Here is a 72,089-nt window from a genome sequence, read left to right on the forward strand (position 1 = left end):
TCAGAAATAAAACGAGTTTGCAATTTTCCTGCTAATACCTAGTGGTTAGTCTCAAGAAACTGGTATGTGGTTCTGGATGATTACCAGTGCTAATTTAATCGAAACTTATCACTAGCATAGCAGGTTAGTACAGTATTAGTGAGATGCATTACACTGCAAAAGAAATTCATAGAATCTATAGCTAGTTAGAGTCTTGAAAATAGTGTGCAAACAATTCACTTTAGCATGGCCATTTTTCAAGAGTTATGCCCAGTAAAGAATTAGTATTCGAATGGAATTTCCTTCTCCTCCAGCACATCAAATTTGAATCATGCTTTGGAAAAAGTAGAAGAAACACAGCTAAAAGTTGAGCAGAGAAGTGATTCAGAGCAGCCCTGCAGAGAAGGACTTGGGGGTGTTGGCTGACAAGAAACTGAACATGAGCTGGCTTCAGTGTGCACTTGCAGCCCAAAAAGCAAACCATATCCTGGGCTCCATCAAAAGAAGAGTGACCAGCAGGTCGAAGGAGGTGATCCTGCCCCTCTATTCTGCTCTCGTGAGACCCCACTTGGAGTATTGTGTACAGTTCTGGTGTCCTCAACATAAAAAAGACATGGAGCTGTTGGAACAAGTCCAGAGGAGGGCCATGAATATGATCAGGGAGCTGGAGAATCTAACGGGCTAAGAAAGTTGGGGCTGTTCAGCCTGGAGAAAAGAAGGCTGCCTGGAGACCTCATAGCAGCCTTCCAGTATCTGAAGGGGGCCTACAAGGATGACAGAGAGGGACCTTTCATCAGGGTCTGTAGTAAAAGGACAAAGGGTAATGGGTTTAAACTTAAGCAGGGGAAGTTCAAGCTAGCTCGAAGGAATAAATCATTTACCATGAGGGTGGTGAGACACTGGCACAGGTTGGCCAGAGAACCTATGGCTGCTCCATCACTGACAGTGTTCAAGGCCAGCCTGGACAGAGCCTTGGGCAACCTGGTCTACCAGGAGGTGTCCCTGTGCATGGAGGACAGTTGGAACTAGATGATCTCAGGGTCCTTTCCAACCCTAAATCATTCTGTGAGTCTATGATTCTGATATGAGTCTATGATTCAAAAATTTACTGTCTTGATGTACCTCTTCCGTAGATAAACAGTAGCGTTTTTAGCATTCCACAAGGATAAAAAAATGTATGAAAAAGTATAAAATTATCATTTGAAAAAATAATTAAAAGCCCGTGAGTGACATTTCTTTCTCTGTATAATACAGACATATGCATACCCCCTTGTCTTGATTTAATGCAGACATAATAGCTGATATATTTTAATCTCCATGTAAGAATGAAAGCCCTTCCTGAACAAAACCTAAATTATATGTTCATGGAACACTTTTGTATGTATAAAGGTTGTGGGATTGAGTTAGTAAATATTAATTCACAAAGCTTTTATTTTATCACTACAGATATATATTCTAAGATCAGATATTTGTATGATATTAATTAAGGATATAAATTAAAAAAATGAATAAAGGAACATAGTTTCTCTTTTTTCTATTTATAGAACAAGTAGAGCTCTTGTATAACAACTGTACGAAAGGCATCAAAAGTTTCCATTCCTTAAGCTTGTTTCTTCACATCCCCTTGGAAATGTCTCCTAAGTGACAAAGGTTGAGTCTTGAATGTTATTTAAAATATTAGCATTTTTATAAAAGCTCATTTGAATCTGCAGTATTTCTCCATGAAATGCAATAGAATCAAATTGCTTATCCAGATCCACACTGCATTACTCTTTTTATAATAGTGTGATAGCTTCATTCATTAGAGTTATACTGCTATAAAAGCCAGACAAAAACAGTGAGGAATTGGGACCTTATTCTTTTTATATACAGATCAGTTTTTCTGAAAACAAAGCCTGAATGTTTTCTACTTTGCATATTTTAAATTATCTGTACCAAAAAAAGAAATAATATCTATTGCCGAGACCTACACACACAATTCATTATGTCTGGAAAGAGAGGACAGGCTTAGTTCATTAAAAAGTTGTTAAATTTTTTATTAGACCCTGGCTAGTTAATCCATAAAAATGAGCAAAATGCTTTTCCTCAAAGTTTAATAGCTTGCTTACATCATGCTGTGAAATACGTAAGAATTGAGGAAGCTCAAGTTTTGAAAAGTTTTATCTTTTTGTACAGTTGCTTATCATATGAAGCGTAAATAAATAGTGGCCTTGTGCAAGACACTGGAGTGATTTTAATTATTATCTTGCATTATGTTTAGTGTCTTTTATACATTATTTTCATCTATGATTTGTTCTGAGTGCCCTCTACTGAAAAGTAAGATGAAGTGATTAATTGTCTAGCACTCAAACATATGATGCTTACAAAGTTCATTAGACGGCTGTACATTGTGAAAAGATATATGTATTTGCATATGAAAAGCTTTAAAGCAAAATTACTATTTCAAAGATAAGTGCATTATGTGTACATGTACATGCATGTATTAAAAATGGTGGTTTTGTTACTTCTGCTTCTGAATTTCTGGGTTGTTTTTTTTTCGGGGGGGGTTGTTGCTATTTTGGTTTTATTATTAAGAATAATATAATTAAATTATTAGTAATATGATTAATTGTTATTAATAGTAATTATCAAGGATTATATAACAGCAGAAATGCCATGCATTTTTTTTTTAATAACAGACATATCCTGATAGCTTGATCCAAAGCCCCTGGAAGTAATAAGAATCTTCACATTAGCTCAAGCGGCTTTGGATTGGTCCTATGTAGGTATTGTATAATATCAATCAGTTCCACAGACAAATTTAGGACTGTTCTACTACTATAGCGCAATAAAATTTAGAGAAAGCAAAAGCAACAGGGTCTTAAAATTTTGACACTGAGAAACCAGTTACAGATCCATATCTGAATGCTACATGTACATATATATAAATATGCATATATCTCTCTCTACAACAGTTAAAATGAGATGTTCATCTTGAATGCTTATTAAATTCTTACTGTTCAACAAGCTTCCCAGGAACCATCATGGTTCTACTCAGTTGAGATTAAACAGAATTCATACTTCAAAGTGCTGCATTAATCTATTTTTCAAGTGTTGCATGCATCATTGTATATAGCATTTTCATCAATATTTTTTAAGAAAATTGCTCAAAAACTGTAGGCATACACACTGTTTTACTGGGATGTTACTATGTCATTCCAGGTTACTGTTGCCAGTATAACATATATACAAGTTGCGTGTATAACATATATATACAAGTGCATTTGCGAGTATACAGACACAAACATTTATTTCATTTTTTTATTAAGGCTGTTCCAGCCCAGCCTATTCCAGTTTGTTCCTTTGAACAGATTTACTTCAGAGAGGGCACACCTATATCATTATAAGTAAATTCACATAATTGCACACCAATACCAGCTGGATCCATGAGTGTGAGTCAGATTCTCAGCTTCAGTCCAGACACTGTTGTCGCTCAGGCAGCTTAGCAGACTGAGAAATTTCTGGTTCTTCCTAATTGCCCTAACATACTGCCATGCAACACCTAGAATATGTGGTTTCAGGGGAAAGAACAGACTCCTAAAGAAGGTAGTTCCCCTTAGTGAGCAACAGCTGTAATTGCAAAGCCATTATACAAATCGTGAGCTCTTTACACATCTCAGAGCTGCCAAATTTAATGTGTGCTGTCCACATGGGCCTATGCATATGCAGGAATCTAATTCTGTTAGTCTCGTGAGACCTGCATGAATCAACTGTTCATCACATGGTCAGCTAGTCATGCCAGGCAACTTTAGAAAGTATGTGATCTCAATTGCGTCTTGTAAGAGACTAAACCCTGCTCCTGTATTATAGATCTATCAAAGCATGCTTTCTCTTACATTAGATCGCTCCAGCAACTTAGAAAGGAGAGCACCCTGTTTTATGGTGAAGATGGGCAGTGTGTAAGTACAATATCAGCAGTTAACAATTTAGTTGCTACAAAAAACTTAAGACCCACAACTTGGCCTACAAGTGGATTCTTTGTGGGCTACTTTACATTAAATCAAATGATAACTAGAGAAGCATTTGGCCATATTTTTATTTTTATTGGCAGAAGAAATTCATGTCTACAGTGGCAGACTCAGAATTTGTGTAAAAGCTTTTAAGTTTACAGAAAAGCTTGTGCTTGATTTTTTCTCCTTTTACTTTAAAAAAATGCATTTTTAAAGTTCACCTTCTCAGAGTTTTCTCCCTGAGGGCATCATTCACCGTTAAAAAAGGAACACTAAACAGTCAGTGCTCACAGTTGTTTGGCAGAGATTAGACCCTAAAACTGTGGCTTAATTTCTGAATTTTACAGTCAATGGAAGGATGCTGTAATTCGAGCACTCCAGAGGTTTACTCTCAGTCAGTTAATATATGACAGATGCAAATCATCATTATATTAGTTTATCATTACATTTATTGGCTTTGAGTGTGGGTGTTGTAAGCCATCTGGGAAAAGCTCATATTTTTCAGAGATAAAAAATGTAGGAGTGCCATTTTGCAGGTACAGATTTTCTTAAGGGACTTTGAAATGGGAAAGTATCCTTTACAACTCTGTCATGTTCTTTTTCAGGTATTTTGTGAATGAAATACATATTATGACACCTTCCTGTAAGGATACAGAGACCAGATATCAAGAGAAGCTGCCTGTGAAAGTTAGCGAACCACATATTTTAGAGATTCAGATGTACCAACAAGAATATTTGGCTCTGATCACATCCTTTTCATTTTGTGCCTCATTGTGGAATATACAGGAATGATTCGTGTCAACAATTTGGAACTCCTTGCGATCATTGTATCTTGTGTGAGATGTATAAGAATGATCATGACTATGATGTTTGTTCGTATCAATGCAATGATGAAAGAGAAGAATAAGCAAAGGGAGAATCCCTTTGTTCAATTACCTAAATGTTTGCATGGTTAGGTGACTGAGAGACACATCCTGTTGCAGGATATCGTGAAACTTGGGTATTCGACAGAGAAACATATAAGATATGGAACAAATAGAACTAGGGCTGTGGTTAAGTTTGTGACAAACGTTTTCCTGTTAATACATTACCAAGGAGTTCAGTTTCCTCTTATGAGAAGTTTTTTCACCGAAAAGCACCTCAGCAACAAGAAAAGACCAAGGAAAAGGGGCCACGTCGGCATTCGGGTACAGAAGAAGAAGGGATTGGCTGAGACCCAGGACCAAGAAGTATAAGAGACTGGACCCCAAAGACCCCGGTGTGCTTCCTAGGTGGAGCGGAGACTCCCCGGTGCATGCAGCGCTGCTTGCTTATTGCCTCTCGATATTAATCAATTGTAATAAAATAATTGAATCAGATCATGGCGAAGATGAAATTTTTATAACATCATCACAATTTATTTATTCATATATATATACACAATGATTGAATGACAAGCTACAAATCCTGATATGAAATCTTGTTAAGAATATTCGTGATTCAGATACATTTGAAACATGTTCATTTACATGCTTGAGTTATTACTATGGATATTCTCTTTTACATCCTAATCTATCCTGACATCTGTGTATACATCACAGAACTCCTATCAGTGTGGTGGGCAGTAGTGACAGCTTAAAAAATCTTTTTTTTTCCATAAGCATAGGAAAACAAGAACAGTTCTGATACAGCCTTCATAATTATCAATAGCTGTGACCTCTATGCAGGTTCTGCTGCTGTCAGTTTCCTCACTGCACACACACTAGAGCAAGAAATTTGTAAACGTCGTACTTTGTGAAGTGAGAATGAATTCAAGATGGGCAACCAGAGTTTGGGATGGGGTGGAGGGAATCAACATTCCTGGCATTTGCAAAACCACAACTATTCTATAAGGAAGATCCACCAGAAAATCTGACTCCTGTCAGGCCAAATGCATGAGAAAAGACAACCCTTCAAAGAGATGCAGCACACTCCTTCCAGTGCACCAGACGTGCCCATTTTGTCAGTAAGTGCTGGAAGAAGACATGCCATGGTCCTAAGTGCTCCCTTTTCATCCTTTCTAGGAAGCCATGCACACTGCTAGCCCCCATCCCTAGCAAAGGCTTCAGTCCATAACAACTGCACTTTGCTTGCTAATGTAAGACCCGTAAACAAGTCTCTGCATGGCACTAACACATTGTCTTTGAGCATTGTTTCTGGCTTATTCCCCTGACTGCAAACTAAAGAGAGAGCAGTGATTAAGAGCTAGGAAGAAATCCCTGAAATACCTGATTACGCAGAATTGAAGTTGTGTCAATTAGAATTACCAGAGATTAGTTCCTTTCTCTCACTGAAAAAAAAATTAAATTACAAATTATTAGAGAATAGAAAACATCCTTCTAAGCCTAACAGAATTTATTTCCCTAGGTGGGAAACAGGCTTTCTCAGAATGGGCGCATGATTTACCATTTTATGACTGGGCACATTACTGTGGTCCCATGGTTTAGCCAAAGTGATATGCAGCAGTTGTTAAAGTACAAAAGACTTGAGCACAGCAGGAAGAATCTGATTAATTTTCAATTACCTGAGGTGACTGCTTTGGCTGAGGATGGCCAAGGAATATTGCATTCCTGCTGCCACCATCAGACCTTCAAAGAACATATTGCCCTGTGAAAATAGCAAACCTGGCTTGCAGGACATGTCAGACACCTTGTTAGGGCAACTCTCCTTTTTTCCCCAGCAGAATAAGGACAGGAGGCAAGGAAAGGAGGAAGACAGCAGGATGAGACAGATCCACAGATGTATATTGAATGGCATCTTCTCATTGCAAAAATTAGTTTTCTGAGTTAATTTTCTAGCATCTGTTGTGGACAAGGAAAGTGAATCATGAGCCACTGGTTGAGAATTGAGTTCAGTCCTGACACAAATGGGCATAATTTCTGTTGCGAGTAAATGGCATTGTACCCACTTAAGTCAAAGCTGAATTTGGCCAGTAACATATACCAAGCTGCAGACCAGTGATGACAGAGATAATTAAGAAATAATGACAGTGGAATAAAACAATGTCACAGGATAAAGGTCTCCTGCACTCAACAAATGCTGAAATGAGGCTCATTTATCATGAATGAATGTCGAGGCAAAGCTGGTGTCTTTTAAAAGCTCTACTCTTCTGACAATGTTGAGTAGTAATTATTTGTTTCTATTATGTAGAACTAAATGACTGATACAGATGTAATAATTTTGTTCAGTGGCTATTGATAGTATAGATGAACAATTGTTCATTTCATAAATAGTTGATCTATTCTATTCTAATTAGCTTCGACAGGAGATGTCTGTATTGTATTGTAGCAAAAGAATGTTTCTGCTTCAAAACAAATGTTTTTGCTGTATTTGCACTACCACAAAGAATTTCAGTGGGCTTTGTACTGCTTTATTAGGACCTAATCATACATTCGTCAAACAGTATTGCTGTGAGAGGGGGATACTGTATAGTGTGCCACAAAATCCTTAATTTATTAGGCTTTTTAATGAAATATTTTGGAAGCAAAATATGGAGTTGTTGTAGGAAGCACTCTACCATGAAATGATCGAGTACAGAGGAACAAAACCAGAACAAAAACTATGAACACCAAACAAACAACTTGTGTCTGGATTCAGGTTGATAATAGCTTTTGGAAATCAATAAGAAGCATGCTCATAGCCATGTGTCTCTGTCTCTCTGTGTGCCTCTAGCTCACTAGAATGCACACAGAGACACAAATTCATTAGATGTGGATGAATGGCCCAAATCTGGCTTCACCAAACTGTTGTAGTTGCAAAATAAGCCTCATTTCACCAATACTTGGCTTTTATTACCAGAGATAAGGTATTTTGAGAAAGCTGGCATTAAGGAAAAACTTTGAAAAGTCTGCTGAGAAAGAAAGAAATCATGATTCTATTATTCTGAGTTCTTCAAACCTGCCTACTTCACAAATCACAAGATTATTTAAGCATGACTTCTTACCCACAGCTGAAAAAAACCTCTCTAATGTTAGTCACAACCTCATTCCTCAGTATGTGAAACTAAGAGAAAGAAGGGAAGGTAATAGGATAAAAAAAGGCAACAGAGATTGTTAACACACTGCCATTCGATAGAATATGATCTTTTAAGGTGCCATGTCACACACACATGCTTGAACATATTGTTTCTCTGTGACCCTGCCTTTCTTCTGCTTCAAAAAGTAGGTCAAAAATTATAAAATTGAGAGGCTGTGTGATGCAGGTGATACAGCCAGTTATCACAGTGTGGAGACAAGGAAGCCCTTCAACTGAAAAATGGCAGTTACAAAAGGCTCAAAAATACTTTATCTGGTAAAAAAAAATGTATCAGAGGAGGAAACTGTTTCCAGACAGCTTTTCTCTCCTCTTCCAACCTGTAATTAGCCATCACACAACAGGAGTCTTGCTCTACTGTCTATCACCAGCCTAGAGCCATCTCCTCACAGACCACCAGGTCTTCAAACACTGTCTCACCCCATTTTGGATTGAAGATCAGCCAGATTCGGTTTTCTAAGTAGTTTTCACTTCCTTCTAATTATAATTGTGACCTTTTTTGTATAAACACATCAGGGGCCTAAATGCACTGCAAGGCCAGACCATCCCCGACCATGCTGTGGAACTCCATGCACCCTGCCCACAGCCTAGGACTCCATTTCACCATGGCTCCCAGCTCCACAGCACTCATCAAGCTCTGGCCCTTCCCACACCCTGGCAGCAGCATACTTGTTCATTTTGTGGTTATTAATCAAAGAACATTCACATCTCCTCTGCACATAACTGGTTAGGTAGACTTTAAAATCTTTGTAGAGGGTAAATGACATGCCAGGCCACACAGCCATTACCTCAGACAGCCAGGGTGAGCTCTGAGGATCTGGTGGTTTCCTGATCGATTGCTTCCCTATTTCTTCTGCTCAAACAGCCACAGAAAAAAACATACAACATGCTTCGGACAGCGGGATGGGGGGTGTAGGGTGGGGAGGGGGTGGAATTTTGCGGGGGGGGGGGGGTGGAGTGGGAGAAGTATTTAATTACCAGCTAGTTACTGGCTTCAGAAATCTGAGGCACCAAAAAATTCCCCATCCCATGTATCACTGATAAATCATGATTTGGAATAGCAGTCACTTTATCCTCTGTCCCTAACCAATCATTCTTGAGCAATTATAGCACCTTAAATCTCCATATTTTATTCCATGCCGTACATCTTTTAAAAACCATTTCCACAAAACTGCAAATGTTATTTGCTGCTGATTCTCAGAAATTGCTTCAGCTGTCTGTGAAGGTCCTGTAAGACTCTCTTTGCTCAGATGTGTAGTCTTAAAGTATCAACTACACCAAATTGAGTGGAAAATTATGTAAAGGTTGCTCAGCATTTCTGAAAGTTGAGGAAGCACTCGTTTGGACCAAATAAGGGGAGGAGAATTCTCTTTACGGTTTTTATTTATAGTCAATTAGAAGTTGGAAAAAACAACGGAGATGAGGGCTCCATTGTACCAAGTACTATGAAAGTATGGAAATGGGAAGAGCAAATTAAGAAGAATGATAAAAAAAAAAGGAAATTTAAACTTTTCCTTATTTCTTCTGAAACTAAGAAAGGTTCCTATTCGTAAGATTTCAAACCTTGTATAGGCAAGAAAAATAAAGGATACCAGAAGGAGCTATGTCCTCTTGCTATAGTTTGTAACTCAGAGAAATAAAGGGTCTCCCCCAAAGTCACAGGGACACCTTGAAGACTGTTGGAAAATGAGAATTCACACAGTAGCCCTTCACTGCTTGTAGCCACAAGGTCTCAGTCCTCATCCAAGAAGGCAGTTCTGAATATTCAGAAAGCTGGAAGTTCTCTCCCAACCTATTCAGTATTTGCTCTGATGACAAAATGATGCCAAGCAGGTACCTTTTCATGTCACAAGAAAGAAGGATGTGATTTCATGTGTTGGATTCCTGTGTTAGCCTTTCACCTCACAAGCAGAGGCCAAATTCTGGCCTAAAATGACCTCATCTTTATCCAGTTAGGATGCAAAGAACAGCAGCATTCACACATCCAGCTGACATACTGTTTCAGTCCGTTATTATAGGCACTTTTACATATCTCATGGTACCCTTCCTCTCTAATTTGCAGGTTAGAAACGTTCTGCTTTGACTGCCTCCTGAATTGCTGTATAACTATAATAATGCCTGTCAGACAGCTCTCTGTCTTTGTCTCTTTTTTTTCTTAGGTTTTTCGCTTTTTGGTTTTTCTTGTTTTTGTTTTTTTTTTTTTTTTATTATGAGGGAAAGGCACTTCTTATTCAAAATTAGGAGGTTAAAAATATGCAGATAGAGGAGCAACCTTTAATGTTGCAGGGTTTATTTTGCTGTTTAAAATGGATTTAAAAGTTAAGATGTTATCAGGGAAAAAAAAAAAAAAGTAAGTTACAAACAAAAACTGTATTTGTAACCTGTTTTCCTTTTCTTCTTCTATCACAGCTTCTTAAAAGCTGAATGCTGAAATGTTTTTGTCCCCAGCACTGTTGCTTTTTCAGTATCCTTATTGAACAAAGCCCAGGGCCAAACTTTCAGTTGAGGTAAAAGAAAAATACTTGAAAGTTCCAGCTAAGTCGCGGGTGCCATCTTGTTAAGAATAGAGTGAGTCTTTACGCAAAAAAGTGAACAGGCATGATGTACAAGAAGCACAGAGGGAAGCTGTTGAAGACTGAGTAAGTCAAGAGCAAACCATGGTTCTCCCTCAGTATGTCTAACAAGCCTCCATCTGGCCATGCCCAGCAGTACCTTCAGAGCCAGCATGCGTGGATGCAACAGCTGCGTGGCAAGCATGGCTACAAATGCAGTCAGAACCTACTTTCTGTTGCAGATGTCTTTGGCATACTGACACTGCCACTGTAGCTGAATTTCACTTCAGCAATTCACTTTAGAAAGTAGTCAAAAGTAGTAAAAAGCTATGAACTGTGGAGTATATACCATTACTATGATTATTCTTACACCTGCTTACCATCACCTGCAGCAGAGACAGTACTTTTGAATCAATACTCACTGGACCAGACCATTCTTCCTTTGCAAATTACTAGGCCTTCACTCATTTATAAGAGATAATTTGCGGCCTTATACTTACTAGTGCAGCTTAACTCTGAAAGGCATATGAACCTTATCTTCCTTCAGGCTATACATATTGACTAAACTTCAAAAATCCCAACATAATGTTTATTAAAGAATGCATCTTACAAAACTGGGTATTTATCGCATGTTTTTTCAGTCCAAAGCATAGTGCCCTAATCACTGGTTGGATATTGTATAGACAATATGAGGATGTGAATGTGCACAATTAATGTGGAAAAAAAAAGGAAAAAGAAAGAAAAATAGAAATGAAATTTTCTCCCTTAGTCAACATCAATCAACAGAAAGCAGACAGTATGAACTTGGTAATGACCAGTGGTCAGCACAGCAAGAGTAGGTAAGGTCTGGTGTGATCCCAGAAGCTGGAACCCATGAGGCATGAGTCAACAGTGCCCTAACAAATCACATGAGGTGTGACAGCCTGAGAGCACTTCCAAAGGGGAGCTGGTCTTTGTGGACACAAGGGCACGCAACGCAACTGCATTTTCATTTAAAAACTGGCAGGCTGATGAAAATCCAATCAGTGGGAGGTTGAGCTAGAAAACAAGCTGCCTTTTTATTTATTCATATGCAGAAGAGGTATTTTTTCACTGAAAGAACACATTGGAGAAGAATGTCATGATTCCTAATCTGAATTCCCATTTCAGACTAACCTCCTCAATAAAAAAAAAAAGAGAAGAACTTCCTTCATCAGTAACTTGACCCCAGCAACAAAAGATATGTCTGGATCTGGACTGGGACAAGTTTTTCAGCATATCTCACCAACAGAATCTCTTAGTGGAACTCATCTTGCAGTACTTGGGCTGAGAAAAACTATTTTGTTGGTGAATTAAGGTTTATATCCATGCTACTTACTGAAGAACAGGATTTTGATGATGGTGCATTCAGTAAAGATACAGTGATGCTACTTACTTTGCTGGCATTTTCTGTATACTTAAAAACCTATTTTTAAAGTACTTTAGAGACATAACGGCTTGGTACCTGTCTCCAGAGATCTACTTGAAAATCACAGAATGGTTGGGGTTGGAAGGGACTTCTGGAGATTGTCTAGCCCAATCCCCTGCCAAAGCAGGTCCACCTGCAGCAAGTTGCCCAGGATTCTGTCCAGGCAGGTTTTTAAGATCTCCAGAGGAGACTCCACAAACTCTCAGGGCAGCCTGTTCCAGTGCTCTGTCACCCTCACAGTGAAAGTTTTTCCTCATGTTAAGATGGAGCTTCCTGTGTTTCAGTTTGTGCCCATTGCCCCTTATCCTGTTGCTGGGCACCACTGAAAAGAATCTGACCCCATTCTCTTGCCACATGCCCTTAAGATATTTGTATGCACTGATAAGATTCCCTCTCAGTTGTCTCTTTTCCAGGCTAAACAAGCCCAGCTTGATCAGTCTTTTCTCGTAGGAGGTATGCTCCATTCCTGTAAGCATCTTCATAGCCTTCTGCTGAACCATCTCCAGTAGTTCCTTGTCCTTCTTGAACTGGGAAGCCCAGAACTGGACACGGTACTCCAGATGCAGCCTCACCAGGGCAGAATAGAAGGCGAGGATCATCTCCCTTGACCTGCTGGTCACACTCATCCTAATGCACCCCAGGATACCATCAGCCTTCTTGGCCACAAGGGCACATTGCTGGCTAATAGCTAATTGTCCACCAGAACTCCCAGGTCCTTCTCCACAGAGCTGCTTTCCATCAGGCTAACCCCTAATCTCTACTGGTGTGTGAGGTTATTCCTCCCCAGGTGCAGGACCCTACACTTGCCTTTGCTGAACTTCATTAGGTTCCTCTCCATTCAACTTTCTAGCCTGTCCATGTCTCACCGAATGGCAGCACAGCCTTCTGGTGTATCAGCCACTCCTCCCAGTTTTGCATCATCAGTAACCTTGTTGGCCACAACCCTCTGAGCTCTGCCATTCATTCAATTCTCAATCTACCCCACTGTCCACTCATCTAACCCACACTTCCTGAACTTACTTATGAGGATATTATGGGAGACAGTGTCAAAAGACTTGCTGAAGTCAAGGTAGACAACATCCACTGCTCTCCCCTCAACTACCCAGCCTGTCATTCCAGCACAGAAGGCTATCAGACTGCTAAAGCATGATTTCGCCTTGGTGAATCTATGTTGACTACTCCTGAAAACCTTCTTTTTTTCCATATGCTTAGAGATGACATCCAGGATGAGCTGTTCCATCACCTTTTCAGGGACGGAGGTGAAGCTAACTGGCCTGTAGTTTCCAGGGTCCTCCTCGCCCTTTTTGAAGACTGAAGTGACATTGACTTTCCTCCAGTCCTCAGGCACCTCCCCTATTCACTGTGAGCTCCCAAAGATGATGGAGAATGGCATAGCAATAACATGTCAGTTTCCTCAGCATTCATGTGTGCATTGCATTGGGGCCCATGTATTTGTGGGTGTCAAGTTTGCTTAAATGGTCTCTAACCCAATCCTCCTCAACCAAAGGAAGGTCTTCCTTTCTCCAGACTTTCTGTCTTGCCTCTAGTGTCTGGGATTCCTGAGGTAGTAAAGCAGTACCACTACAGTCTTTGCTTAGCAGTAAAGACTGAAGCAAAGAAGGCAGTAGGTAACTCTGCCTTCTCTATCTTTCCTTACCAGGGCACCCACCTCATTCAGCAGCAGGCCCATGTTTTCCTTAGTCTTTCTTTTGCTACTGATTTATGTGAAGAAGACTTTTTTGCTATTCTAGGCATCCCTTGATAGATTTAATTCCAGATGGATCTTAGCCTTCCTCATCTCATCCCCACATATGCTGACAATGTTCCTATATTCCTCCCAAGTGGTCTATCCCTCTTGCCACATTTTGTACACTTCCTTCTCTTTGAGTTTTGCCAGAAGTAAAACTCATCCATGCAGGTCTCCCGTCTCCCGCCCTGTAAGCTCGATTTCTTACTCATAGGGATGCACCAATCTTAAGCTTGGAGGAAGTGATGCTTGAATAATAACCAGTTCTCTTGGACTTCCCTGCCTTCTAGAGCCATATCCCATGGGATCTCAGTTGTCCTTTTTTTAAAAAAAAAAAACAACACCACCATTAATGTAGAACAGAGCTGCTTGTGCTTTTCTGTGTCCATGCATTTAGCAATATTATCAACAGTAATCCTGTTAAGGTGCATGATCTTCACTGAAATGAAGTTCTTGTGTGCGAAAGTGAACAATTTAACAATGTACCTAAGTCATAGAATCATAGAATAGTTAGGGTTGGAAAGGACCTCAAGATCATCTAGTTCCAACCCCCCTGCCATGGGCAGGGACACCTCATACTAAACCATCCCACACAAAGCTTCATCCAACCTGGCCTTGAACACCGCCAGTGATGGAGCACTCACAACCTCCCTGGGCAACCAATTCCAGTGTCTCACCACCATAACAGGAAAGAATTTCCTCCACTATATAAGTACACAACCAGGGTGATAAACTGATCAACATAGCAAACTTTGACCCTATTATAATTCATGGCAAAGCTTTTAGTAAGTTCAGAAACAAAAAATTTGACTCATGGACTGCATGATACATTCATGGGCACAAAGACGGTCTGTAGAAAGGTTCAGAAATAGAAGAGCTTAGGTATCAGCCTTTAAATGCAGTCCTCACTCTCATTAAAACCAATTTGTGTTTAAGACCCTTCCTTTGTCAGTCTGTGTATGTACCTCCTGTTAGCTTCTGCTAGGGTTCTGAACATGTTTCAAAGATAAACAGACTGCTTAATTATTAGTTGGTGATGCATGACAGAATTTTGGGAACAGGGGTGTAAATGTGACACAAACAGTAAATGTGTTCATATTTTGAAGTTTGGAAGTAGGCACCATCAGTCGCCTTCACTGTAAGGAAAATATGTACATACATTTCTACTGGTTGCAAGCCTATTTTCATGAGATAATTATTCCGATTTAAGTCCCTATGGGGGTTAAGTGAGTTTTCAAATAGTACCACACAGTTCTGTGCCCTGACTAGTTATAGTCTAAACATTCTAGGATTTGTCAGAACATTTTGCAGAAATAACACAGAGTTTTGACAATGCTAGTCTCAGAAAATGCATTGAACAGGGAATGATTTCTTTAGTAGCAGTTTATATTTCTGAAATACCTGCTACATCTGTGAAAAAGCTTTACGGAACAGAATTTCTGTTGGTGTTAAAGACTGTGTACAACAGAGTCTATCACTTTCATAAGATTTTCAAAAATACATGTGTATGAATTCATATGCATAAATGCATGAGACTTCAAAATGCCAAGAAGCTGATTTTTAGAAGTATCATCTTGTGTTTCTTACAGCAATTTGTATGAAGTACAGAATCTCAGAATTAAACTCAGAATAACCTAGAATAAACATTTTATATTATTTCATAATTTACAGTTACTGAGTGATGGTTATAAAGGTTTCAAATGTTAAACTTTGCAGTTTATTAGAGATAGCTGTTAATTTTCAGGTGACAGATTAAAAAAAAAAAAAGTCGAAATCTGGGCGAAAAAAAAAAAAAAAAAAAAGAAAGAAGAAAGCCACAACTTAACTTCTCATGCTTATGAAACCCAGACACCCTTGCAGCAGACTACAAGCAGTGCTGTTAAGCAAACTGCTGGCAGACTTGTTTCAATTATGTGTAATTAAGTATTGCAAGACACACATATGGCATCGAAGTAGAAGCATTTTTCTTCACAAACATAAAAATGTATCAATTTCAGTACTATATGAACAAATCAACAGCTGAAGGTTTGTTCGGCTGTACAGCCAGTAACTGAAACAACCACTAGCAGTATACGCTGTACTGATTTTTAGAAGTATGTTCAAGCACATGCAGTACCTGGAACTCTTTATTAATAAAAAACCCACACAACTTTATAGAACTTGTTGGGGAGATAGACCGGACAATCGCCAGGTTACTCTTAACTCTCTCATTAAGAAACAGCCGAAGTCGACTATCCCGTAACTCTGCTACTGGAAAGTGTAGTGGAGATGGTGACTAGGTTCAGGCAGTTATCCGACGGTAGCCCGTACTGAAAATTACACTGCCCAGGTCACCTAAGAAATAACGTTCCGGGAAGAGCGATCGGGAGCGGCGGGGAGCACACTCTGCTTCATCCTCCGGCGCCCTGAGTGGTCGCGAAGCCCGGCCGGAAGCGCACCGCTGCTGTCTCTGCTCCGCGGGGCTCGGGGGTCCTGCCCTCCCCGGCACCGCTCCGCTCCCCTCCCCTCCACTCCCCGCCGCGCCACTCGTTCTCGCTTAGCCCAGAGCCACCTCCGAGGAAGCCGTCCCCCCGGGCAGAGAAGAGGGGAAGGAAAAGTTTCCCTGAGGGCATAAAGAACCCCCCCCTCTTCCTCCCCGAGCCGAGCCCCCCCTCCCCGGGCTGCCATTGGCCGAACCGCCTACCGCAGCCCGCCAGGCACAAAAGGCGTTGCTAAGTGGATGCTCATTTCCCCCCTCATTTTATTTTTTTTTCCCTCTCCCTCCCCCCTTTTCTTTTTGCCTCCCCCCTCTCCCCCCTTCACTACTTCTTGGGTTCACTCTCGCCGTCGCTGCTACCGCTCCGCCCCGCTCCGCTCCCCGCGGGAGTCTGCGCGGGTCAGGCGCGGAGCCGTCCCGCTCCGGCCATGGCCTAAAGCGGGCGGCCGGGGCAGAAGATGAGTTTCCCCGCGGAGGACGGCGTGGGCAGCCTCTGCCACAAAGCGCTGCAAATCATCTCGGAGCTGTGCCTGGGCGGCCAGGTGGAGCGGGAGAAGTGCGCCGGCATCTTCCCCCTGGAGACCGCCCGGCAGGGCATCGGCGGCACAGGTACAGCTACCGGCCCCGCAGACACCGCGCTCGTTCTGCCGCCGCCACAGGGCGGGCAGCGCCGGCGTGGGCGGCCGGAGAGCGCAACTTTTCCCTTAGCCTTCTCCGCAGGCGGAGGGGGCGGAGGGGGGGGTAGGCACTCGGCCCGCTCTAAAATCGTCTCTTTCTCGCAGCTCGCGGAGCTTCCCGGGGAGCAGCGAGAGGAGCCTCGGCACTGCCGCCGGGGTGGCGGCCAGTGCCCCAGAGGAGGCGCAGGGCAGCGGGCGGGGGAGCAGGCATGGGGACGGGCAGCACCGAAACGTGCCGAAGGGAGAGAAATCGCCGCCGACGTGCGAGCCCTCCGTCTGCCGGAGCCGTGCCGCCTCGGAGACGGCGCCTTCCCCCCGCGGCCCGCACGTTTGCGCCCCGCAGCTCAGCTCCAGCAAGGTTTTCCCCGCGGCGGGAGTTTCGTCAAAGCTCGGACCTGGGCTGTTGCCTGTGTGCGCGGGGCCGTGCGTGCTGGGACCGGGGCAGAGCGCTACTGTTGGTGTTCTTAGTACGGGTGGTAAGGTGCTCTTATCGGTCGCCTTTCCCTGCGACATGGTTTGCGCCCGCTCGCATCTCACTCTTTTCCCCGGCCGTCCTCTGTGTCCGTTGTCTCTTGCTGGCGCTCCCACGAGCACGCGGAGCTTGCGCGGAGGTGCGGCGGAGCCGACGGCTGGTAGCCCCCGCAGTTTAGGACGCAGTCTAGTCCAGGGGCACAGGTCGCCAAGCCGCGGCTTAGAGTAGCGCTGGCGATAAAACTTCGCGGAGCCCCTGGTGCTTTCCGAGCCAGGTTTGGGGTGAGTCACATCCACCCGGTTTGTGGTTGAGGGAGGCAGAAGGGCTTTAGGACGGCCCGTGGTAGCCGGTGGAGTCAGGGCACCCCTCCGGTCAGGTCCAAGACTGTCTGGAAAACTGGGAAGGGGAAGAGGCGGAAACTCGGGTTAATTAAAAAAATTCTCGGGGTCGAAACCAGAATTTTGACTCCTAAGGGTGGTATCTTTGGTCATTGGTTTCTGGATTGTCTGGTTCTTTTGGAACCGACTCTACGTGGTGTTTGTGTTACTCTGTAGAGTACTCTTATGTGACCTTTGCCTTCCAAAGGAGGGCTTTTGTGTCAATTTTTTAGGAGAGGACTTGAACATTAGTCCAAGTTCTGTGCTTTATTTCTGCCAGACGGGATTGGTAACCTGTTCTGTCTGTCCATAAATTCAAATGGACAGCTTGCATTATGGCCAACAAATACCAAGTGTACAGTGCAAGTTAAATAAATTAACGCCAGGTCATGAAAAGCAGCAGGTCCTCAGCATGTGCCTTAGCTGTGCTATAGCACAGCTGCTGCCAAACCTGTTACTTTTTCTTCTCTTATAATGCCCACAGAAATGACTGCAAATTCCAGGTTACTTGTAGTATCCCAGAACAAAAAACCTGTTGTCTGAAAGAGGAGTGATTCTTCCTTCCCATCCTGATACCCAGGTGGTTCTCCCAGGTCTTTTTTTTCTGGAGGCGAGCTCTGATTTTGTGGCTAATGAAGGTGGGCATGTCCTGGCCCCACACCTGGGGGGCTTGTGGGGGTTGTAGCAAGCTTCCATCCACATGGATTGTGGGTTTGTTGTGCTTTGTAAAGCTGATTACTAAGTATATTGCAATTGCACCCTGTGCTAGTTGTCTTGGTCTGAATCATAGAAGGTTGCATGAAAATAAAATTACCCTACAGAGCCTGGAAAACTGTGCTCTGAAAAGATTAGTTGATGTGATTTTACAGAGTACTGCACAAGGAGTCAGTATTAGGTGTCATATAGATACAAAGCTGATGTACAAACAGGTGAGATATGGAGGCTACAAATATCTCCCCATGAGGTAAAACAAGGTTTGCTGTTTAGAAAATGTGAACTTCAATACTTGCCTTGATAGTGCATTGTTTAGAGTAACAGGAGCTTCTTTTTAGACATGTCTCCAAAATCAACCATCTTCTTTTTTCATTTATAAACCTTAACCACCTTGAAGTGGCTTGAACCACTGGGCTCCACATCTCAGCTGAGTTCCTAAATCTCACTTTTTCCCCTGTAAAAGGAAACTATTATTAGATTATGGGTGTCGACTTCATCGGCACACGCATTATATTAAGCATTTTCTCATTAATAACACTGCTAATGAGCATACATTAATACTTTATATCTCCAGAGGAGGAACAGACACACTGTCGTTGCTGATAATTGACAAATATTTGAATATGTAAACACTTGGATAGACAAGATATAAATATCACTTGCATTAATTTTATGAACTGAAACATTGTAAATTCAGCTTAGGTTGAGAAGAATGAGGCACTGAAAGGTGAACCATGCCATATCTCTTTTGCTCTTCAAATGCATGTGGTATTACTTATCATCTTTATAGATAAGGTTAACGTTGTCCTCAGTTTTGAACATCCATAGTTCCTGTTCACTGAAGGTAAAAACACTAAGTGTTCTCCATCGTTATTCTGAGAATTAAGTCATAAATGTTTGTTTTTCTGAAATACCTCTCTCACACATGTGATAGTAGCATTTGGTTATCATGGGAGTCCATATCATGTAGCCATATCTTTCTATGACTGCGTGAATTCTACACAGTTATGGTGTCATGCAGCCATAGCTGTGTAGCAGAGAGGAGGAATGGCTAATTCAGCCCTATCAGCTTGTTGTATGTCCCAAAAGCACTTTCCTAATATATGCTCACACTAGGTGATAACACATCATGCATCCAGTTCAGTTATTTGCTCCCACAGGCTGCAGCTATATCAGTATTTTGGGAATTAGCTTCTGCAACAAGCACTGAAGTGTGTGAAGAAGAAACTGATGTGGTGAGAGTAACAAAACACCTGAGCTGTGAGGAGTAGTTCTGGAAGATGTGGAGAAGATAAAAGACTGTGAGAGGGTTATTGCAAAATAATAGTTTATTATTGTATGCTGTTACATTATAGAGTCATAGCTAAACTTTCAGTAAAAACCCCAAAACTAAATAGTCCAGGAGACAGCATAAAGAAGGGAGAAAAGAAATAACAATAGTAGCTGAATAAATAGGGATAGCATATTCTTTCTTTAAGTGGTAAGTTCATTCAGTTTTCCACATGTCAGAAAGACAATACCTAAAAGTGTCACAAAGGTAGCATAGGTAAAAATCACTAATGAGATTTCACTGGGGGAAAGAAGTCTAAAAGATACGGAGACCCTTGCAAAGGGTCCTTTCCATACTTGGAAAAGAGAGTGAAAGAAAAATTTCAGAAAGGAAAAGAGCAGACGGTGAAAAGGAAAGCAGACCATTTCCATTTAATACAAGAACAAACATGCTCTGGAAGTCAAAACCATCAAAAAAAGGCAACTAGAACTGCTGTGGTATGGTTATGTTGGCTGGTGTGATGATTGCTTTCTGTTCAGCTAGACCATGAAAAGCAGCCAAGCTTCTCAGAGGAATCAGGTACCTGAGACAAAAGATCCACCAGCCAGTCACAGGCTCAAAGCAAAATATGAGACAACATTGACCTTGCAAACCAAGAAGTTTTGCTGGCAAGAAGAGAGGCTGGGTACTGTTTTTTTAACAGTGTAGCTGTCTAGGCAAGAGAAACAAGCATAAAAAGGGTAACAGAATCAAACACAAATAATAGGGAGCCAGGGACACAGAACAAAAAAATGGAAAGTATGGCTTTGAGAAGGCAGAGTACAACAAAGCACTGCCTTAGGACCCTCAATTACTGCTCACTGCTTGGGTCAAGAAGGGGTAATCATGTTCAGTGTAATGGATAATTAATTTATGGAAGTCGCAGCAAAGAATCTTAGTGAGGTAAATAATTTTGTAAATCTTGAACAGTTTAAGACAATTAGTGAAGATAGACACCTGCTGTTATATTTTCTGCCCTGGTAATTACAAGGGCTATTAATTCGCTCATCTCAGGGGGAATGCTCAAGTGAAAAGATTAGGAAGCTCTTTACATTTATGGTACCTTTATAAAGTTAGACGACTATGGGAGCTTTCTTCTGAAGCGTATAACTTTTTTGGCAAAATGTTGAATTAGATGTGCAACTGTTTTGTCTTTATTTTACACCTCCTTGATTTCCAGTAGATTTAGGAAAATGATTAAGAGGTTTGTCAACTAATAGGAAGAGTTCAGGTGGAAAATATATAGGAGCTGGATGTGTGGGATTGCTCCTGGTGAAATTTATCTTTAATGCAAGTAAATTATTTTCCAGAAGTGTCCAAAAATCATACATGCAGCTTGGTTATATCTATATTTTGACTCAGGTTATCTGATTAATAAAAAATTCTAATTACTTTTTGCCAGTTAAGCATCCCTTCTCATTTTCAAAGGAACCAAGCACATCAAAGCCCCTGTTGGGAGCATTTATGAAGGTTAGGCCAGTTGCAGGGAGTGTAATGAGAGGAGCTTTGGCATCCTGCTCTAGGGACACACGTTTAAAATTCATTGTGTGTCCTCTGCAGATGGTGGGCACGTTTTGCTGTCTTTGCCTTTTTCTAGGCCTGCTGCTCCTGCAGAACTTCAAAATCTCATTTATCTTTTATAATCATCTCTCTGATGCTTATAACAGAGATGGGAAACCAGTTGCGTTCCTGCCAGGAAGGCATATTTAGCCATGTAGTGTGGGTAGAGAGTTCTAGAGAGTGGTAGTCTCTCTTGCTCTTTTGCTTGTCAGACAATGAATTTTTTTAAGTTGACAATGCCAAGATCATCAGCTTCTACAGGATTATTTGTTATTTATCTAAATATTTCACTCACAATTAGTTTATTAAATGAAAGTTTAACCTACCAAGTTTCTAGCCCTACTAATGATTGACAGTTTTCTATAGAAGTACAGAGGGAATAAGAAAACCCTGGAGTATCCTGCACATGACTATTTGGTAATGAAGTCTTGCTTTTCCCTGAAGAGCAGTGTCTTGGGTCCTCCTGTTGTACCTGCCATAAGCCTTGTGTTGGCTGTCAGCTGCTTCCCTAATAGCTCTCAACCTGCTGATGGCAGCTGGTGGTTTACGTTTAGTCCTGGTTCCTTTAAATACAAGTGTGTGAAAGCACTCATTGCACACAGACACACAGGTATAAGTTCTTCTCACTGTGCCAAAGAAAGCATAAAGGGGACCAGAAATGGCTTGAACAAATGTGAAGACTAGGACTGTCATACAAGAAAGGAAGATTATTCTTCATGAGAAAGTAACTGCTGTGTGAAACAATTGAGCATTCCGTTACAGAGAAATGTGGTAAAATTAAATAATAAACATTTGAGCAGTTAACAGACTGATCAAATTATTTATGGTACAGCTCATCACCTGGTCAGAACAGTTATAACCAGAAAGAAATATGGTTTGAGAGGAAAAAAGTGCAGGGTTACTGAAAAATATGCTTTACAAAATCAGTGTTAACAAGCTGTGAAAACCAGAAATGCATCTAATTCAGCAGCGTAAAGGCAGAACAGAGGGATAAAAATACCACAGAGACCAGATTTATTTACAGTAAATGTGAAGGCAGTCACAACAATGCAGAAGTGCTCAACATGCAGACAGCAGCAATACACAGTAAAAACAAGAGCTGATGAAAGAATCTTCCCCCATGTGCATTTTGCAGAGAAATACAGATGAAAAATACAGAAACATTTATAACAGCTAGAAGACAAATCTGTGGTGATGAAGATAAAGTGACACTGTTTTTCTGGGTCTTATCATATGTGTGGGATGTTTCTTACATGATACTGAGTAAGAATAAACATAAGCATGACAATTCATAAATAGCACTTGAGCTGCATGAACCTTGTTGCAGCTATGGTATGCTTATGAATAATAGCAGTCCTGTGGGCTTAGGATGTATTTTCATTTCATTTCCTTGTCTGAAAGAAGATAATGAGGGTTTCTTGCAGATACTTGCAAAGGCATCCTCGCAAGTGTGAGAGCAGCATGGGATCAATCCCAAAGCTGTTTTTTTGCTTAAGGGAAGGCAAGGTGGGCAGATGTGGGTTGAGCATAGTTGGGAGTACCTCCTGTTGAGGTTAAGTGAGAGTTAACATGTAGAAAAGTAGGTAGGCCAGAAAAAGCCTTGGAATTGGAGACCAATAATTTACATTTGGTGTGATAGGAGAGGCAAATTTGCAGGCAAAACACGGTGACTCAGTAGGCAAAAGTGAGTGCCATCTTCTCTAGCTACATACAGCACAGAAAACATGTTCTGAGGCTCATGAATATACAGCTGTTGTGGGAAATTCCTTCTGATTGCTGAAAAGCAGAAGGTAGGGTGGTCCAGTAGAAGGCTAAAAAACCTTTTGGAAAATACCCTGTATCTGCTGTATATCACATAATCTAAAGTTCTGTACGTGGACTTTAAAATGGTAGAAGAGGGTGTTCCATCTGTAGTTGTACAGATATAGCTTATGAGATGGTTTAACAAGTAATATAACTTAGATTTATTTTAAAGTTATTTTGACAAGAGATTAATAATTTCATGTGCTTTAATCATTACAGTGATACCTGATTTCATTTGATTCCCTTCCTGCCAAGAAACATGCTGCCATAGAACTCTGTTAGCATTAAGAAATGACACATCAGCCAGTAGATGGTGATGACTTTTGAACATCAGACTGAATTAACAGCCTAGGAGGGACCACATTCATGATAGGGCTAGAGTAAAAAGATCTTAGTAAGATCTTCAAAGTATATTTCTTCATGAGAACAGGAAGGAGATCACACAGACTCTTAAGTGAAAGGCTATTTTTGCCATTTGAAATTTAAGTTGGATGTTTTGACACATTGAAATTATAAGGGAAAGCACAAGACTACACCTGTCACTTTGAGACACCTAAAGTATTATATCACCATCTGCAGGGATTTGGATGAGACAGGTAATTGCGGAAGATCTGCTTATGCTGAGTAAAAATGAACACCAGCAACTATTTAAGTTCTTCAGATTTCTCTAAGGAAAACTGAACAGCAGAAATGGTCGGTTGGACAGACTAGTTTATATGCAGGGAGATAAGGGAGATTTATTGGACACAGACCTTTTATAATTGATAAAGCTCCTGCTTCCCTCCAAAGAAAATCAGAGACATATTAGTTTATCTGATTGATCTTACTCCTGACATTTCAGACACAAGAGTTCCCTTTAGAGTGGCCACCATGGAATGGTTGAAGTTCTTTATGGCTGATGAACAAGAGAACAAATTAAAAATGAAAGGAAAATAAGTTTGAAAAAAGTTACAGACACTGTACTTTAAATATTTGAGAACCAAGACCAGATATAGACCAAGAGGTGGGTGAAAAGACACTTTTTTCCCACGTGTTCCTTTCCCCCCTTTCCTCTGCTGGCAAGAGTATGTTCTCTTTCACATGGTCCACATCAGACATGTGCCTGCCCCTTATACACACGGGTAGAGACATCACAGCACTGTGTGTTCTCTCTCTTTATTCAAGATCATGGGTTGGTGGAGTGTGTTTTTCCAAAGTTAAGCATCAAGGGGTATATGCTGTCAGGACAGTTACCAAATTGTAAATAAACTTAATCTGGTTTGGAAATGGAAATCTGCCAACATGGATGTTTGTGAAAAGATTCATGGGCAGAACTTTTATAAGGCAAGTTTCAAACAACAAACTATTGGAAGCCATAATACAGAAATCATTGCTCAAAACATTCCCTAACATCCTTTTACGTGCCTTTCTCAAATGAGAAATACAAGATTGTCCAAATTTCATATCTTGAAAGGGTAGCTTTAAATAGAAAACCGTGAAGGAACAGGATACTTTCTTCCAGTTAGGAAATGTTACCAAGACTATGAAGATGACTTAAGGACAGAATTCAGTAAAGGAAGATCACCTGGTGTGAAATGATAAATCCATTGAAGTTGCTGGAAGATTTCCCACTGATCATAAGCGGGTATGTGAGAAAGAGGATTTTCTTCACATGCTAAGTTTACCCAGCATGAGAACAGGAATGGCAAAAGCATAATGCTGCATGTCCAGATGAGTATTCAGGAAGATGTCCTGTTCTGTGCAAGTGTGTAGCACTGAAGACAAGCTGCAACGACGAGTTCGGAAAAAGAGTTGTCAAGCGACTGCTTGTAGTTCAAGATGATTTTTCTCTTTCTTTGCACCAGAGACCAGTGAGAACATTGCTTACAATGTTGCCAGTTAAAGTCATCTCAGAGTATATCTCCTTCTGCCTCTAAAAACTTAGGCAATCTTTTAATCTGTCACCAGTTCTACATCTTCAAAAACCAACCATCCAACCAACCAAACAAAACCTTACGTATGTGAAATGCAGCCCCGGTCTGATGATACACCCATCCTTCAGTACCCATTTTCCTTCCCAGCCAGGTTTCCTTGAAAGGGATGTGAAGAAACTCCTAGTCTGCAGAACTGTTTCTTAGTGTTGTGTATTCTTAAACCAGGCTTCCTATAAAAAAGATGATATGAGACATGTCTGATCTAACACGCAAAAGGGTCTGAAAAGCTCTATATAACTGCTCTTCTACAGACGATTTCAGTCTTCACATAACAGCAAATCTCTCAGAATTGCTCAGTTGAGTGACTGTCAGAACTGAGGAAACGAAGCAATATGCTTTTTATGTCTATTTATGTGGCATACTTATTGGTTTTTTAGCAATTATGGCAGTAATTAAATACTTTTCTGAAATTAACTCTTTTTTTTTCAAATTGCTGGCAACAATTTGTTGTATTATGATGCACAATATGTAAGGTTCTTTAGTAGGAAAATAGCAAAATTGAAGACTAATTCGTACAACTGTAGAATTAGCCCCTTTGCTCTGCTTTTGAGACTTGAGATGTTTCATGTGATTATTTTAGGGCTATAAAACATATGTTTTCTGTAAAGATTGGGAGTGACTTAGAATTTGAAATAATTTAATGGAAATACAGAAAAAAGCTTAGAGAAAGTCGAAGTACTGGAGTAGGTGTTGAAAGGAGACACCAAGTTATTTGAAAGCTTGAAAAATGTGTTGCAGTGAAAAACTTAAAATTGGCTAGAAATGCTTTGATGGAATGTTTTTCAGCTGATAGTATCTATTCATAAAATTGAAACTCTGCTGGAAAGGATCAGTTTTTGTATTTCTGGTTTTGAGATGTTTCCAGCAATTTCAAAGTTGTTAAAACATCCTGTTTCAACATTTTCTACATAAAAAAATAAAAATAAAAATACAATTTTCAGTTCTAAAAGCCTTCTCTCAAAATGTAAACTAATTATGGGAGCCATCTCTAGACTGAGCTGGAAATATTGCAAATGACCCAAAATTAAGTTGGTTTGGTTTTTGTTTTCCTTTTTTTATTTCTTATAGATCACATTTTTTAAGAGTTCTGCTTCTTGTCAGGCTTTGAGAATGGAAAAATAGTTTGTCTAGGTTGATTGACAATTCAGCTGGTTCAATTTATCAGAAAAGTTCCTTCAGTGGGCCATGCCTCTGTATAATATATTAAATCCACTTATGACCATATATTGAGTTTGCATGGCAAGGTTTTGTTAGCAGGGGGCTACAAGTGTGGTTTCTGTGAGAAGATGCTAGAAGCTTCCCCTGTGTCAGACAGAGGCAATGCCTGTCAGCTTCAAGATGGACCCACTGCTGTCCAAGGCTGAGCCTGCCAGTGATGGTAGTAGTGCCTCTGAGATAATGTATTTAAGGGGAGAAAAACTAAAGAGTGAGAATATGTGAGACACAGCTCTGCAGACACCAGGGTCAGTGAAGGAAAGGAGGAAGCGCTTCAGGTACTGGACCAGAGATTCCCCTGCAGCCCATGGTGCAGAGCATGGTGAGACAGGCTGTGCCCCTGCAGCACACGGAGCCCATGGAGATCCATAGTGGAGCAGATGTCCATCTTCAGCCTTTGGAGGACCCCACGCTGGAGCAGATGGATGCCCAAAGGAGACTGTGACCCTCTGGGGAGTCCATACTGGAACAGGCTTCTGGCCACTTGGAGAGTGGAGCCTGGGCTGGAGCAGGTTTGCTGGCAGGACTTGTAACCCCACAAGGGACTCATGCTGGAGCAGCCTGTTCCTGAAGGACTGCACCCTGTCAAAAGGACCCACACTATAGCAGGTCTTGAAGAACTGCACGCTGTGGAAATTATTCACATTGGAGAAGTCTGTGAAGAACTGTCTCCCATAGGAGTGACCCCATGCTAGAGCAGTGGCAGAGTGTGAGGAGTCTTCTCCTGAGGAGGAAGGAGTGCTGAAACAACGTGAGATGAGCTGACTGCAGCCCCCATTCCCCAACCCCTGCACTGCTGCAGGGGTGAAGGGAGTAGAAAAACAGGGAATGAAGCTGAGCCCAGGAAGAAAGGAGGGGTGGAGGGAAGGTGGTTTTAAGCTTTGGTTTTTATTTCTCATTATCCAACTTGGATTGTTTGGTAATTTTTCCCAAAGACAAGTCTGTTTTGCCCATGACAGTAATTAGTGAATGATCTCTCCCTGTCCTTATCTCGATGCATGAGCGTTTTGTTATATTTTCTGTCCCCTGTCCAGCTGAGGAGGGAGAGTGATAGAGCAGCTTTGGTGGGCTTCTGTAGTCCAAGCAGGGTCAACCCACTACAGGCCATTCTCTGACATTGAGGCCAACTCGCATGTAAAAACCTCTCTCCATGCTTTTAAAGTCTGTCATCTGCTGAAACAGAAGGGCCACATCCAAACCACCTCTTAAGAATGATCATTGGCCTACTTGGATTCCTGATCCATGCCCAGGAACTGGCTGGGGTTGTATAAACTGGCCCAGTTTAAAACTCTTTCAGGGACTAGTGTAGGCAATTGAATGTCAGGTCCTGGGTCTGTTTCTTGGTACAGTGTATTTTATTTGCATTTTTTATAGGCATGTCTTATGAAGCATATTATATCTTAATTTCTCAAAGACACAAAAGAAGCAAAGACTCTAAATTAGAACTACAAAAATACAAATCAGAAATACAGATTTGCAACAAAGTGATTAACCATTGAAACAAGCTGTAAACTCAGCATTTCTTAATGCTTTTCTTGTCAAGATAGGACAGTCTGCTACAAGCCAAGTAGACATTACAGGGCTCAGGAAGGGTATGAGAGTAAACAGTAGCTTGAACCGAATAGCCTAATAATCCTTACTGGGGATAAATTGTCTGGAAAGATCATATGCAAAAGTATCATTTGCTTCTTGTGTTACATCATTATTAGATACAATTATGCATCCATTCATTTTATGGAAGCATCTTAAATCAGAATTTGCCATATGAATTTCCCATTAAGATGACATGCATATTCCAAAGGCTACATTGTGACATTTAACTACAGACAGAAAAGGCAGACACCTTTCTCAGAACTGGCTGGAAACTGTCAAAGCGGCAGACTCATGCTCAAGGAAGGGCAGCAGCTTGTGCCAGACTCTTTAAATCAAGGAGCATATCCTCTGCCATTTCTCCCATGACACTATCCAGGACATATATGAAGTAAGGTTGAGCAGAACCATATCTTTCAAGTCACCAGACTACGAACATTTTCTGTTTGCTTTGGCTATTCTCATTTTCATGTAGAATGGACCGTAAGTTCAGTGTTGGTTACTGAGAGATGCATCTGGATGTTATATATTAATAAAGAAAATGTTCACAGATTTTCTACTGGAATCTTCATCTCTCAAAGGGACCTGTGAAATGCATACTGTACCATGGAGCTAATATGTACCTAGAGGACTACTCCTCTTCCTGTGATTCTCAACTACTCAATATGCTCAAACTTGTTGCACTTTTCCACTGGTTCAGTTTAGTAGCCTGGAGCTATAGATACAAAATATTAGCTGTTAAACTGACAAAACTTGTAACAAGCAGCAGCCGTTACTTGTGGGACTTCTAAGCAGGGTTTACTGAATACTTTTAAAGCATGTTAAAGGCTCCTTTCAAAAGGAAAGGGATTATTTTCTTAGTTATATTTTATAATGTTAAATGATACTGGAAAAATCAAACTGAAACATGTCACATAGAATAAAACTCCTAATTAGGGCTCAACTGGCGTTTCTGGTGATCCACCATCTCCTAAAATGCAAGTCTGTTCACAGAATTTTATTGGTATGAAAACTGTTATCCTAGCTTTGACCATGCTGCTGGATATGCTAACAAATTGTGGCAGAAAAAGTCAAATATGGGGCAGCAGGGCAAAGCTAAGTATGCAGTATGATCTCCGTATAACTCAGGGCATTTTATCCTATACACTAAAGCCAGATGCATTTTCAGAGCAGGATTTTAGATGCACTTGTATATGTGCTGTCTTGGTCTAACACAGTCTTGGTCCAGAGTTTAAGAATTAGCCCTAGAAATTTATTATTTGTGACAGACAATATCCTGTCCCTATTTGTGCCACTTAAACTTTAGGTTTTAACATGTCTCTGAAGAAGTTAGAACACAGTAAAAAACTGGCAAGTCCTGAAGAAACCTGTGTATCAGTCTGGCAGTTTAGAACTGCTGTTTCTTCATGTGCACTCAAAGGAAATTTTGACTGTGGTTTTACTTTTTTGCATGTGTTCCTGAGCAGACACCCTTTGACAACAGTGGCTAGGAGTTGTTGAGAACATTTGGATAGTAGCTTACTTCCTGAGAAGTCTGAGTGTGTAGCCAATGGTACAGATACTGGCCCTTGGCCTAAACAAACAAATTGATGGAGTATTTATGAAATAGAATATTAGAGAATGATAGCATTTTAAAGGTACAGGCTTAGATATCTACAAGAAAAAAAATATTATATGGGACTTTAAAGATCTACGTAAGGTAATGATCAAAATACCTCTATCTACTTACCTGTGTCATTTTTAATTATTTCTTTTTCTCTCCATGTTTGTCTGTCATGATAATCTTTGTTTCTAATTCCTTGCAGACATCTCAGTCAGTCTGTTAGCAGTAGTCGTCAGTTTCTGTGGGCTCGCCTTGCTGGTAGTCTCGCTTTTTGTCTTTTGGAAGTTGTGTTGGCCCTGCTGGAGAAGCAAACCTCTCACTTCCAATGCCAGTAATGTCCCCCAGAGCAACACCAGTGCTCCTACGGAGGTTTTTGAGACCACTGAGAAAAAGGAAGTTAAAGAAAATGGGAAGCCTACAACAAAGGTACTTGAAGCTGCATTGAAAATTAGCCACACTTCTCCTGACATACCAGCAGAGGTCCAGAACGCACTGAAAGAGCATCTGATCAGACATGCACGCATGCAGAGGCAGATCACTGAGCCCACATCATCATCAAGGTGAGTCAGGGGCACTCGTGTTTGTAGCACATTTCCTGGGAACAAGTAGACTCAAAATGCTCTGCTGAAAATTTCCAGGATCCTGGATTATTCACTGACTTCTTAGCAGTGATGGGTGAAACAGCAGACACATGAAGGCAAAGCCGCAGTGTCCTTTGAACAGAATGTTGTGAAACATACAGTGTATCTTCAGTTGATCATTATTTTAACATATGAAGATCAAATCTACATCTTCTACTACTTTGTACATGCATATGTTGCTGCTTTAAGCATTTCTGTTTTAGGTTTTGTGTTTAGGAAAATCTATTTTGATGTGATTTTTTAAAGTACCGCAAGTCCAGTTTTCAGAGATATTTTTACAGATGCAGCAGTTGCTTTTGCAAATGAAAGTTTCCCTCTCCACTAAATAAATGACGAGATTATTGTTGATGACACATTTCTTTAATGCATAGTTTGCCATTTTTAAGGGAATTTAAATCCCAGTCTAAGAATGTAGCTGCTTATGGACTGATCTTAGAGCAGTTTTATACAATATATTATACAATTTCTATATAGATATTTAAGTAAATCGCAAGCATGTAATGTTCCTGAAGTAATTCCTTTTGTATTGAAGTGGAGGACAGAAGGTACTGTCTTAGGTACTGCTCTATACTGAGAAGTATTGAAGGCGTGCAGTGACCTATAGTTTAAAAGGGTATTTTCTTCAAATACTGTCGGCAAATTTAATGCATTCAAAACAAACAGTGAACTGCAAAGATCACTTTCTACATAAGCAAACAAACAAAAAAAAAACCACAACCAAATGTTTTATAAACAAAGAAGGGGAAAATAAAGGCTGAAGGAGACCTGAAGTATTGCACAGTGCCATAAGTTAGAATACAAACACTGTATGGGAAGCAACTTTCCCTCAGTAAACCATCTGACAAATGAACATATGCTACCAAAGGAAAACAAACAAACAGCAAAAGGCTTACATTACATAATTGTTGGAGGCACAAGACCGGAGAAGATGTGTTTTACATTTAGCAGGCACATATTTTGCTGGCCTTCTGTGAGTCCCCAAGACATCATTTCGCCAGCTCACTGTGCTCATTGTGGTGTTGAGTGCTGAAGTGCTTTTCTCTGCTATTCCAACAACGAGGAACAGCCAACAGACAACCACAGGAGGCTCCCAAAAACAAAAGCACTCCAGCCAGGGGAGGTCTAACTGACTTCCGCAGCTGAACCATCTCCTGAATTATGCGACTGTGCAGCTGGCTTTAAGCCACATTGCCCTGGCTATGCCTGGCTCCAGCTACTGTATCCATTTGCTAAGGGAGAGAGCACAGTATCCAAGGCACTCTGAGGAACATTTCCAAAACACTGGGAGGACAACTTTGAAATCGTAACTGTTACACCAGACAAAGAGAGACCAAAACTGATAGAGCTTGGCATGACAAGGATATTACACAATTCGCTGGTACCTAATAGGATATTAATTGGAAGAGTTTTATCCATCATGTACCAACAGGTAAATCTGTAGGTAATCAGACTGTCTGACTTTATGAGCAGACAGGAGAAATAGCTGGCTGGCAAATGGACTTGAATAGTCCCTGTGGTACTATAGGGAAAGTAAGAAGTCTCAGGGACATGATCCAGAGCTACTTCAGGCTATGAAAATATTCCCAAAGACATCTAGAGTGATTTGGACTGGGACCTAGACGCGTATAAAATATCTGTGAAGCAAAGGGCAGTTTCATGAAATTAAAACTCTGATCAATCCTACTCTTTCTGTATATGTTGGTAACTTTGTAAGGGAGCTTTCTCTTTTTACCCTCTCTAGATTATCAGGATTAAATCTGTCCTTGTGAGGGACAGTTCCTTTGCTTTGAATAACCTTTATTGTCCCACCTTACCCAAGTAACAACAGGGTATTTGGACACCACCTTCTTTTACAGTTTGCTGAAAAACTCTGCACCCTTGCTCCAAAACATATTTAGAATAAGATCTGTCTTTAAAATTACTCAGAAGTGGTCCTTTCCGTATTTGTAAAGGTATTTTTATTATACCTCTGCCTGCCTTAAGGGAGTCTTAACCTTCTGACAGCCCATATTAGTTATTGATGCCAAGAACATCATGTGTGAGATGAAGGCTGGACTTTTAGGCCAGCTTTCTGGATTTTAGTAAAAGAAATGGAATCGTGTTAGCTCATTGTAATTGAAGCATAACAATTTTAAGAAGCCATTCAGAACAACAATAAAAGGTGCCTGTTGTTTTTTTATAGACTGCACGTTTAACATGGAGACATGTTAGTGTAGGGAAATTATGTGTTTTTGATGAGTTACAACTATATCATTTTCATAGTTCCTGATAATATGAAAAGACTTGCTTGTTAAAAATAAAGACAACAAGCTCTTTAGTCCTTGACACCAATAAACCATTAAACTACAATATAAGAAGTCCTGCACCAGTGGTGTTCATTTACAAATATTTCTGCCCTGTTACTGCAAAGCACTCTTCACAGTACTTTGTGAAAGTATTCTCTGACATAGTTTATTGCTTCTATAATGTTTCTTTCTTCAAATTCTTACCTGTATTTTCAAATGGCATGCTTTTTGCTCTTTAGCATTAGGTGGGAGACAAGCTTATCAAGTAAGTCAGTTCCCAAAGGCACAAAAGCAAAGGTGAGGTTCTTGCGGATGCTAAGGTTAAAGAAAAACAAGCAGGTCTGTTGACTATAGTGATTGCAAGAAGGAGACAGCAGCCCCTGTTCTGTTTAAATGCTGCAAGCGATGATGTCCATTCCTGGTTTTAGTCCAAAAGATTGGTCTAATGTCATCTAAGAGAGCTAGATTAGAGGCACACCTCAAGTCATATGCCCTGGGTTCAGCTGAGGTTCAGCTGGGTTTCTGCTGCTGCTGAACCCAGGACATCATATCATAAATTGTCATCTTATCCTTCTCTTTTGTCATACATATGGCAGTCTTACTGAGTTAGAAATCAGCTTCATACTGCCAGTATTCCACAATATTATATTAGAGATGTAAATACAGATTTACTGCCACTCAAAATGTACTTGTTCTAAGTTATGGAAGGTGTGTCTATTACAGGAGTGCTATCTGTAAGAACCAGGAGAAGTTAAAGTACCTTCTTTGCACACGTTAGTAGCTTCCCAGCATTTTCACAACCTGGTTGCCTGACATCCTTGTACTTCATTATCACAGTCATTAATTCCTTTGTTATTGCAGAACAAAGGAAGATAAATATGTTGCCATGACAACAATGAAACATCTTAATAATTAAGAGACCAATTAGCTATCTTGGTGAAATGCTGTGACTCAGAACAGATACTAGGCGCTATGTAATTAGGACTTTGGCTTGCTAGAGCAAAAGTGCTGCTGTTTCCCACAGGGAATAGTCATACAGCTGCACTGTTTTACTTGGTGACATCTTGGAACAATGACTACATTCACTGGAAAATCTTAACGTGCATAAAGTTTGAAAATTTGAAAGAAGGTTTGTACCTTGCAAATAACGGATTTGGGTTTTATATGTTACATTTACAAGCATTAACCCAGATCTTTATAAATTCAAGAGACACCGAGGAAAAGAGATTTTGTCAATTATCTGTTTTCACTCAAACTGGAAATGCCATACAGTCAGCTTCACTGTTTCCCCTGCATACACAGTTTTCTCCACCACTTGCCTGTGGCAGAGTTTGAACATGGTTACCTGATTATCTCAGTACTAAAGCTGCAGGTGTGAGGTGTACTCAGGAAGGCCTGCCTGCACAGGTTTCATTAGCACAGATAGAAGTAGTAGTAGCACAGGTCTCCCTGAAATTCATTATGAGTCAAAGATACCAGAGAGCTAGTGCCTAAGTTGCTGTGTGCCCAAATATTTATTGGTACTACATTCTGGGTGGAGTTCAGTTCCTTCCCTGTGTTTCACACACATATGAGGCTGGGCTTTTTAGACAATAAGGGCACAGGGACAGCCCTGTAACTCCCTGAGGACAATATTGTGCTTTTCTGAGTAAGGAATTCTCCGCTCCTCACTCCATTCCATCATATACTAGGAATTCAGGGAGTTTTAACATTTGAAAATCTTTCAACTTGTCTGTCTGTAAATAAAAGAATGTTAGGTGTTACTAGAGGAGTGTTTGAAATAAGAACGGCTGGATTTTTTGAGTTACTTTAGATATATACTACAATATTCTCCCTCTCCTATTCTTGTATTATGCTAGGACTGCTCCCTGCACCAAGCAGTACTTTAACAGCTGAAAGGGGAAACATTCTTGTCTCTTATTTAATGGCTGCAGATTACCCTCTTGTATCTCTGCTCAGCTGAACTGTGGTAGTTTTGTGCTTCATGCCTTCTGCAACCACTTCACTTACAGCAAAAATACAAATAATATCTATGAAATCAGTCCTGGTTGTTTTCAAATGGACCATTTGCATTTCTGATTTAAAGAACGAAACACACAGCTGTGACACCTCTTGTTTTCAGAACACAGCACCACGGGGAAACCAAGCAATAAGGCAAGGCTGCATTTGGCATTAATAAGCAATTGATTTCAAAAAGCAGAGGAAAGTCTGACAATTAAATTGTTTTTTAATGACAACTAAGCATGCTCACTGGAGGAGGCAGTGAGCCTTTTCAGTACAGATTGTTGGGGTAGTGAAGTACCAAAGAAGTGTGAAAATGTCCAAAAAATAAACTGGACAGTGTGCTCATGATCCATCTGCTGATGATTAATTCTACAAAGCTTTTTGACCAGTGTTGTCATACTACTGTAAGGCTGTATTGCATGCCAGGGGTTTGATTTCACTCTTAGTAGGAAAGGCACACATTTCTGTTGAGGTTCATGAGTCAAGATAAATACATATGCTTATGCAACACTGAATTCAGAATTACAAGGATTTAAACATATTGATTCTTGCTAGGAGTATAGGAATCAGCTTTCTAATACACCACATGGCAGAGTGTGAGAACAGATGGAAAAAAGCTATCACAGAAAAATGTTGACCAGAACTTTGAAATGTATTGCAGCCAGAACAAAATATTCAAGTAGGATTGGAGAAGGCAGCCTGTACCTCTGTGTCGCAAATACCAAGCGGGTGTATATAAAATGTCGTAGGATGGCAAAGAACTGTGCTGAAATCCCCCAGACATAGTTCTGCATGGCCTTTTTGGGTGCCTTTCACAGTGATCAGTGTGAAGCTTGGTAAATATTTAATTAGAAAACCACCATGGAATGCCTCCAGAAACCAGGAAATACAATTTTGAAAGTAATTTTTTTAATGCCTGACTGTGCTTTACTCAGGCCATAGCACTGTGGGAGCAAGCAATGCTGGAACTGTCAGCTTGTTCTGTGAAAGAACCTGAATTAAGTTTCAGCTGCATAGCCTGAAAATAAGGTTATAAGTATGTGAATTCTGAGGACACTGGGTGTCTCTCAGACCAAGAAGTTAAGAAGTTCATTCTGAATGATTATTTCTTCTCAAGGATATTTTAACACTAGAAGTATCTGGGGGGAATGGGAGAGAAGGGAAAGTATTTTAAAATTATTCTAAAGAGAGGAACATTTACTATTTTGTTCTTGTCTTTTCTACTTAGTAATAGCCAAGTCTTTTCCCAGAGATAACCATGGCCCATTCTGTGTGTGTGTGTATGTGTGCAGGCACAATTCTTTCAGGAGGCACTTGCCAAGGCAGATGCAAGTGTCCAGTGTTGATTTTAACATGGGGACAGACCCGATTTTGCAAAGGGGAGAGACGACAACCAGCATTGGGAGAATAAAACCGGAACTCTACAAACAGAAGTCTGTGGATTCTGATGGGCAGCAAGATGTGAAAACATGTGGAAAACTTAACTTCACTCTCCGGTATGATTATGAGAATGAACTTCTGGCTGTCACAATTGTCAAAGCCTTAGATCTGCCTGCTAAAGACTTCACAGGAACATCTGACCCCTACGTTAAGATTTATCTGCTCCCAGATAGGAAAAAGAAGTTTCAGACACGAGTTCACAGAAAGACATTAAATCCTGTCTTTGATGAAACCTTTCAGTTTCCTGTAGCCTATGATCAACTCAGCAACAGGAAATTGCATTTCAGTGTTTATGATTTTGACAGATTTTCTAGACATGACATGATTGGGGAAGTTATTCTTGATAACCTTTTTGAAGTCTCAGATCTCTCCAGGGAAGCCAATGTATGGAAAGACATCCACTGTGCCACCACCGTAAGTAATGTGTTCCAAAAGCATTAACATAATATTTTTATGTCTTTTTTGTAGTTTATGGCAGAGCATCCTGTTTATCAACAGAGTCCAGAACAAAAAAAAAAAAAAGAAAAAAAGTTGTCAATATTTTCTGGTGAACATAGGAAAAAAGATGCTTAGGAAGCTATAAAATTTAATTACTAATAAAATCTTCTGGGAACATACCGTTACCATTATGGCTCACTATGCATATATAAATTAGTTTTATTAATTAAATGCTACATCATGAAAATCACTACTTACCAAGAAAATTAACGTTTTCCTGTTAACAAAATACCCTGTCCTTTAAAATGACTACGTATTTAGGAACAGGGCCCATTCTGCTCTTCATAGCAAATTTTCATACGTTGGGGATCTTGTGAAAGAAGAGAGAAAGGCTAAAAATTCTTGAAGTCTAAAATGTTCTTTGCTGGCTGCCCTATGGTTAGGGTCCTCAGTAAATGTGTCTGCATTGCTGCTGGTTGCTAGCAAAACTCAAGAGGCACAAGTAGATAGAGTTAGGAAATAGAAATCATTTGTTTATTGTTGCAAGCAAGAAAAAGAGGCTAGTGCATTGACGACAGGATGGGTGACAGGCTACCAGCGGGAAAACCTCTAGTCTCCAAACATTATATTTATTAACCTTAAAATTCAGACTCATCTTTGTCTGAAATTAGAGGGAAAAGAAAAAAAGAAAAAGGAAGGGTATGGGGTGGGGTTTTTTTTATGTGTGTTGGTTTGTGGTTTTTTTGTTTGTTGTTTTTGTTGTTTTGGTTTTTTTGGTGTGGTTTTTTGGGGGTTTTTTTTGTTTTGTTTTTTGTCTGTTTGTTTTGATTTTGTTGGGGTTTTTTTTAACTACTATGCAATTTATATGCAAGTTTTCCCATCCCATATTCTGTGAAAATATCCAAGTCATCTCTGGGTTTGAGCATGGGCTGGACTTTCACAAAGGACAGAGCAGTAGCTCTGCTTCAGTCACAGAAGGCTCATACCACCTTTTCAGCAGAGCCATTTTTCCCCAAAAGGTTTCATGCTGTTCATTCCTGCTAGACATGGAAGTTTAGGTCTGCATAACTATAAAGACACAGACTGGTATTTCCTTTCCAGTTTGAGCATGAGAAAGAAGAAATGAGATATATTAGGGAGCAGAGCATAGTGGAGACAGCTTTTGAATGTGAATTTCTAAAAATGGTTATTTATTTTACTTTCTGGGTCTACCAAATTGGTATGAACAGCCTTTGGCACACCTCCAGAAAGTTGTTTCTGTGTATGCTTAGTTTGATTGAGCTCTGATTTCATGTAAATTGAAGAACTGTGCTCTCAAGCTGAGAACTGTGTCTGTGTTTAAGGCCTTGGAATAATAGCCCAGTAGCATTTTTTAAAATTTCTTCTAGATTTGGTATTATCTTTAACACTTTAATAATGATTTAAATGCTCACTGGTCCTTTGCGACATGTGCGTGTATGACATTATTCACTGATAAAATGGTTTCAGCAAATTAGAATCCCTGGACTGTTCATCACCAGTTTTGAGCAGATTGAAATGCCATACCAAATTATTCAGTCTGGAGAGATACTAATATACATCTGAATGGGAATGGTTGCTAATCTTGGTGCTGAATTCTAATTGAAGTTTTTTCCTCACTAAGGAAGAATATAGTAGGTTGAGAATCTTGTGAAGGAAGAGAGAGAGGCTAAAAATGCTTAACTACTTTAATTACTACATGCAGTTATAGTGCTTAACTCACTCTGCTGGTGTTGAAATTTAAGAGAAAGCATGAAGGTTTTACATTTCAGCCTTTCAACCAGCATAGTTTACAGGATTGAGTGCGTATGAGTAAGTTGTCTCCACTTAAGCTATTAACAATAAACACATAACATTGAGGTATCTTCTAGTAAGTATGGGGTGACCACACCAGCTTTCACAGGCCTTACACAGCTCCCAGAAAACTGTGAGAAACAGATTGAATTGATATTTTTTTTCTTGACAAAATGAAACCCTCCTATAATATGTGTTTTTACTATATGTGCAGTGTGCTGCTTTGTGTCTTACTTCAGCTGTTTCATGTAGATTAAAATTGGTTAGTAATAAAAGTTTCTAGTTCTGCCATTTCAGAAGTCATAAGATGAGGGAGCCAATCCTGCACAGGAATAAACAATACATAAAGTGTTAATCAACAGGGAATTACAGTCTTAAGCACCAGATCTAAAGTTTGCCAAAGTTGCTAACTAGCAATTAAATATTTAACTAATGCTTGGCAGCATCAACGGACTTGGATTAAGCCTGGAAAAGAAAAGATCCAGCTGGTTTTACAGTTAGTGAAAAGTTATTGTACTCCAGGCAGGCATACTTTGGTGTTCATAAAGAATCTTTAAAAGCCAAACTGGCTGTCTCAGTAGGAAGGTCCTTACTTGCACTGTAGAGCGCAGGAACCAAGCTGCCATTCTGCAAATTTATCTCTCTTATGCTCTTCACCTCTGCTCTGTTTTGTTGTATGTTCTCTGAAGCCCTTTTTTCAGGCATAATTTCTACACCCAGTGGTTTCCTCATGATAGATGGTAGTGATAGATCAAAGGATTAGTCCAAAACTTATAGAACAGCAGAAGTTGCCTCTCCTCAGCTTTGAGTATTTTACGTCTCTTCCATAGTCAATAATTTTCTTATGCAGAAGGTAGAGTGAGGGTAAAAATCATTCCTTCTACCTGCTTCAAAAGAACCCATTTTTATGACACAATGTTCTGCAGTCCTGGAGTTGAACACCTACCAGACAGCTTTACCAAGGAAAGGAACTACAGCATTTTACTAGTGAAGGCAGTTACAGCAGGAGATCTCTGCTATGCAAAGATTCTTTGCCAGTAGTTAACATAATTTAAAAAGATTTGCTTGTACATCTGTAAGGAGATTTTATTTGTTACAGGAAATACTTGGTCTGTGGAAAAAATCAGACTGGGTGATTGCATTGAGTCCTGTTGGCCATAAAATCGATTGTTGAAATCTACAGTTTGAATACTTGTTTTGTTTTTTTAACACAATAGTAATTTGAAACGATTTTGTAGAAGTGCAGGATTGGCCCCCACACACCCTCATATTTATCCTTATGGTTTTCAATTGTTGGAATTGATTTATCTTTGTCAGTTTGCTTTTTTTTTTCCATTTAACATTTCATTCATATCATCGTTTCTCTGTTATATGACATGTCAAAAACCTACAGCTATTGTATACCACATAGCATGTGCCTGTTGTAAGTGCTAAAGGATCTCAATTCCTTAATGTGAAATTATCAAGGTAAATTTGGTATAAAATCAGTTGTAGAAAAGAAGTATCCTAGATATCTGGTTATATTAATGTTCCCAGATTTTGCTTATATATGGGTGAGTGAGTTTTCAATAAATAATCCATCATTTACTTCTGTTCGTTTGATTAATTAAAAAAAAAACAAACAAAAACCCAAAACCTCAAGATGCAGCTTTGCACCACCTGTGAAGGTTGTTCAGTACATCGGAATACTGTAAGTCTAAATACACTAATAATAATTAATTCATAACATCAGAGGCAAACAAATAGTATCAAATGGATTGCTTAGCCAACATACCTAGCTTCTGCTTTTGTAAAAGGATTGTGAGTTTTGCATGCATTTCTGATGTTTTGCTACTGTCAAAATATACCACATACTTAAAAAATATTAAAAAAAGAAAACTCGCACTGGAATTGTTAACAAGCACTAGTGCAAATATTCAGTGTTGTAAAACTGTTTAGACAAAAAAAACAACTCTAGTGATCTTAACACTTTCTGGGTATAAAAGTTTATTAACTTCCCATTATACTTTCAAAAATGATTGATTGCTTTGAAAATCATTGCCTAAAAATTCTGCGAGCTCTGTTAGTGGAACCAGTTATAGGAAAGTATGCAACTGGGAGAAAAAAAAAATAGGGCCCAGAATTTAGATGAAAGCCATTTCCACCACAGTAGTCTTTTGAGGGTCTTAGTCATGGAGCTGTCATATATTTGTAGCCTCTTGAATTATCTCATGCAGACAGATGGAATTTGATTATTATTTAGTTTTCTGACACCAGGCATTTCACTGATACAGCTTTCTCATTTGTGAAGTGGGATATGAAAGGTTTTGTAAGGACACACACTGCATGTGATGCCCATGATGTGTGATTGCTGTTTCTAAAGCGCTTGGCATACAACTGAATAGCATAGCTGGAAAAGACAGAAGTGCTTAAATACCTCTTTTTTAATGAGCGGGACAGTAACATATGTCTCAGTTAATTTGTCTCAAAACTTGCCAGAGTAGAATGTCACACAGGTCATCCTGCCTGTTATAGATGGAGATTCTTCTGACTTCCTGAGCAAACAAGAACGAATCCCACCTCTGCAGTTCACCCAGAGCAATTACAGGCATTATCTTTGCTTAGTTTTCTCCATAGTTCACTATTTCATAAACGGACAAAAAATGGCAAACTAGACTGTACACTGACTAAGGCAATAGTGGCATACAGCTGAAAAAGGTATGTCTTATGGTAGTCAAATGTTGAGGCTGCATTATAAGGATTGTCCTATTTCTTAGTGTTCAAAGAGTAACACTATCAAGAAATGTTTTATCACCAGAAATGTAGTGGACTACACCTTACAGTTAGCCATCCTAACTTGTTAGCCTAGTCCATCAGAATGGATGCTTCTGGAAGTGTACATAAAAGCTTTAACACAATGTTAAAGAGGCGTGGAAGAGAAAAACTTCTCAGTATACAAACATTTACCATCAGCATAGAGGGAACAGGATTTTTAAAGCTAAGAGTCACTGGCATTTGTAATTTCCACTCAAGGCTAGTGATATAAAGGTTTCACGTGATTACCTGCTGCTGAGTAGATGAGCGAATACTCTGAGTCAGTCTTTCCAGAAATGTGTTGAGGCTTTTGGGACTGCTTTATGTCGGACTGATAACTAGAAAAGACAATGGAGAAAGAGTAGGCTTCTGTCCAGTTACTGAAAGCAGGAAAGATTTGTACTATTATTGAACATTTCTTTTCACTTGAAAGGACAAATTATTTTAATATTCTGCTTTGCTAGAGGCAAACTGCTACTTTCAGTCTACCTTGAAAATGAGAAAATGGTTTCCTCAAGGGAAGTTAACATCTCTGCATCCAGGCAGTACCATGGCAGCTATGCTAAAGTGCAACGCTTGACTGACCTGCTATGTCCTAAGTGCTTTCTGAGTTTCTCACTGCAAATTGTCTCTTTGCAGTCAATGCATTGCTGCTTCAGAACAGCTTCTTTATGTGGGAAGCCACATATGTTTTGGTTCATTCATGTGCTGGTAGATGCTACGGTTAGTTCACAGAAGTACCTCTGTTCTCAGCTCTTCTGAAGCAGGAATGGGCTTCCTTTCTGCCTGGCAAGATGAAACTGCCTCCCTGGTGCACAAGACAGATGGTTATGTACAGAGGGAGTGACAAAAGAAGCATCCAGGAGGCTTCCCAAGGCGCTACTGAGAGCATTCAGCTTGCTGGACCCAGCACGCTGTCTCAGGGAGTCCTCTCTATGCAATCAGGACTGCAATCAGCAACTGTGAACCAGAGCAATCAGAATGTCTGATTGGCAAAAACAAGCATTAGGCCTCCACAAGCAGAGGATGCAGTCATTATAGAGCAACAGGCCCCACAGCTTCCACTGTCTTCCACAGAGGCAAGAACAAACACAAACTTCATTGATTCATTTCCCAGGACAACAGCTCAATCAGTAAGTGGTGCTGGGAGGAACAAAAAGATCTGCATTTGATATGCAAAGAATAACAGGAGAGGAAGATAAATATTAGCTGTGGGGGCAAGGTTTCCAAAGTAAAATCCCTTTGAAAGGTGGTTAAATTAGCTCTCCAGTTCTCGTAACTTTCGATAGCTCCTGTGATAGCTTAAATACCGTCAAATTCTAAATACATGGATGAGAAAACAGGCAGATTGGTAGGTTTATATATGGCTTTTTGCTATTATTCTTTTAACTCTTAAGCTATATCTCAAAACACGAAACATCTTAATGCATTCTTAACTAACTGTGTGAGGGAACACATTTCCCTCTTCTTTCCATTCAATGCCCAACATTTACCATGATGTTTTATTTTATTCCTGATTCTTGAAACTTGAGGTCAGTAGCTTTTATTGGAAAGCAGGAACATGTACAGTATGTTTCTAAACAAAACGAGAAAAAAAGGGAGAAAAATCTTTCCTTTAGGAAAATTATGTTTCTGCAGTACTCAAATAATCCAAAGGTCCGATTCCGCCAATGCATTTTTCTTTACATTTGCATACTATACAGAAAAGCAATTTTCTGTGACCAAAGAAAGCAGCTAAAATTCTAGGAATGTAAATGCCTGAATAACTTCTTTTATATCTAGAAAATATTAGTTAGCAAAGATACTTACTCAAAATACAGCAGGAAAATTAAAAGGAAAAATTTGCAAATCACTTGTTTAGGAATCAAGTAAAAAATAAATTCATGCCACCCTCGATAGTTTTGCTACACTACTGTCACATGCAATCAATCTTTGAAACACTGTTTAAATTATAATTAATAGGAAAGTTGTTTTGGATATTAAAATTGAGATTAAGAATTAAAATACTTTCTGTGAAGTATGATAATCTGAGTCATAAAGTAGCAACTAGGAAGTTTCTGAGCGAATTTAATTTCTAATGCAGTGTTAATTACACAAATATTTATTTTAAATATGGATATTAATGACACACTAGTAATAATAAAAGTGTATAAATTCTTTAGTTCCAGTAACATTTGTACAGCTCATTATAAGAATCCATAAAGAGTTGCCCTTTTAAGACTTTTTTAATTGCAAAACTTAAAAAAGTAGGGGAAAAGAAACAGAACAAACATCAGTAAAAAAAATGGCCTAGAGCCCATTTGTGATCAAATAATGGTGCAAAAATGACACCTTATTTCAAATATGAGCTCCCTATAAGCTTTTTATTCCTGCTAGCATAGGAAACTAGTTAAGATCTTGCAGCATAGGAGGGAGACTACGAAAGTTCTTACACTGTCAGTATAGTCAATAAATAATTTTTCCTGTTCAGTTCAGGATTATGGGTGAAGAAACTACCCTGAGCATGGAAGGATCTCTGTCTAACTTCCTCACTGAATTTGCAGAGGTTCTTAGCTAGAAGTTGTCTCTTCTGTTGAATTTAATACAAACAAATGGGAAAGTTAATTAGAATAACAAGACAGTAAAGCTTTCTCCAGCAGCAACAGTTCTAAAACTCAGTCAACCTAATTGATGATCTCCTCCAAGGGCTTCATGCTACTCCTCACGTCACTACCCTGTGTATACATATTGTGAAGAGGGATCACAGCCTCTGTAGAAATGCTGCTATTTTTAGAGGCATAAATGTGAAAATGAGAGCACTGCTGTCCATTTGGTCTGATAATAAAAATAAAAGAATAAGGACTTTTTTTTTCACCTAACTTTGCCAACACGCGATTCTCCAAGAGCTGATAAAGCAGACAATGCAGACAGACCCATGGTAACCTAATGGCAAAAATTATTAGCGCATTCATCCAGGTGCGATTGCTTGTGTGGGATGAGAATTACACTATCTATCTGAAGAACCTGTGCTCTGTAGCTAAGAAAACCCAAGGTCATCTCAATAGCTGACATACACATTTAAGATCAGTGTTTTCTTTGTTTCATTTTGTTCTAGCATTGCTGTACCAGAAAATGGATTGGATAGTAAAGTAAACTGAGAGCCATAAAAGTAACTGAAGCTGGTATAGCACTTGCCACCATTGCAGTTCCTTAGTACTGTATGCCAGCTTGTGTACACAAGTGGGAAATAAATGAAAGAAACATACAGTACCAACAAATGCTTCCTTTTGCATTAGTGCATCTATGCTTGATGCTGGTTTATCTGTTATTGGAAGTCGGTGTGGGGGGAATCATTACAAGCATCTGTAAAGTTAGATGTTAATTGAAATCTAAGTTTAATTTAAGAAGAAAAAGAAAGACTCAGGCCTAAAAAAGAGGGAAATTTTCATGTGAGTTACCCAAATAAAGCACGGTTCCAGGTGAATATAAGATACATGTAATACACTGTGAGGCATAGTTAAAAATATGTATGAATGGCAACCACCTGGTCTAGGCTTGTGTCTTCTGAGTTGTGTTTTGTTTCAGGTGGACTGTAATGCAGACGATTGCTGTAATTCAGACATGATTGTTGAGGGCAGCTTGTGCCTTGGCTTCCTCAGATTTGCTTGTATTCAGTGGTTCCTGTCAGATGATTTGTGTGAACTAAGTTATCTAGTGTAGTATAAAGTGAGAAAAATATGAATTTCCTGGAGCACTGGGATTCTGAAGTAATTAAATTATATTTTTAAATCTCAATTAAAATCAATAATACTTAAGGATAGAATCATAGAATAGTTAGGGTTGGAAAGGACCTCAAGATCATCTAGTTCCAACCCCCCTGCCATGGACAGGGACACCTCTCACTAAACCATCCAACACAAGGCTTCATCCAACCTGGCCTTGAACACTGCCAGGGATGGAGCACTCACAAGCTCCCTGGGCAACCCATTCCAGTGTCTCACCACCCTAACAGGAAAGAATTTCCTCCTTATATCCAATCTAAACTTCCCCTGTTTAAGTTTTAACCCATTACCCCTTGTCCTGTCACTACAGTCCCTGACAAAGAGTCCCTCCCCAGCATCCCTATAGGCCCCCTTCAGGTACTGGAAGGCTGCTATGAGGTCTCCACGCAGCCTTTTCTTCTCCAGGCTGAAAAGCCCCAACTTCCTCAGCCTGTCTTCATACGGGAGGTGCTCCAGTCCCCTGATCATCCTCGTGGCCTTCCTCTGGACTTGTTCCAGCAGTTCCATGTCCTTTTTCTGTTGAGGACACCAGAACTGCACACAATACTCCAGGTGAGGTCTCACAAGAGCAGAGTAGAGGGGCAGGATCACCTCCTTCAACCTGTTGGTCACGCTCCTTTTGATGCAGCCCAGGATACGGTTGCCTTTCTGGGCTGCGAGCGCACACTGCCGGCTCATGTTCATTTTCTCATCGACCAGCACCCCCAAGTCTGATCCACGGCATTTAAAAATGCTACTCATTATAAACAATGTGGTAGACCGAGAAAGGCTGCCACGAGAAGTTTAAATGCTGAACCTTACTTTGTTCACTGTTTAGGTTTGAACCTATGTTTTCAGCTCCAAATTAATGAACCTGTAGTTCTCAAGTTAACAAAAAAAGAAGTGCATGGGGGGAAATGGTGATATCCTTGTCCCAGTTTCTAATGCTATCATATATATGCCTAATATAAATCTTAATCCTTCAAAACAACATTTGAAAGTTTGTAAGTCTTGGGCTTTAGCCTGTGTGATTGTTTTCCAAAGAATATTTATTTTAATGATGCATTTTAATGCCTTAATCCCCAGTTGCCCTATGACTTGTAGAGGTCCTAATAAAATATAATCAGTTCACTCAAGCATAACCAATTTCAGCAGATACTAAAAGTAGAAACTAAGTAAAAGTACTTGGAATTTCTACTCCTTACTAAGCAAAAAGACACTGTCTACAAAACTGTCAGCAAACATCAGATGCCACAACTAGTAGCAAATTAAATTAAAAACATAAAAATATCAAAGTTCTTTGAAGGATTCTGAACAAGTATGTATTTTAACTCAATCTGAGGACTGTGGGAAATCCAAGTCTGTGATGGCATTCTATGATGGCCGGTTCTCTCCACCAGAAGAGTTAAATGGTATCTACAGATTACTGCAGGGTAACTACTAATTTTATTTCTAGCCCATTGAAATCACAATGAATGACTCAAATATCTGTGATATAGACAATAATGTTTATTTAAAATAATACCTATTCTGGCGTATTGCAGGATTTGTCTATTGAAATGGTGGATAGAGCTAAATGACTGTTGTTCTATAATAAGAAAATCAGACCTTTCAGGGCAGCACAAGCCACATTTTTTCCAGGTGTTAGGTGTCAGAAAATGCCTGCATAAACAGTGGAGTGATAGAGAGTCTTTTCCCAATCCTAAAATCATCCCTTACCATGTCAGACTGAGTAGTCAATACACAGGTTACATAACTTTGGTAAACTTCAGTATATCTGCCCTCCGGGCAGTCTGCTGTGCAAAGGGAAAAGATTCCCCACATTTGTTGTCCAAAAATTTCTTTTTGCACTAAGGCATATTGCTTATTCATTGTACAGTCAGAAACACTAGATTTGATTGCAGGGGATTTTCCAAGCTCTTTTCCAGTATGTCTTCAGTACATAGTGTTCAGAAAGGAAAGAAAGGACTGAGCATAAGCATCAAATGCTTGCCATTTTGTTAAGCATTGATGCCTTTCTCTGCTTTTCAAAAAACTATTGTAGATTAACCACCATATGGAGTTCGCAAGTCTTTTGAACAATGCTTCTTTTAAAATATATAAGTGATGATAAATAGCTCTGCCTGTATTCTCGTTTATTATTTGAGCTCACCCAAGCCTTTGAGTGTTTACCCAATTTTTCTTGAGAAAGAAATAATAGAATACTGAAGTTCATGCTCACATTTTGCAAAAAATATTTTTTCTCTATTTACTTATATAAGTCATTTCTCTGAAAAACGAAGAACTAGTCCTTTTCATGAGCTGCCCACTGTGTTTTATGATCCAGCCCATCTTCATCACCTTTCTCAACATAGACCTTAAGCTTTGAAACACTGGATGTGGGGGAACTGTATTTCCTTTTCAAACAATAAAGTGAGATCTCTTTGGCATATGGATATGAGGAACAGCAATCAGACTCTGAATTCAGAAAGTAATGCTCATAACAGAAGCTGTGCTTTAAACAGATTTCAGATATGACAATATATAATGGAGAGCACTTGCAACTTTGACAAATGAGTGAAGAGAACTGCACTTCATTTTTTCAAGTTTTATTTATATTTTCTGAAATAGAAAAGTGAATTTATTAATGTACTCTGCGGCACAAAACTCTGTGTTGCATGTGGCAATGTAGGGGACTTGAGCTAAGGAGATGTCAAATAGCTGTATTTATCCTATGTGGACTGAATGAACTAAATCATTTTGAAATCCTGAGCAATCTGAAATCCTGAAATCCTGACAAGCATGAAATTTGCCCACAGTACATGTTCACATGCTTATCAATCTACTAATTCTCAGAACAGAATCCTAGGAAAGTGACTGAACATGTGAGTTGACCAAGCTACACAAAAGTCAATATTTCATTAACAGTGCAGTGGAGATTTAAAGCTATTCTAAGACTGCATTCTTCAATCTAAAGACTGCAAAGCACGGAAAAAAACAACAACAACAAAAAAAAAAAAACCACCCCCAAAACCACAACAAACAAATGCCAAACAAATGACAAAAATAAACCCTAAATAGACAAAAAACCTCCCTGAAGCATGTGATTAAGTTCATCTTTACTCAAGAAAGATCTGAAGTGCTTATTTTAATTTAGACATTAAGCCAAAGAAAGTCAATAAAAATGTTCAAAAAAGCAGCTAAAAGACGTGAGGAGTAAGTCCTTGTCTGTCTCATAACTGTAAGTAGTGCATTTGTCATCTACACAGCAATCATTATGTATCATTTAAAGATTTATCACACTTGCCTTCTGATGTTAGAGCAGCTGTACCATAAATACAACAATTTTCAAACAAATTTGTACTCCCAGGGTAGCTATAGTTTTAACAGATAAAATACTGGTGCTGACATAGTAAAAATAAGCTTTTTAGTAGCAGGTCAGAAAAAATCCTTTGTGATCACATAAGCATGCTTGAGGGTGGCTGCCATACAGAAGCGACTTCCTTACATGCTCCTTATAAGCTCGTATTTAAAAATCCTGAGTTGTTTTTAATATGCAACTTTCTTTTCTTTGGTGGTATATTTAAAAGTAACAATTTAGAGCGTAACTAGCTACTCAGCAAGTAAACTTTTGTAGTATTAGGATAATTATATAACTGTGAGAAAAGAAAAAATCGGAATTGATGGAACCTCTCTTCCTTAGGTTACATTTCCCAAACATTGCAGCATCTGAATTGTACAGCAACATATTATATGAATTCACAGCACATTGTCTCAACATAGAAACTATCTGTTTGTGAGGATTATCAAGATCCACATGGACCTTATCCATCTTTCCAAATATGTTATCTTCCAAAAAATTGCTGTTGGGCTAGGGAAGTTGTAGGTGCTACTCCTTTATTTTGCTTTTCTCCCAGAGCAGAACCCCTCAAAGCGCAGTAAGAGCAGTAACACTAGCAGCTTTTACCAGCACATTCATCTTTTCAAAGCACTTAGACAGGATAAACTTTTGATATGCATACATATGTGCAGGAATATATCTCCTACATAAATTCCAGTGGCTAAAAGTCATGTAAATGTGTGTGATCTAAATATCCCACCAAATTTTTTTCTATTGGAAATAATGGAGTCTGAGTCTTTTCAAGAGCAGAAATTGACATTCCACATTCAGTACTTTTTCATTTATGTAAATACAACACAAACACATCAGGAATCCAGAAAGTTTTGGTTCTACTTTTTAATAATTTCTCTATTTAGCAATTCTAAATTCTGTCACTAAAATATTATCCTGTTGGAAACCTTTCTGTATTTTATAGAAATAATTTCTGAACATTGGTTGTGACCTCCTCAGAATCACCTGAGGCTGCAAAACAAGTCTTTTCATGTTAAAAAAGAAATCCTAATTTCTGCATGATCTGAACTGAATTGTTGGCAGTATGGTCAGATTGCTAATCATTTATTTTCTTTTTCAGGAGAGCATAGATTTGGGTGAGATCATGTTTTCCCTTTGTTATTTGCCTACTGCCGGGAGAATGACATTAACTGTCATCAAATGTAGGAATCTCAAAGCAATGGACATAACTGGCGCATCAGGTGAATCTACTTTTTTTAATAAGAAGGCAGGCAAGAAGGGGACAAGTAGGAACTCATTGGGTTTTGCGTGCTTAACATTGATGTGAAATGGAAGTAGCAGGAGAACGGGCATAGGCACTGTTCGGATCTACTGGCTGTCTTTGGTCTGGCAGTCACTATGTCTTATTCAGAATGCCCATATTTTTCCTTTGTGTTGTTTTATTGAAATGACATTCCTACAAAAAAAGATTGCTCTTCTACTACACATTTGAATGACTTTGAGTCCAAATGCATGCAACTGATTGTCTGTTACTCAGATCCATATGTCAAAGTGTCACTGATGTGTGAGGGGCGAAGACTGAAAAAGAGGAAAACTACCACAAAGAAGAACACTCTCAATCCCGTTTATAATGAGGCCATCATCTTTGATATCCCTCCAGAGAATGTGGACCAGGTCAGCCTCTCCATTGCAGTGATGGATTATGATCGGTAAGCGCAGTTTGCTTTCTTACCATTAATCTTCAGTGAGAAGTTACCTGATCATTGCAAGCAACTCCTTGAACTTTAAAGCAGGTTTAGTGTCACAAAAAAACAAAGCCTTTGGGTCTTTTGCTTTAAAAGGAAGTAGAGGTTTAAAGCTTCCACACCTTTTAGAGTTCAGGCCATTTTATCTGTGTCATAAATAAATGTGATGCAAAAGAAACATGGCTTAATCTTCTTAGGGGCCACAAGGCTTGGCATACATTGCTTTCCCCATCTGGTGGCTGGACTATGTAAAATCTTTATAAATCAGGTATGTCTCCCAGTTTAAAAAAGTCTCTCACACTTCTAATTTCTATTTAAATGGCAGATATTTGAATTAAAAAAAAAAAAAGGATTACTAAAATAGAATTAGATACTAATTGCCTCATTGAATTAAGTAATAATTAATTCTTCATTTGAATCAATAGAGAAGCTTTGTAACCTTTGAGTTCAGCTCTGGTTGATAAAACATCTGAGCCTCAATTATCCATGTCTTCACCGAGAACTGTTCAGGAAGAGACTCCTACTTACAGATGTTCAAGAACTGCAGGTTAAACTAGACAGTGACTGACAGAATCAAGCCCAAGCCAAGTCTGCTTCATTCAAGTGGTATTAGTAGTGAGCTCTTGAGATTGCAGGGCAAATAAACAAGGAAAGTCAAATTTAGTAACACAAGCCTTCAGATTGCTTTTCCTTGCCATTAGATTTCTGATTGTCCTCCAACATCTGTCAGGAAGACTTTCTCAGTCAGATGTGAAAGGGCACTATGGTGCCGTTGGGAAGAGAAAAGAACAGCAGCCCGCACAATATCAGTCTCTTCAGCTGCTCCTTTCAAAGCATTTGGTAAGAGAAAGCTAGGAAACATTCTAACGTACATATGGGCAAGGTTCAGAAATTATTTTCTGGAATTCCCCAACAAGTCTATGGCACTGCCAGCAGTATGAAGTATTAAGGCATTGCCTGTCATGGCAATGCCTCTTGCCTTTCACAATTCTGACTGAAGTTCCAATGATGACAACAGTAAGAGCTGGGAAATAGAGTGTGAAATAATGTCTGAAGGATTTGAAGCAGGAAATATATTCCACACTATTTTCTTTCACCTTCCTCTTGACAAAATTTCAGCATGCTTTCCTTCTAGATCATTTGGTGCATTATGCTCCATTTCTCTCCTTGTATTCCTTGGGTTCTAACATTTTAATGGCAAGGGTTAAATCTTCATTGCAATTTTTATAGCTGCTAGAAGCACGTAGTGGCTGGAGGTTTTTGATGCTACCATTGTAGACCATAATATTACAATACTACTGCTAAAACTAATATCTGTGATAAATAATGTGGAAACTTTGGGCATGTATTCTGTGCTGCACTAAACCAGTACACTGAATTACATCAGATGTTACTAAAACTGTTTTTACTTTTAAAAAATTTGCCTTTCTTCAATTCTCAGAGTAGGGCACAATGAGGTCATTGGGGTATGTCGGACAGGAATTGATGCTGAAGGGCTTGGAAGAGATCATTGGAATGAAATGCTGGCTTACCCACGTAAACCAATAACTCACTGGCATCCACTACTAGAGGTAAGAAGTAGCCAAATTTTCTGCTTCTCGGTATATTGAATGTTTTGCCTCTGTCACGCTTCTGTGCTTCTAAGAATCATGAAAATCAGTGAAGTCTCTAAGGAGAAGCTCTACAATTCTTAGCACAACCTAAATCTGGTCGCTTGGGTTTATTGGTTACTTAAGTGTGCCATTTCAAAAGTTACCATGCTGCACTGATGGCATTATAAGATTTAAAGATATCATAAATTTCCAGAAATTATGATAAGGAGCTTATATACACTTAGAAGAGATCATTTGGAAATATTTCGAAAGTAATCATTTCCTCTTCAAAAATCTTTAATATGATTAGATATGTTGCTAAAATATTAATCTGAAAATGGCCTGCTAATTAGGTTAAATTAAGGCAATATACCAGCAGATGCCTCCAGAATTACTTGACCAGGCACTTATTGGAAGCTTATTCAAATACATGAGTGATTATACCTACAAATCTGTGGGCTTGGACTCCCTCTTCAACCTGCTGCAGCCATATCTTACTGGTTTTCTGTATGCAAGATGCTCACACCATTGGATTTTGAAAGATTCATATTGAAGCCTCAAGAAGCAGCAGGCAGTGTTTTGGGACACAGACGACACACTGCTTAGCTCTTACCAAAAGCAACCTCTGCAGAAAAATGAGTTGCTGTCTGAGGCATTATGGGCCAGTTTGTTCTCCCCACTGCATAGCACGTGACTGCACAGTGTTTCCAGTGACAGGTAGAAAAAGCCCAACAGAAAACACCTAAAGAAGAGTGTGAGTGCAACTAAATCGAGTCAATGCAGCAAAGAAACCTATTTTTACAGGTGCGTGGCTCTGTCTGGATTATGTAAGTTGGGAAACAGAGGTAAAACCCCCAATTAGTGAAATAAACCCACTCCTCTGAAATGACTCAGAGGCATTTTTAGTTCACTTTAGGCATTTTCTTCCCATTATTATTTCTCCTGGAGACTTTGATCAAGAAAGGGTTTAGATTTTATTTGGGTTCTTTGTGGGAGTCTCTCATCCTCTGAAATGATCATGATATGCTGACATTTGTAAAATTAACACTTTTTTTGCAGTTACCTGGCAGAGCAACCAGTTTTGATAGCCAGGGATCTTGTTCATCACCAAAACCACCGCTTACGCCCTAGGCAACAAGAGTGGATTCATCATGTTTAGTGTCCAAAGCTCCCTTGTAGCTCACATCTACACAAACAGAAGGTTTGGCTTCCGCAGATGAACTGTATCCATATTTTTTTATTAAAATGCATTTTTCCTATTCTAAGTATTATATTACAGTTTATAATAATTTCTTGATGTATGAATGAAGTTGAATTGAGCCAAATATAACCCTTCCTCATACAAATTCATTCACCTGTTTTCTTGCTGACATACGTCCAGCGTCATATCCAAGCAGTGCTTTGATATGACCTATATCTTTGCATAGACAAAGAAATCAGAAAAAAAAAAATAAATCCCTTAAGCAATTCAAAATCACTCATTGCAGCTTGTAATGCCTAATTCTTTTGAGAGAGAGAAAATAGTCATGTATAGCTAATGTAGTAAATTTCTTCTAAATTGCACTATATCCTGTGTGACTTCTCAAGATAAAATTCAAACTGAATGTTGCATGAAAAAAACAACCATTGTCACGTTTTGGGTGTTTGAAGATCAGTTCATCCCTTGGGCAGGGAGGAAGGGCTGCTCAAAAGCCCACTAAAGCCTATGAGGAGGACCCTATTTGTTTCACCTGGGTTTTAGTTCAGTGTTTGGAACAGGTCTTACAACTGTATCTGCGCAGTTACAATTTTCCAGCAATCAAGATGCCGGCTGACCCTAGAAGAACCTGTTAGCCTGCTCACCAAAACAACCAGGCTGTTTTGCTTCAGCTACCAGCTGTCTGATGAAGAGCTAGCTCGGATGTCTCTGCATGACGCTGAACAGCACATGTACAGGTATTGATCTGGAAAGCTAATATGTCTGCAGTGAGCTGTCTGGAAGTTGATGCAGCTCCACAGAGACATAGGTGTCTCCTGAGAAGGTGCATCCGGCCCCTTTGAAGCAGCTCATTTGATGCTAGCTTCATGTACTCCTTACTTGGTCTTTACAGAGGTCAAACTGTAGATGTGAAAACACTTTAAAGGAATTGATATAATGACTTTTAGCTGTTGAAAAAATTTATGAAAAACTGCAATTTTGTGTAACATTTTTCTGATTTGGGATTTGATGTGACAGTATTAGATGTCTTTGAAGTTATTTTGACTAAGTGCACAGCTCACATGCAATAGTTTCTGGTCCCTGTCTGGGTGCCTCTAGTATTCTATGCTAAATATGAATTTGAGATATGTTTTCTGTCAATATAACTGAAATGTAACAATTTTATAAACTAGTAAACTCATTTATTAGAATACACAGTGACAGCAAATACAAAAAAGTATTGGCTGAAGTGAGCTGCTTTAAAAACTAGAAGAGACCTACATATTATTTTGTGGATTTAGCTCATTTTAACACTGAAGTTTACTTCAGTTGGATAGCTATTTTCTTTCTTTTCTCTTTTCTGGGTGTTGGTTTTCTGTTGGTGGTGGTGGTTGGTTGTTTGGGGTGTTTTGTCTGTGAAGAGCATAGCAAAGACTTCATGACTGCGACTCAGATTTTGAGAGCCGAACTGCAACTAGAAAAGAGTTGAGGTGGTGGCTTTTTTTGTAAAGTATAAAGAAAACTGAGAAGATAGATATTTTCCAAAACAGTGTTTTTACAGAAGTGTACATGAGAAAAATGCCAATGCAAGATTGGTTTATGATAATAGAAGAGTTTGTGAGAATTAATCTAGTTCTAAAGGGAAAAAGCAGTTTAGACAGACTGTTGAAGAACCATTTTGGCTTGGTTAGTTTGGCCTGGTTGACACACAATACATTTAAGAAGATCCAGTGCCTCCAGTCCATTAACAAATCTCTAAGGTAGTCAAATATGCCTTGAAGTGTCTTAACTGCTCCACAAAAATTAGGAAGGCTGGTCTTAAAATTGCAGGTGTTTCTAAGGCAAAAGAAAAAAAAAAAAAGAGGCAGGTTTTATACCTTGCCTTCTATGCCTACAAACACAGCAAGAAAGCAAGCAAGCAAATAAATAAATCCTGTTCCAGGTTTCTATTCATGGTCTCTAGGCAGAGACAGTTTTTCCCAGAGAGGGTTGGTAACTCTGAACACTGATCCTCCCTGCTCAAGACTGTATTTTCATCACCATAAATACAGAGCAGCCTTGCAGAATTTCATTCCTCCATTTGCTCTGGGTGAGTGATTTTTAAATAGGAGAACAAGCTCTCATCTGTGGGCTTCTTCCCTTCCATTGTTGTTATCATCCTGAGATTCTGTGGCCTAGATAATTTTCATCATGATTTTGCAAGGTTGACATAGAAACAGATATATATATATATATATATAAGTGGAGACTAAAAAACTATTTTGTGTATATATTTATCTTCATATAAATGGTATCAGCAGTGGCCTTTGTGGCCTAGAAAATACTTTTTGTAATGTGGTACTGTAACAGTTAACTAAATATTCTTTGCACTTTTTTGCACCTAATATCCAAAAAGCTAACAACTTCATGATCAAATGTAGCATAAGTGTTCAGCAATGAGCAACATCTTTTTAACTATTTCATTGTTCTCTATGACTATCCTGTATGTTTCATAATAAGTATTAAGGTATTTCAGTATTTGTTTTCTTAAATTCAAATTGCTATCAAACACCAAAGGAATAATAGCTCAGTTTGTGCCCTCTTGTTGTGTTACTTTAGGTATTGTTATTAACAGTAGTGAATGACTTCTTTGTCTAAACTTGATTTATGGGTGCTCTGCATCTAGGAAAAATCAGGCTGCAAAATTATCAGAACATCTAATTTAAATAATCCCCTAATTAATTATTTTTAGTCCCTTACCAGTAATTAATATAATTAATGCAAAAGACTTTTTTTCTCTCCCACTCTTTCCTTAGCTACCTTACAAAATAGGGTGTGTATTTAGCATAACTAACCCATTGTCATTAGAGCCTGGTTCACAAGTTACTCTCTGAGTGTAATCACAGAAGCACAAAGTAAAAGCTTAACACAGTTTTAGTTAATGAATATGTTGCCTTATGTTTCTCTTTATTAAGACATTTAAAATATTTTAATTTGGAGAAGTTGTAAACTCCCTGCTCCCTTCCTGAATGTTGCTGGGGTTGTTTTGTTGCTTATCCACATTTCTGCCATATCACAAACATTAGCCTCATTTGAGCAAAATCAAAACTGCAAGCGGTTGGTGTAAAATCTATTGTGCTGATTCTACAGCAGTGTGAAAACTTGCACTCCTAAAAGCCTGAGTCTTTTTTATTGAAATTATTTGCTGGAAACAGTAACCATATTTAATAATAATCTTATTTAGCACTGCAGAGGTTTTTTATATTTTCACATTGCAGAGTAGCATTGGGGAGCAAATGCTCAATAAGATGTAAGTGACATATTGTGCTCTATGAACACAACTTTAGATCACTGTATTACATACTCCTGCCAATATAGCCCTTCCTCTCACTCCTAACAAGTAACCGTCTTTTTCCCACCATCTTTTGTTTATATTGGGTTTCTGTTAAGCAATAGAGACCTGACCCTTACTTTTTTTACAGCGCTGAAATGTGACTTATGGCCTTAAAAAGGTAGAACTATGAAACCTGTGGAGTCTTGGCCAAAAGGTATAGGGATAGCTACATCGCTCATCTTCATTTCATGAAGAGATGTCTGGGACGTAAATTCCCTTCTCTGCAGTACCTTATGATCATCCAGCATTCAGAAATCAGTAATCCAGTCTGGCTTTATGCTTCTAGCAAGCACTAAAAGGACCACATACATATTTCAGGGATGTGCATATTGATCAGGGACAGAAAAAGTGGCCAGAGCCATTAAAATACAACAAAACTTATTCTATCAGGACAAAATGTCCCCAACCAAATTTCTTCTTCAATCTATGGAGTTATTTTGATTTCTTATATTTAAGCAACAAAACAATATATTTTTCTTAAAGAATCACAACTACCCTCAATATTTTTGAAGAAAATTTTGAGCAAACATGAAATGTTTTCATTAGGTTGACTTTTTCCAAAGGTAAAGCAATTATTTCTTAATTTCTTTTATGGATGCATTTTTGGAGCAATATTAAGAAAACTTTAAGTTTCAAAAAAAGGCTTATTTGATCCATCCATTTGTCTTATTCCTTAGTTTTTTTAACTGGCTTCAGTGCGATCTTTTTGAAAGTTTTTAACATGATGGTACACAACAAATACATGATAGACTAATTCCAAACTTATTTTGCTATACTTTTTTTATTAACTGCTTATATCTTATAAACTTTTATAGGTACTAGATTTTTATTACAACTCCATTAATTTAACAAGCTTTATACATCTGAAATCCTTTGACTATATTTTTAAGATATGTAAACATTTAAAAGGGTAATTATTTTATAACTCAATAACAGAGTTCTCCTGCTGTAAATGTAAAATTTTTCAGAGATCCATGAATGTGCCTCAAAAATTGAAAATCACCTTATTAGAGCATGCAAAACCCTAGATTTGCACATACAAGTACTTGCACTTGCAAAATGTATGATCATTATTATTTAGCATTTCTATCACAACAGATTACCCATGTCTAATCAGAAATATGTTTCAGTTTATGAAAATACTGGACAAATAAATACTGGACTGTTCATTGATCTGAAAAGTTCATATGCCATTATTTCTAAAAATGTATATGCTTGTAAATTTTTCAGGTGTTAAAATAAGACTTATATGTTAATTAGACAGTGAGGTGACTTTGGACAAAGCTCATATAGTATCTGTTAGACCATCCAAAATATGGATAAAATAGAGTATATATAACATGACTATTAATGCATGTTTGGATGGAAAATTTTCTTTCTCATTCACACAACAGCTGAGACTCAGTTTAACCCTTTGATCAAGATTCACTTTCACTTAGTTTCTGAGGCTTGATGCTCTAAACTGAGCTCTCTTGTCAGAAAAAACCTAAATCATGGCACAGAGCAGAGTGCAGAGCTAAGAAACACAGAGGAAAATGTGGCAGTAGACACAAAGCTATTCAATGCTACTGCGAACACTCTGAAATGAAAAGCCTCCTTTCAAAACTGATAAACATTACCATATTCATATCACTTATCCTTTTTCTTTTTTTTTTTTTTTTGTACTATAAAGCAGGAAGAAAAAGGGGAGTTCCTGAAGAAGAGTCACCATTAGGCAGAGGAGTTAATTGAGGTGCTGATCACAGCCATTTGCCATTTCCAAGGCGAATAATGCCGTAACTTCAGAAGTGTGGGGTTTTTTCTTTACTCACCCAAACGTATAAATATCTTCTGCACAATTCCCCTTTTCCGTAGCCCCAGCTGGAAACCAGCAGTTTTTAACTGCACACAGGAGACCAAGAGCTGGAACTCTAAGAGAAAAGGAAGCTGCAGGTGGGATTTAAATATCGCAGGGGAATCTGGACAGGAAAATAGAGCTAACACATTCAGTCTTGTGCTGAGTGTTAGAGGATGCTTGATGATAGGAAGTGCTCAGGGCTGTGATTTTATGTTTTATCTGATAGTACCTCTACAATGTTGCTGTTGCTGGGAAACCTTTTCTTTACTGGTTCAGAGAAGAGTTCTGGTATTGCTCTGTAAAATTTTTCCACCCAAGTATAGACCTTGACTCTTATGTTACATCAGACTCAATCGTCTTGGGGGGGGAGGGTGGGGTACAAAGTTAGTTGATTTTTTAGAATAGGAAAAATCAATTAAAGCTTTGCACTGTACCATCAAGAGGGCTATTTACTTTGTTGATACTAAAGGCAAGTGTTGGCGCACTACTTATCCAAGGGAGGATATTTCATATAGTACTCTGTATTGCTAAGCCCATGTTGGTGAAACATTTTAGCGCTATTGAAGACCCTTAGAATCAACATTGTCAAAATATACCTGATAAATGTAAATACAGGTTATATACATTATCAGAGTACCAAAGTTCTCTCCAATGGGAAAGACATATCGACTCCTTGATACATAAGTCAAGACAGCATGATCCAAAAGTTGGATCTGCAGGAAGCTGCTGTGATGAAAGTGGAACTGCTCTGTAATAATTTATTAATACAATATGTTGACTGGGCTATTGGTCTTGAATTAGGTGAATTCAGTAAGTAGGCTTTAGGGGAAAAAACAACAGGCAGAAAATGTTTGACAAGGGAGTGCCTCTTAGAAGAAAGTTAGATTAACAAAATATTAATGTACATCCTGGTGGCCCAGGAGATTCTAACAATTCTACAGCCAGTGTGAAAATGCATCTCATAAAAAATGCTGAAAACCCAAGCAGGCATAGGAAAAAAGGCATAAGAAAGATCAAGAGATATTTCAGGACAAGATTTAAGTCTGAGCACTCTGGGATGCAAGCTGTTGCTATAGTTTACAGAGAAACTAACTTGGATTACACTACTATTAATGAATGGGAAAGCTTGAGGCAGGACAGATACGCCTATAGACTGCTATTTTCAAATCCATTTATTTGAAACATTTAAGTTTACATATTTAAGCTTAAATGGTTAATTAGAATTCTATAGTTAAGGAAGTAGAGTATTCACACGCTTCCTGAAAGAAAAGTTGCAAATCCATTCAAACTGTCTGGGTTAATGCAGCTACTGCAGACACAAACAGTGTCCCAGAACCCAGCACAATTACAGGAGAATTGTGAATTCTGCCTCTCCCCAGGATAGGTGAAGTCAGGAAGCCTGACATGAAAAGAGAGCTGAAGAGAGACCAAGCAAAGGATGAGGGTACAGTTACTCCATGACAACTTCAGAGCTCACAGAGAGCTTTGCTGCTCACGTATTACACAAAGCATAGCAAGAGTGCTAGAAACATATTTTCATGACAGCAGCCTACTATGTACAGTTTTCTCCCTCAAAATACAAGCATAAAAATGTTTGGAGGGATTGTTTTTCAAAATACTTATGGAACTTTTCATACCTTAGGAATTTAAACTCCTGAAGTAAAATAAATCTATCTGTGCATCTACCCATGACAAAAAAAAAAGGGGGGGGGGGGAGGAATCAAACTTTCAGTAAAAATAAAGCTCTAGAGCGGATCTAAAGTTGCTTTCATATGCAGAATAATGTGTAAATTTAAGGCACAATATCCTAAGACCTCTTAGGTTTAAAAGGCTATGTTTCTTATGTTAAAATGATGTTTTTCTGCAGGTTCAGAATTCCTATTTGCCTAGTCCCTGTGTGATTCCTAGTATCAGAGGTGTTCTAACAAACACTTGTCAACATAACAGACAGGCATTTTAGCACTTAAGATTAACATCACCAGAAAGAAATCTGGGTTTTGGGATGGTTTCTAGGTTAATTTCAGGGGAGAAAAACTTGTGGTCTGATAGATTTTTTTGTGAAGTACATAAATTTCTATGCATATGTCTGAAGAGTAAATAGATAAAGGGTGAGGGTGTTTTTTCAATATACTATGAGACTGATAATTGCATCAGAATTCAAGAGGACAGAACAAGAAAATATAAAAAATCTTTGTGCATCTGAGCCACCATCATGAGAGAGGAGGAGAAAAGCCTATTGAGTATGCAAAGAGCTTGCTAGAAAAAAGCTTAAACAAAAATGGAAGATATAAAAAGGGGCTGAATTGAGAGTATTTTCAGCAGTAAAAAATATATATGTAGCAAAAACTTCCAAAAAAAAGAGATTTTTTTAATGTAATTCCCCTACCTCATATCTTGTACAGCCATTTGCAAACTCACAAGGGTAGTGGGAGCCATCTTGCAGAACCTGAGTCTTTTCTTAAAATAAAAATATCCCTCTACCCCACAGATCCTAATCCCAAAGGATTCATACTGCAAAGAGCACTGAAGTTGCTTATGGCACATCATCCCCCTCTGGTCTTTCTCTTGCAGCATCACTGACAAAAAAAAGGCACATTACCAGCATGTGTTCAGATGTATTCCTCTCTAGATGCACTAATAGCCTCCTGTTTATTTGCACCTGGCATAGGTTGGAAAATCTCCAATAGGTGAAGAATCATTTTTATATAATGTCACCTCCTCACATTTTCAAAGCTTCTGATAATCAGTACTTGAATTACCAGTAGGTAACACCTCTGAAAATGCTGCTGTGTTACACAAGGTACTGGTTTTGTTTTCAAGTGAAGCCTAAACTAATGTCACACAATGGTGGACGAGTCATTGGGCTGTTGCAGGTGCTAATTCTCCAATGACTCAGAAAACTGAAGTCATAATTAGGGTGTACTTCTCGCTTAATATCCCACAGGTCTTTGTGTATGAATAGAGTCCTGGAACTGATGTTCCAGATAAATCCCATCTCCTCCTGTTCCTGTTCATGGAGCTTCAGCTGCATAATAAATTCTTATTCTTTTGTCCTAAACTGTCACATAGTAATGGGAGTACTGTGATTGTTTCACCCTGGGAGTGGCTGCCTTTTACTGAAAATCAGAGTGATCAATAGAGGACCATTACTTTCCTCACCACAGTTTTCTGAGGCTTAGCTGTGTAATAATAGTTATGAGAGAAACGACTGCATAGCTGAACAAGACACAGAATTGCCATCTGTAATTATTTTTTGCAAATGGGTATGTGTGTATGGGTGTGGTTTTCTTCTTCATGTAAATGGAGATTTGGCTACCACAGAAAATGAAAAAGGAGATTTCATAGTCTCCAAAGAGCACTTCACACTCTTACTTTTAGTCCTTTCAAGCTTTATATAGTGTGTTTAATGACCTTAATTATCCTTATAGTTCAATAATTCAATTCATTTATTTAAACCTACAACCTTTCAGTTCTTAGTCCACCAAGGTAACCTGGGGCGAGAGAATCACAATTGCTAACAAAAAAATATAGCTTTATCTTAGCCAGCAACTGAATCTGCACAGCTAGACTTTTTCTTTATTATTCTGAAAGGAAGCCTGGCACTGTTGCACTTTATCTACTTGGCAGTAGCAGACAGACAATTGTAGGTCATAGACAGGTTTCAGAAAAGCTCTGAGGATTAACCTCTAAAATCTTGGATCTGCATGCCCTCCAGAAACAGGGCAGCCTTTGAAGTCAAAGAGCAGTCCTACCTAGAGATCTTGATAGCAAGCAATCTGTGCTGAGAAAAAACATTTCATTCAAATTATTCCAAGGCATCCTCTAGAATTTTTTGCCTTGCTTTCTGCACTGTTGCTAAATAAGAACTTTTTCTTAAGACAAAACTTTATAAATTGATCTCCAGCAGGGCAAAAGGTGGTACTAGTGGTACTAAAGTTCCAATCTACTCATGCACAGGAAATAATATTGATGCAAAAAAAAAAAAAAAAAAAAAAAAAGACTTTTAGCAAAAATATCTGAGGCAGCAAAACATAAAGATGCTGATAAAAAGAAATTTTGCTTTTTCTGCAGTTTTAGTCTTTTAATAGATTTCATCTCCCTGTTATGTGCTATCTCAAGAAAAACACAAAGTGATAAATATATCTAATGTAATTTTAATATTAATTGAAACAGTATAGCACAGAAAAGTGATTCAGTTCAGCTTTTTAAGGTGTAATTTTAACAATACATATTCATATATTTTGCATTAATACAAAAGCTTACTGAAATCTATTCGTTACCTTCTTCCAATATACAAGAATTGTAACATGCTTTCAAAAGGAGCTTTCTTTTAGGTCACTTTCTAGTTTATATGACAATTGTTCTCATGTTAATTAAAAAGAAAATATGTATTTTTAATATCATGGCAATAGACCATTAAATACATCCAGCAAACTTACTCTGTAAGTCTTTTTAATATGCCACTCCATTTCAAAGCACAACATTACATACTTGACCAGCCTACCACTGAAATTGAGCAGGAGCACTGCTATTGATTTCAGTTGGTTTTGCATCAGGTTACATGTGACTATGTATTGTATCATTTTATGAAATGAACCCAGTAATAAATCTCAAAGCAAGCAGAATGAATATTCTTACATCCACCATGGATGCTCGTGGCTTGCTGACAATTCAGACTATATTAAAAGTCTTCAGCACGTCTCTATGGGATGAACTATTATTGCAAATGATGATTTTACTAATACTAATAAGAAATATGAGCCTCAGCTGCCTGATTTGGTAAATAAAAGGGTCTGGTCTCTGTAGTCAGGAAAGGAGGTCAGATGTATTTCACTGGATTTTTCCTTTTTGATGGTGGCCTACAGTTTTCCACATGATGACATCTTGCTGTGGAAGCTCAGAGGGTGTCTGTATAGACTAAACCTTTAATATGTAATATTTAAATAGTCCTGTTGCACATCAGATATAAAGCACTTCTTTTCACTCTATATTTCTATGGAAAAAAAATAGAACAAAATTTACTTTTGTTAAAGAAATAAAAACTGTTTCTGAAGAAAAGGAAGAAGTGTAGATATATATTTCATATTGTTTCTTCTTTCTTTTTCTTCAAAGTGTGAGTCTAAATTCTTTCTATTTTTATCTGTTTAGGTGAGTAGTCTCAGTAGCATGCACTGGATTTAAACGCATGTCTAAGGATGGGGTATGGCTAGTTCTCAAGTAGGCACTGTTGGCATCCTGGTTTGGAGACACACTGCTAACTTGTGCTTTCTCCCATTTCTGGTGGGGTTCAGCAAACCATGCAAAGTATTTTTTAAACATGACCTGCTAATCAAGTTACCCCCCCAGAGTCATGATGGTTTGGGCATGCAGCCTGAGCAGGGCAGCCGCTCAGGTACTTTGCTGGCTAGAAATGGAGTGATATGAGGAGTCTCATGGCTAGTCCGTACTAAAAGCACATCTCAGCACCCTGCTTGATGGCATAGCTATGCTAGCCAGGATGAGAGTGAGCAAAGCCAAGTTGCATTTCTCCATTGTCCTGCTCTGACCGGTCTTCATCGCCTTAGGCAGCAGATCTGCAGCACTGGCTTTTCTGCACACCAGCAGACACTCCTCTAGCCACTGCAAGGGTTGTCCCAAAAAGCTTCTCCTTTCTACTCATGAGCTAGTAGTCCATGCTGGGTTCAAACTGGATGGCTTCAGTACACTCATGAGTACTGAATTGAGAGGGAATAGAATACAGAAATTAGCCACATCTTTTCTTCAGCACAGAACGTTATGTTTTCCTAGTATATGCTTATTTGTGGGGAAGGCATTCTCCAGAGTGTATGCTTCAAAAGGTAGGAAGTTAAATTGGAGTTCCTGGCCATAGGAAACATTGACATATTAAAAAAAAATACCAAGCCCACTCAAAATTTTAACAGTATTTTGAAATATTAAAAGAAAGCATCCAATACAATGCCTGTCAGAAGCATTTTTGCTGTGACAGTGTGGGGTTCTAGATTAGGACCTAACTGGCCCAAACTCTAGCAGAACTCCCTACCTTTAAAATAACCTTTATGATTAGATCAGAAATGTTGCCGAGTCTATGTAGCTTATAAAGAACTGCAGAGTCCTTCTAAGATTTTGTCTCTTCTTGCTATGTGGTGTTGGCTGAACAAGATCTAATATTAAATACCTGACTGTTTTAGTACCCTTTATTGAGTGTTCATGATGTGACTTTTTAAATGAAGTCTGTGAATTGATACCTAGCCATTGTTCAAGTCAATATCCTTGGCTTCTGCGTTATAGAGACAATAAAATAAAACTTTTTGAACTTGTGTTACTGGCTTTTTGTATGCGCTAAATGGCCATTTGTGAAACTTGACAGCATAAAATTGTACTACTGATCGTAAATGTTTCTTTTGCACTAGCCTTTGAGAGCTGTAATACATTTCAGTATTTTTACAATGTATTCTCTAGAAAGTGTGAATCTATTTGTCAGTTCTGAAAAACTATGTAACAATGAAACCTCAAGAGATGTTATGAAGTGTACAGTTTGTGATAATTTTATATTTAAAAAGACAAGTAAAAACTCATTTGAAATAATTTTATTCTAATTGTTTCATATGTATTTTGAAAAAGAAATAAAGTGATTAAAATTATTTGGGTTTTGTCTTTCTTACAAAAACAAACTGTTCAAAAGTAAATAGAGATTATTGGATTACAATTGCAAAGATCATCTTTTCCTATTTATTCTCTCCTTTTTCCATGCCAGAATTCCTTGTACACCTACAGCATATTTCCATTCACTTCATGCCTTAAGATCAAGTCTAAAAAAGGAAAATCACTTCATTTTAATTTCCATGGTTGGGAAAAGTAGCTTTCCTTAACTTTTTGACTGCCTATATCCAAGTATCATAAAAAACGTTTTCTTCTCATGAATGTATTACTATAAAATTCTACACTGTGAAGAGGTGTAGGATATTTGCCACCAGTTTTGCAGGGTCAAAGACAGAATATATTTCAATGAAAACAAATCAAGCAGCTCTATGATTAACTAGTACTTTGTGTAATGCTTTTCACATTATCTTCCATTTCCTGCTATGATATTGTTTACTGTAATCTTCAAAGTCATTAGACCATATTTTAAATAATGGATTAATTATTCAATTTAAGATTATTAAAGCATTTAAGATTATCAAAGTATTTCACTTACACAAAAGCCTAATTTCCAATTTCCTTGTTCCTAGTTGCCTAATCATTTAGATCAAACATACAAGAAATTTAGGACCATGAAAAGGAAAAAAAAGACAGATTTGGACAGGGCTTAATTTATGTTTAAGTTGAATTGGTGTTAATGACAAGACATTTATGAAACTCCAATGGCCCAAGGCAGACAGACTTAAGCACTTCAGATACTTTGGCTAAGTACTGGCAGTTGGCACTTAGCAGGGCAGCAGCATTAAAAGAAGAAACCTAAGCTCCAAGGGTTCAGTTTCAGCTGGTTGTGATCTTTTTTCATTCTACCAGCTGCTTAATTTGATCTGATAAAAATTTGGAAAATACACCGATGTAGTATATCTGTAGCACTGGAGAATATTGTCTGGACAAAAATAGCATCCAAGCTCAACAAGTTCAAGCAATTGCCCCTTGGCATGCTTCTGTGGTTCTCCGGAAGTGAAATTTGATATAAGGTATGAGGTTCCAATCCTGTTTCTGAACTCTGCTTGCTGAACATTAATCTATCCTAAGTCAAATTTCTACTATGATATTAAATGCAGATCTGTTCTCTGCTTCAATTCGGGTACTTGGTTTGCATCTGTGACTGAAAGATTCAGTTTTCTTTGAAAAACTGCTTTTCTTTATCTAGCATGGGTAATGTCATTCCAGTTTGCCACTGTCTTTAGTCTTAATATTTCCTCGTTAGTATAAAAAATACTCATTTTCATTAGAGGGATGGGTACTGATGTTCACGAGTATTATAGTTTCTTTTGGAAAATTAGCTGTAATTCACTTAGAAGCAGTGCCACCTTTTTTAAGATTTCATTGCAGTCTGTGCCATACAATTTCCTCTTAAAGCCCTATTTCTTCTACTTCAATAATTGCTGAATGTTTCTGCATTCCTTACAGTAATCAAATTTACCTTCCCACAGAGGAGCTGGAGAACATGCAGCTTAAAATGTTGCAAGACCCAGAAGGGAAGCCGGAAGCAGATTTATTAGGAAAAGAAAAGAAGGAGGGCAGACAAAGCTCTGAGAAATTTAGCCTTACTGTTCTGCTACAACCAAGAAGCAAGCAATGGGCATTCTCCAGGGCAGTGTGGTGGCTTCTCTTCAGCTCCTCAATGCAGGCTGCATGGGGCAGGGTGTCAGGCTAGTGGTACGTGTCTCCCCTTTCTGCAGTGTAGGGGGCTTTGCCCTTACCCTCTCCTCCACTTCTTCTTGCAAGTGAAAGGCTCATGATGCACAGTGAATTGTTTTATCCAGACTACTCTGTGTTGTCAGACAATCTTGTGGTTTGGGGAAACTTTTGGTGGCTGTCGCCTCCCTTTCCAGCTTGCCTCAGAAATAGACTAAACCAGTCACATCCTATTGATTTTGAGAGGGGAGAATGGCTCCTGTAAAAAGCCACCATTTTCTACCTGTTGGCCAGTCAAAATAAATATGACATAGTTTCACAAATTATGAAATAGGTTTACACACAAAGAAGAGCACTGTTTCTCAGGCAATGCACACAATCACCACATTAAAAGAGATGCAGAGAAAATTCTGGATCAGAACTGAATACAGATCTCCTGTCCTCTAGACCACAAAACTACTGTTCCTCTGGATGGATTTGTACTTTGCATGGAATATATGAGAGTCTCCCAAAGGAAGAGTTGTCCTGCATGTGGGTAGCAGAAAATGATTTTTTAAAAAAAATGTGTATAGTGAGTGCCCTCTTATCCTGCTAAAACACATTGATTCAGATAAGAAAACAAATATTAGTTTCTCACAGTATTGCCTACTATGTCATTCTGAAAGTTGAATAAAAGCCCTCCTGCTGCTACTGTAGATAACAGAATCCTGTTCTTAAAAGACGCATGTATTTTTAGAACAAAAGTTTCTGCATTAACTTCATTCTCTGAGCTACCTGTATGCAGCTCAGTTGATCACAATGCTGGCTATAGTCAAACCAGATTGTTTTCAAATCCTTAAGTCTATGGCAGTATAAAGACAAAAGCCTTTATCACTTGTCACTGCCGAAGGTGGTATTTTGGGAGAAATGCAAGTGCTCTGATTTGCAGAGGTACTGATTTTGCTTAACCTACCACACTTAAATGCCTCAGCTACTCTCTCCTTTGGAATTTTAAAATGGAGTAATCAGAACCTAAGCTATTCTGCTGAAGTGGTGAGGATACTCACACCCACTCGGGAGCTTTTTTGCCTTTTCCAGCATAGATCTTTTAATGTCCTCAGGCTTCATACTACACCTCTTCAAAAAATAGCGTTTCTTTTTGTGTCAGTGTCATGCATCCCATGGAGCAATGCATTTCCAGTTAAGATGGCCAGCCACATTTTCCCATTTTAATTTATTTCATAGCTTTTAAAAACTAAATTCTCTCTGTTCCAATGTTCTTCTCAAGGAAAATGGCAAAGAAAATTGCTTTACTCCAAAAAGTAAATGAGATTGACAACAGTTTGTTGCCTGTCCCAACTCTAACAGAATTTAAAACATAGAGCCTTTGAGGTTCAATATTTTCTTTGGAATGACTGAAGAACACTTTCTATAAGGTTGGTTGTCAGGAGGCATTCACTGAAATTCAAGAGTCAAGTAAGGATCTGATTCTTCACATACCAAAACCATATGTGATGTTATAGATAACAAAATTATTTGTAAAGTTTTTGCAACACTGGGATTAGGAAGAAATGTTTTATGCAGAGCTATTGTGGTTTACTCACTGAAGATTAATTTTGTCAAAAGTCAAAAAACTTAAAAATATGGAAACATGATACGAATTTTGTACTAAAATATAGGTAAAACTAACAGAAAAGAAATACATTTCTTTTATACTCAGATTTTATTTAACTTAGAACTTACATTTGGGAATTCTTGACACTTGAGCTCTTTATTTCTGAGTTCTGTGTCCACTAAGGCCACAAAGATACCTACCTAATAACCTTCTCTGCCTGTTAATTTTTCTTTTAGGATATGTTTGTTAAAGCCACCTTGTTAAAAGCAAGTCATAACTATCAGTTTCAAAGACTCCTGAATTGAAAATAGTGTGGGTTTTTTTTTTAAGTAAACATCCTGCTAAAATCCCTCTGATACCAAGTCAGTCTGAAACTAGCTAGCTAACCATCTTAGATAGTCATTCATGACTTTCGTTATGTGTGCCCTCAGCAAGTTTGCCGATGACACCAAGCTGTATGGTCCAGTTGATACGCTGGAGGGAAGGGATGCCATCCAGAGGGACCTTGGCACGCCTGTGAAGTGGGCTGATGCCAACCTTATGAAGTTCAACCACGACAAGTGCAGGGTCCTACACCTGGGTCGGAGCAATCCCAGGCACAGCTACAGACTGCGCAAAGAAGAGATTCAGAGCAGCCCTGCAGAGAAGGACTTGGGGGTGCTGGTCGATGAGAAAATGAACATGAGCAGGCAGTGTGCGCACGCAGCCCAGAAAGCCAACCGTATCCTGGGCTGCATCAAAAGGAGCGTGACCAGGAGGTCGAAGGAGGTGATCCTGCCCCTCTACTCTGCTCTTGTGAGACCTCACCTGGAGTATTGTGTGCAGTTCTGGTGTCCTCAACATAAAAAGGCCATGGAACTGCTGGAACAAGTCCAGAGGAGGCCACGAGGATGATCAGGGGACTGGAGCACCTCCCGTATGAAGACAGGCTGAGGAAGTTGGGGCTTTTCAGCCTGGAGAAGAAAAGGCTGCGTGGAGACCTCATAGCAGCCTTCCAGTACCTGAAGGGGGCCTATAGGGATGCTGGGGAGGGACTCTTTGTCAGGGACTGTAGTGACAGGACAAGGGGTAATGGGTTAAAACTTAAACAGGGGAAGTTTAGATTGGATATAAGGAGGAAATTCTTTCCTGTTAGGGTGGTGAGACACTGGAATGGGTTGCCCATGGAGGTTGTGAGTGCTCCATCCCTGGCAGTGTTCAAGGCCAGGTTGGATGAAGCCTTGTGTTGGATGGTTTAGTGAGAGGTGTCCCTGTCCATGGCAGGGGGGTTGGAACTAGATGATCTTGAGGTCCCTTCCAACCCTAACTATTCTATGATTCTACAATTCTATAATAAGTTACAACCAAACAGAAAAGTATCCATTCCCAGGCCCTTAAGGCCAGAGCCCTGACTAGCACAGCAGCCGAACTCCCAAACCTGGAAGGTATCCAGAGAGACAACATCCTGCAATTTCTCAATTTTCCTTTGTGGACTGCACTTCTAACGTAAACATGCTGAGATTAGGCAACTAATGTCAGGCCTTCTAACTGTGGGCATGGGAAACACCTGACTGGAGAGCATCACCTCTGTACAGCTCACTAACACAGTGAATTGGCAGCTTAGCATTATCTGTGTTTACAATCAGAAGTGTTTCACAGGAGGAAGATCTAGCAAAACTTTGGTTTGGAGTTGTGGCTGCTGGCTAAAAAGTGAATGTAGATATTCTAGGAAAGGCATGTCTATTCTTTATTCCTAGAACTTTATTTCTAAAATGTCAATCAGTTCTTTATTCCTAAAACTTCGTAAAATCAATCCAATAAAGTTAAAGGCTAGGAACTGAACCTGTCACACAAGCATAAACAGTGGCAAGTATATGAAAAAATGTTCTCCCCTCTTCTTCTCAAGCTCCATGAATCCACTTATGTATTCAAAATGACCATCCACTGGAATAACACAGTGGATCATTCTTGTCCCACAGACATTTTCACTGGCAGCAAAAACTGATTCACATGCTCCGGCTGCAGCACAAATGCTCTTTAATGAGATCAGCATAACCGTAAATTCAACCATCATTCAGGTTGTTTCAGAGAAGCAACCTTTGGGGTGGGACAGATGGAAGAAATCCAGTTTAGATAAGAAAAAGGTAAAAAATGTATTGTCAAGCTACACAATGTTTGGTTGCTCTCCACTGACTCCCATTAGTTCCCTTGGCCTGATTTTAAAGTGTCTTTACGTAAATATCCCTAGCAGAAAAACAAATGTCGGTCAGTCAGACAGAACCATTTATCTGAACAGCAGTAGAGCCTGGTTTCTAATTCTTCCAAATGAGACAAGGAAATCTGTCTGGCACTACACATTCGTGGTGCCACATGGGGTCTTAGCTAGCTGATTGTGATAACCTGCCTATAGTGCGGTAATACAAGCTAATTTTGGTATCCATTTTATTGCATAAAGAACTCACAAGCTCATATAAAGTCTGACTGTCTTCCAAGTGCAGTGAATTACATCTAATTTTGACTGACACTGTTGCCTGGAAATATTTATCTGCGTGCTTGCCGTTAGTAATAATTGAATTTAAATATTTACATTGAGCCCTAATTGAATTTGGAGATTTAAGTTATATTATGCAGACAAATACAGGCTGAATACTCAAGGAAAATGATATCAAGCGTAGCTTTCAGAAATCTAATTGAAAATCTGTAAATAATGTTTTAAAAGTGCATCCAGTATCATTGACTCTGCAAGCATATTATGAAATTAAATTCTTTTGAAGTGTTAAAAGTGTTACCTCAGAAATAGTACCTGTGGCTAGGAAGCTCACATCTATACTACCACAGCAAACCATGGGACTGTACTGAAAGGAACTACTGCGTTGTTCACTTTCAGGCATGTAATCCAAAATCCTTCTGCACCATTCAATCAGCTTCTTTCCTTTACCCTTCACATTTGGTATATAGGTGACTGGACTGAACTTCACTTCTCTCCCCAGGATAAGAATTTACAAAATCCAGGACCAGCCTGGGGAGCCAAGTGTAATATGTGACATTTCACTGTCTTCATGGCTTGTCTTTTTGCTTCAGGAAAGAAAGCATGTGACCACTCTCCTCACAAGTTCTCAACTCAATCTGGGTCATTTCAATTTGAAATTATACTTTGAAAAAAGCAAGAGCTTAACCTTTTTCCTACCTTCTCTACCTCCCTATCTGTAGAACATGACATGAAACCCCTGCTTTCCTCCAAGTGACTGCAGCCCTGACATGCAACAGTTTTAGAAGATAGTGTGGGATGCTGGCCTATCATCCTTCAGTGTGTAAGGAAGACCATGTCTTGTACTCAAGACAACTGCTACATCCAGGTCCTCTATTCCACTCAAAGGTGGAGTTCCATCAGCACAGCCCTGAAACATGTTTCCCACCAACATAAAGGGGAAGGGAAAGGAAATGAAATTGAACCTACTAAATTCTAGTGGAAGTCATGCAGTTGTGATTCTGGAAGCGTACCACAATTGGTGTTGCCTGGCTTCGTTCATACAACTTTGTGTGTTCAACACTGCAGGCTGGCAAATATTTCTAAGTAATTGTTCTGTCCAAAGAAGTCGAATCAAAAAATTGAACTATCCTTAAAGAAACTATTGTGGGAGGTGAGATGCTAAAGAGTAAGAATATATTGTTTCATATCTTCAGAAGCTCTCAGAGTTGCAGCTGATTGTCTGGTGAGTGATGACTCTTGCTAAATGCTAGCTTCAGTCCTAGGCTCAGGAGAAATCCACTAGAAATATTTTTTTATGTTGAATTCAAGCTGCCTGCTGCTGTCAGTATTGGATTAGTCACCAGAATATGTTATTCTCCTTTTGGCCCACCGGCATGAGTGTCTCTGATGTCAGTATTAATCAAAATGTCCTAAGGCAAGAATATAGGAACACAGACACATTTCCTTCAGCTGTTTACCTAGGAAACAGTAAAGCTCAATGTCTTTTATCATCCATCTTCAGTGATAATGTTTAATGACAGCAGTCAGACAAATTACTTTGAGCATTTAGTGTCACTTTGTATTATTTAGATTTAATAAACTAATGAATCTTATTATTATGGAACATATATTCAAATTGCAAACATTTTGATTCAAACTATGTCTTCCAGAGAAATAAATGAGATATACAAAAAGTAGTAATATCTCTCTATGCACAAAGGTGTATTTTTCCCTGAAAGAGGAGTGGTTTTGTCCCTTGCATCTAAAACAGAGTTTCTGAATATTCAGGTAGATTTGTTACAGTAGTCCTGACTGTTTCCAAAGCAATCCTGTTGCCCTCTGTGGTGAGTTCTGCCAAGATACCATTGTTCAGTTCTTCTAAGAAGCACTGGTGCACTGGCTTACAGAACTGGCTACTGTATATAATCTGAAAAGGGTTTTCAAACTGACAGATTTAATTATTGCCTT

General features: G+C 39.0%; 1 protein-coding gene across 1 annotated transcript; it reads left to right on the plus strand.

The window, feature by feature from the left end:
- Positions 1-16,695: 16,695 nt before the first annotated feature.
- On the plus strand, positions 16,696-52,497 carry SYT10 (synaptotagmin 10). The gene is made up of 7 exons (XM_065665140.1): positions 16,696-16,849; positions 29,736-30,093; positions 35,756-36,317; positions 49,138-49,258; positions 49,555-49,726; positions 51,204-51,333; positions 52,414-52,497. Exons 1-7 carry the CDS (start codon positions 16,699-16,701, stop codon positions 52,483-52,485), a joined length of 1,566 nt encoding a protein of 521 aa, XP_065521212.1. The 5' UTR covers positions 16,696-16,698; the 3' UTR covers positions 52,486-52,497.
- Positions 52,498-72,089: the final 19,592 nt, after the last annotated feature.

Source organism: Lathamus discolor, chromosome 1 (assembly GCF_037157495.1).
Source record: "Lathamus discolor isolate bLatDis1 chromosome 1, bLatDis1.hap1, whole genome shotgun sequence".
Taxonomy (NCBI): domain Eukaryota; kingdom Metazoa; phylum Chordata; class Aves; order Psittaciformes; family Psittacidae; genus Lathamus; species Lathamus discolor.

What these genes read in the sequence shown, in the direction of transcription:
- SYT10 (XM_065665140.1), top strand. Translation starts at nt 16,699, where the DNA reads ATGAGTTTCCCCGCGGAGGACGGCGTGGGCAGCCTCTGCCACAAAGCG. An exon ending in GAGCCCACATCATCATCAAG is followed by an intron (nt 30,094 to 35,755) that starts GTGAGTCAGGGG and finishes GTATGTGTGCAG; the next exon opens with GCACAATTCTTTCAGGAGGC. An exon ending in ACTGGCATCCACTACTAGAG is followed by an intron (nt 51,334 to 52,413) that starts GTAAGAAGTAGC and finishes CTTTTTTTGCAG; the next exon opens with TTACCTGGCAGAGCAACCAG.